The sequence below is a fragment of the Ammospiza caudacuta genome, chromosome 10 (assembly GCF_027887145.1).
Source record: "Ammospiza caudacuta isolate bAmmCau1 chromosome 10, bAmmCau1.pri, whole genome shotgun sequence".
NCBI classification, from domain to species: Eukaryota; Metazoa; Chordata; class Aves; order Passeriformes; family Passerellidae; genus Ammospiza; species Ammospiza caudacuta.
In genome coordinates this window covers 7,627,881-7,697,465 of record NC_080602.1, presented here as the reverse complement: position 1 = coordinate 7,697,465, position 69,585 = coordinate 7,627,881, and the positions used below count along the sequence as shown (strand labels likewise).

General features: G+C 53.2%; 1 protein-coding gene across 1 annotated transcript; it reads left to right on the top strand.

The window, feature by feature from the left end:
• Positions 1 to 32,726: 32,726 nt before the first annotated feature.
• On the top strand, positions 32,727 to 63,342 carry LOC131561700 (hydrocephalus-inducing protein-like). The gene is made up of 16 exons (XM_058811072.1): positions 32,727 to 32,756; positions 34,562 to 34,696; positions 35,936 to 36,135; positions 38,784 to 38,908; positions 40,182 to 40,386; positions 41,568 to 41,757; positions 42,849 to 42,948; positions 45,450 to 45,618; positions 47,509 to 47,576; positions 49,751 to 49,983; positions 51,890 to 51,990; positions 53,237 to 53,349; positions 53,917 to 53,984; positions 56,911 to 57,075; positions 61,311 to 61,592; positions 63,301 to 63,342. Exons 1-16 carry the CDS (start codon positions 32,727 to 32,729, stop codon positions 63,340 to 63,342), a joined length of 2,226 nt encoding a protein of 741 aa, XP_058667055.1.
• Positions 63,343 to 69,585: the final 6,243 nt, after the last annotated feature.

Here is a 69,585-nt window from a genome sequence, read left to right as displayed (position 1 = left end):
GCTGCTGCCCCAGTGAGCACAGCTCCAACAGCACCATCTGCTCATTCACCTTTTCCCAGACCATGAAAACAATACCTTGAGAATGAGGCATCAGCGTCAAAACGTACAGAGAGCACCATCGTTTGTAACAAATCTCAGCGTGTCTTTCCCATCCACAGCCAAGATTTTGAAAGTGTCTGCCATGATGCAGTGCCTCATGAAGTTTTTGCAAGCTTGACTCTACTGGGGGGGAGACAAATAGGTAGAAAAACCCTTTGCTTTATTCCCAGGAACACTTTTCTCTTTCTAGAGCCAGAAATGCACCAAGGTTGAAGTGCTGTGAGGGACTGGTCAGCAAGGGAGAGAACTCCCAAGGATTTCCTGTGATTGCAGCAATAAGCAGAAGACACTTGGCTGGCAGCTGTTGGCAGTGGGCTGAAGCTCAAAGGCAGCCACTTTGGTGCAGCTGCTTCTGCAGAGCCCAGTCCAAAGGTGCCTTGTGTCTGGCACTGCCACAAAAGCCTCTGAACATGCAGCTTTTTGACCCAGGCTTGGTTTCATGTGCCAAGGAGTTGTTTTGCAGGAAGCCTCCCAGCTGATCCCTAAGGAAGGCTGCCCAAAAGCAGGGACTGGGGCTTCAGGAACAACTGACACACCTTTGTGTCCCCCCAGATTTGAGCAGTCCATCAAATATTCCCTGCTCACAGCTGCCCAGGTTGGCAGCAATTCCACAGCTGCACCAGGCTTGCTGCTGCCTCAGGAGCCATCAGGATCCATCCCAAGCCCTGCTGCTCACCTCATAGACATGGGGGGTGTTGACGAAAACGTTCCCAAGGTTCAGAGTAGGAGAGCTGAGTTCAACCAAGGGTCCTTGGCCTTCCCCTCTGAGCTGCAGGGGCAGCCTGCTCTCACAGCCTGGGGAGAGATGTCCATTGCAGTACAATCATTCCCTCTGCTACACTGGATTTTCCAGGCTGCCTCAGTGCTAGTCCCCAACTCTGAGCTGGATGCAACCAGCTCCTGATGCTGCAGGAGAAGATATGGACCCTTCTCTTCCCTCAGGACATATCCCCTGAGGCTGACTTGCAATTTCTAACCCATTCCCTGGGCTGCTTTCCAATTTGAGCCACCAGTTTGCTGAGTTTAAAACATCTCTGGTTCCTGTAGTGACAGGCCATGGAGGTATGGGTAGAAATGGAGAGAAAGGAGATTTAGGTGAGATATTCGGGAAGAAATTTTCCCTGTGAGGGTGGTGAGGCACGGGAGCAGGTTCCCCAGGGATGTTGTGGAGGTTCCAGCCCTGCAAGTGTTCCAAGCCAGGCTGGAAGGGGCTTGGAGCTCCCTGCTCTATGGGGAGGTGTTCCTGCCCATGGTAGGGGCCTTGGGACTAGATGATCTCTAAGGTCCATTCCATCCTTACCATACTGTGATTCTGTGGTTTCCTTCCCCTGCACCTACAGGAGCTTTGAAATCCATTCAGTGCAGGCACAAAGCTCCAACAGGGTTTGGCAATTGCCAAACTCCCTGGCCCAGGAGCACAGGACTTTGTTGCCCAGGTGCTCCCCTTGTGACACTCAGCACTGTGTTCTATTGCCACAGACTGAGAGCTGCAAGGTGACAACTGCCACACAGGGAGAGAAGCAGCTGCTGGCCAAGGCTGCTCCCTCTACCAACAGCCCGGGCTCAGTGGGCTCAGCCCCCTCTGCTCTGCTGCTGTCTGGGCACTGGGAGGTGGTCCAGGCTCAGGGAGCCCGTTTCTAACTCAGCTCCTGCTCCCTGATGATGGATCCATGGCAAATGGAGCCATCCTGGAGGCCAGGGGCCTGCAGGGGCTGAGTGCTTGTTCACTGAAGCTGTTCTGCTCTGGAGCTCTCTGGCCTTTGAGGGAATGCTGGCAAAGCCACGGCATGAAAACCTCTCCCTGCACTGCCTGGGCTGTTCTGGGATCACTCAGGCACACACAGCATTCTGAGCCCTGGCCTGGCACGGGAGACTCCCTGGGAGCTGCAGGGCCAGGGGGGATGTGCCAGCACTGCCCTGCTGACCAGGGACCCTTCCCAGCACTTCCATGGGAGCCCAGTGGGCTCAGGCTGGCACCATGGCTTCACTGAGGGGGAGAGAGGCAGGGCAAAGGAGCTGCACCTGAGATGCTGCAGTAAGCCACACTTCCATACTCCAGTGCTTCCAGGGGTTTGAAGGTCACCTTGATTTCAGCTGAACAATTCGGCCTGATTTCTCCCGCCTACACCAGAAAGGGACAGCAAAAGATTGCTCTGCAAACTTCACATTCTTGTTTTCACCACCCTCCTGTAAGCCTTTGTTTAGAGCATCAGTGATGAGTGAACAACACAAGGAGTCAAGGAAACACTCCAAACCCAGCCCAACACAGCTCTCAATGCTCAGCTGATCAGCTCCCACTCTCCACAATATTCCTGCTGCTCTGACACAAGCTCTTGGGCACATCATGCTGCTGTCAGCTACAGTGGGATGCAACTGCCACTGTGCCCTGCTGGCTCTTGGCCTTAGATGGGCCATAGCTGTAACCAAGAAGAGAACATGATCCCCTTCCTTGGAAATAAAGATATTAGTTTAACCTCTACTGAAAGAAAGCAGAGGTTGGGATTATTCTAGGGTTTACTCCAAGATGAGAAGGGTGTTCCACTGTGCACACACCAGGCATTCATCATCTCTCACAATGCCAGTACTCAGAATCAAGGCTCTGGTTGATGGGAGCATGTGGCAGTTTGCTTGCACCACCAGAAAAGGAAAAGGTTTTCTGTCCCTGTGTGCAGGACAACTCCAAAGGCCCATTTTAACCTTCCACCCTGGTGTCCAGGCTCACAGATGACGCTGGAAGGGACACTCAGAAATAGTGCAAGGCATGGTTACAGGAGGGGATTGGCATTTCTGTCATTAACCTTGGGCTGAATTTGGCCTCCTTTTGCTAGGGAACAATTGCAAGCTTCAGGTCAGTGTGTGAGCTGGCAGTGCTCCAACAGCCTCTGCTGAGCCCCACGTGTCAGGGGAGCCCCTGCCTACAAGAACTGCTCCCTGGGACACTGCAAGGACACGCAGGCAGTGCCCTGAGCTCGAGCCTGGCAGCAGAGCTGGGCTTTGTCAGGCTCCCAGCCCTGCCTGGAGCCTGCAGGGCACAAATGCTTTCAGCAGCGAGCCCTGCAGCCTCACCAGAAACTCCATGTCCTCCCTGCCAGCACATGGAGCCAGCTGAGGATCTGCCCAGTGACCGCAGCCGGGGAAGGGGTGGGTGTAGGGAGGAGGGTGGGTGGGAGGAGGAAGAGAAGGAGGAAGAGAATGTTCTCAGCTACCACTTACCATTGGCTCATTAAAAAAAATGTCATCAGAGAACAGCATGGGGTCTTCTTGCACCTTTGCCATCTTCTCCTGGACCATGCTGCTCAGGAGGGCACTGTGATCTCCACAACAGCCGTTCACCTTTTCCATTTCTTTCTCCTCGGGGAAGTTTTCCTGAGACACCTCTTTGGGCGGCCGCAGCAAGCACTGCCTGCAGCCCCAGGGAGAGACAAGGCCAGCAGATGGTTTCATGAGCCACAGATTTGCAGAGAGAAGTGTGAGCACAGGAGAGCAAAGCACTTGAGGAGCAGCAGCAGCAGCTCCCCAGCAAAGGCTGAGCCCAAGCCACGAGGGTCCCACAGGGATCAGAGGACAACTTGCTGTTCCCTGGCCCAGCAGGGAGTTTCACTCCACCCTTGCAAGCTCAGCAGAGGTTTGCAAAGCCAGCATCCCTCCAGAGAGCCTCCTGCCTCAAAGCCTCTGCCACAGCTGAGGGAGAATCAACCAGCCATTTCAAGTGGCTTTTCCTCCCACTGAGCTGCTCGGGGGGGCACAGAAAGATCACAGAGCACCCACTGCAGCATTTCCCTGGCAAGGGGAGACAAAGCTGGCTTGCAGCTACGTGTTACCAGCATCACTCTTCGTTTCTTCCAGTTTGGACCTGCCCCGTTCCCTACTCTGCCTTTCACAAGAGCATCCCAGAGCACTTCCACAGGAAATTGATGAATTCAGGCACCGAATCCCTTCAGGGACATTCAAGTTTTTATATGCAATATGCATGAAAACAGAGGCTCTGAGAGGGGAAGGAACTTTGTTGTGCAGGAGGGAGACAGCAAACTCCTGGAGAGACCTTTCCATGAGCCAGAGCTTTTTGGATCCCATCCCAGTGCATGGCACTAGAATGTCCTGAGAGGGAAAGGATCCTGCACTATCTTCTCTCACAAAAAATCCTCTCTGCTCTGAGAGCACAAAACCTCTCTGACAGCAGCACAGGGACACACTACCAGCCCGCATGGGCAAGGAGATTTTGAAGGAACTAAAGGGAAAAAAGAGGGTGTATCACCTTTGGAAAGAGGGACTGGCAACTCAGGAAATGCTTAAGGATGTTGCCAGGTCATGTCGAAAGAAGAGAAGAGAGACAAGAGCCCAATTAGAACCTGAGGAAATCCAGTCATCCCAATCAACCTTTCCTTCTACAGCCCCACTGAGGAAACCAAAGTTCCTGGCCTTGGTGCTTTGTTGCTGGTCAATCTGTCACTTCAAATGTGTTCTGGGGACTTTGCTGATGAATGCATCACACACAAAAACAAAGAGAACATCTGTCAAGCTGAACTTTGTTCATGTCAGTAGTAACAGCTGATGAACTTGCTTCAGGTTCTGCTCATTCAGGACCTCTTGCTGTAATTATGGGCTGGCCTGTTCTCATTGCCACTGGTGAGGACATCACTGCTGGCTGATGGAGAAGCCTTGGGCCAGCAATGTTCATGTGCTGGACGTGAGACTTTGGAGGGACGGGAGGAAAGACAAGGCCCCAGCAGCCCCAGAGCCAGATCAGTGCTCATGCTCCTGCATCTGCCCCCTGCTGTCCAGGGAATCTGGGACACAGAAAGCTCCAAGGCCACTGGAAGCAAGAGCAGAATGCCTTCCATCCTGCTCACTTCCAGCCAGGCTGCAGGGCAGCAGATCCGGTGCTTGGTTCCTTCTGTAGCTCTTTCCCAACTCCGCTCTCACCCAAAGGTGTTTGCACAGGGACAGATGAGCTGCCTCACCTCTGCGTGCTCAGCTGGTACCGAGCTGCCCGGGCACCGACATTGCGCACCAGCAGAGTCTGCTGGGTGCTGACCTTGACTGGACACTTGGAGAAGTCCAGCTGGGCAGGGAAGTCCAGCACAGCTCGGGCACCAATGGCCCGAATTGGCACAACAATCCTTTCCCTTGCAGTGAGGCACACCAGCTCGTGGCAATAATCCTGCAGGAAAAGAAACTGGCTCAGCACAGGACATTTAGTGCCATCCCCATGGCAGAAGAAAAACCATTTCCTATACCCCTTCAAGGGCATCCATTTACCTATTGCACCCTCACATGAACACTAAGTTCTACTGCTATGTCACGTTTTAAAGGCACCTGCGCACTTTGCAAAATCCGTCTCAGTGGCATTCAGCTCTTGTGTCACTTGGGTCATACAGTTAACAGCCCTAGGCCACCATCATTTCTACTCTAAACTTTAATGATGTTAAAGAATTCCTAAGCCCCTTCTAAGCAACATGGAGCTGGGGAACACAGGGCATTGCTCTTTAGGCTTCTATATTCCCACTGTCTGAGAATAGGACAAAGTGTTCAACTAACTCTTAGCAGCAAAAGGAAGAGGAGAAAACAGCTGCACCCAAAGACATCCTGCACCTCTGGCCTGGTGCAGAAACATCAGTTGGCTCACAACTCCCCTCTAACTTTGCCTGTCCAACCAAGTCAGGAGAAGAACGGTGCTAAGAGGTAGCAGGATGCTGTTGGAAAGGGCCTCTCTTTGTTTCCCTGCAAGGCTTCCTCCCTTCCATGCCATGCCCTCAACCCTTCTGTATGAACAAGCCTCCAGATCAGAACATGAACCCTCCAGATCCCAGCACTGAGATCAGACTTGCCAGGGCCTCAGCACTGCTGTTCAAAGCTCCCCACAAAAGCACCTTTGGCACAGAATGGGTGCCAGCTGACAGAGCAAGCACAGGGACAGGCATGAAGACAGAGCCCCAGCAGTGTCACTGCCACGGGCTCTGGGCTCACAGCTCTGCCTGCAGCTTGTACCTGCCCTACAGCAGCTCCTTCAGGCAGGTGTCCAAGTGCCCTGCAGCTCAGCAACCTCCTGCTGACCAAGGGCACCCAGGGCCCAGTGTGCCTGTGCCAGGCCGGGCTCACGGGCACAGCACATCCTCTGCCCTGGCCCTGCAGCTGTGCCATGCTCACTTGTGCTCTGGGACAGCACAGCTGACAGGCTGCACAACAGAGGGGGTGAAAAAGCACCGGCTGTGCTCCAGCCCAGGGGCAGGCAGGGAAGCTGTTGGCAGTCCAGGAAGGAGGAAAGCTCTCTGACCTCTTTGTTCCTCTGGTGTTTTCCATCAGAATGAAACCCATTCCACTGGACCTAGAGATGGCCCAACATCTATCAAGAGCCCTCTGTCATTTTCATCCTGTTTCCCGTGCATCTTCCCTTGGCAATGCTCAGCAGTGTGCAGGGAGGGCAAGCAGAGCCTGTCAGGCCTGGCTGCAGTGCCTGCCAGCAGTGCCAAGGTGTGACTGGCTGCAGGCTGCCTGCCCACGCCTGGAGCCCAGCTCACAGCATGCAATGGGCTGGAGCCAGAGTGCAGGGAAAACAATGGCTGTGGAGATCATTGTGTGCTTTGGCTCCTCCAGCCTCACCTTGTTCTTGCTGGGGGTGAAGCGGATGCGCACAGGGGCAGAGGCGCCCGGCGGCACGGCACGGTACGCATCGCTGGAGCTCACCAGCTGGAAGTAAGGTGAGCTCTCCATGGAGACCTTCACCACGTGAAGAAACTGCAGCAAAGACATGAAATTATGATTTTGCCACTTGTGGAAACAGGACGAGAGGAGACCTGTCCATGCCCTGCTAACATCCCTCCCCTGCCCCTTTTCCAAAGCACTTCCAGCTGAGCAGGCACAGGCACATCATTCACAAGGCTGAACTTGAATCCCTTCTCTCTGGCTCCAGCATTTTGGCCAGGGGCAGTAGGGCAGTGCCTGCTGGGAAGGAAGGGCCGAGCAGGTCAGCACCAGCAGGATGGAGACACAGCACCTGAACCAAGTCACCTGCATGTTCAACAAGGCCAAAAAACCTGCTGGCTTCTGCCTGCACACAGCCATGAAGTGGTCATGTTCCAGAGGGGGAATGTGCTACCTAAAAGCAAACCAGCCCATTACTGTGGGGGAAGGAAGAAATTCCCTTCTAGCAGATCAGGTTTGGGTAGGGACCTTCTGGGGATACAGTCAGGCAGGCAGAGCAGCAAGACAGGAGACCAAACACTGTGGTCTTACTGGGAATAAAAGCAAACCTGAAAAGCAAAAGAAGGAATGAACACAGCAAGACAATCCCTAAAACAAGGAGATGGCAAAGAGAATTTAAATGGGCAGTAAAGCAGTAAGGAAGAATCATAAAACCATGAGAGCAACCAGCTTGCCAACAGTGACAGAAACACAGACAGGCGGTGTCTATTGACCGTGGGGCTTCAGAGGCATTTTCTGCCTGGAGAAACAGGACCAGCACTGACTGACAGTGTGGTTCCAGTATGAAAAGCCAATCTTGGCTCTCCAGGGCTTCCTGCTGCCTGTGCAGGCAAGCTGGGCTGCTGGGCATTCCTGCCTGCAGCCAGCAGGCCAGGTTCGGCCCTCTGGGGTACACAGACACAGCACACATGCATTTTCTAGCACACTGATCTCATCAACCCCTGAGCACCAAAATGCTCTCCAAAAATCTAAACCAGGTGATTTGGACTCCCTCCTCTCTCCTCCCGCCAGCCCACTCTTGGCACAAGCCTCACTTGAGAAAATGTTTCCCTGACTGAAATTCAAATGGTCTCAAGTTTTCCTCCTTACAGTGGAACACAATTGACATTTTTAAACTTTTTCCCTCTCAGCTCTCTTGGGAAATTGCAAAACAATCCCAGTTTCTTCAGGTGAAGGTGGAAACCTCCAGGAGCACATGGCTTTGGATGTGCTGTGCTTCTGCAAAGGGAAAGCAGAGCACCGTGTTGCTTTTGGAAAAGCTGAGCAGAGCTGGATGAAGCTGAGCAGGAGCCTCAAGTGGAACCTGAAGGCCTCTCACTGCTTCTGCTCCATCACTCTGATTGCAGGGCTCTTGCAGAACACGGTTCCTGCAGGGCCAATGCCATTAATGAGAAGTGATTCCAGCATAAAGTGCAGAAGGCTCAGCCCCTGAGCTTTGCCTGTGAGCTGCACAAAGGGAGCCAAACTGGCTGAGAGAGGCAGAGATTCCTACCAGGAGCCAAGATTAACCAAGGACACACAGGATGTGCTATAGACCCAAGGCAAAGCATGAGAGCAGGTAAGAACTGTACAGCCCTCAACATTCCTGTCAATCCAGAGCTTTCAAGAGAAGGAAACTCCTTTGGGATAGACACCATCAACGCCTGGCCAAAATCTGGGGACAATTCCCAGCACAGGAAGATTTCCACCATCTTGCAGAAGAAGGTGCTGAGACATTTTCTTCTGCATGTGCTGCAGCAGATAACTTGCTTTGCTGTACACTGAGGGAATGACAGCACTCTCCTCTTCCAGCACAGCGTTAAAGCTCTGCGTGCCAGCACTTACCTTGTCCTTATTCATGAGAGACAGCACCATTTCCGACACCTGCCGAGCGACGAAGTTCTGAAATACCAGCTCTGGTGGGGAAACCCCAAACCAGCTCTGTTTCGGGGCAGCTGACGGCAGCTGGAGAGGAGAGAGAGCAGGGAGAGCTTCAGCTGCTGTGAGGAAGGTTCATGCAGGAGAATCTTCCACTGATCCCCAGTGAAGTACAGACTCTGAGGGAGCACGTCTGCCCAGCCCACACTGGGCAAACAGTGGCTCACCCACCTCTGCTCTGAGCTCATCCACAGCTGCTGGGCCACACAGAGCAGGCTCAAGCCAAGCTGCTCTTTCGGCATGGATTTCTCCAGGTTTCTTTCTCCAGAATGCCAGGCAGCACGTTCCTAAAACACAGCCCTGTGCCCATGCGGTCACAGAGCTCTGGGGCACTGACTGAGCACTCATGGAGTAAGTAAAACCCATGAATTTACAGGAGACTCCATGGGAAAGGATTTGGGATGTCTTTTACTCTGAGACAGGGAAACCGAGGCCCACACAACTGCAAATATCTTTTTTGCTCTAGAACTTAGACTTCAGTAAGAAGAGCACAGGACCAGAGCAGGTGTGAGAGATGAGGTGACATTTGGCTGAAGCCAAAAGGTTATTAAGCAAAAGAATGGAATTTGTTGGCTCTGTGTGTTATTTGTGGTTTGCATTTGTTCAGGTTGATTTGTTGAGTGTCACAAATAGAGGGACAGGGTTGAAGACCTGACCAAAAGGAAGGAGGATGAGAAGGGAGCGGACAGAAAAGTTGGTGCTCAGTAGAGAATGGAAGCTCCTGAGTACCCATCCAATGGCAAAGGGCACAGGGACCGCCCCAGCCGGGTACAAAGGGGATACAAAGATTGCCATTTTCTCAGAGGGTGTGTGTGTGCCCTTGGCTCTCAGGGAGGGAGACATCCCCAGCTCAGCTGAATCCTTACTAAGAAACACTTTTCTTTTGCTTTGATCATTTTGTTCCTTTTCATTGTATTTAAAAGTTAGTGTGTTCCAAAGAGAGGAAAAGGCAAAAATAAAAAGACAAATGAGCTGAAAATAAAAAGACAAGTAAGGTGGATGCTGAATGAGGATAAGTTTCAGTTATTTTCTCAGCAACTTGGGTAAAAGTAGAGTTGGTATCTCCTTTTTCAATGGCCTTTAAATGGGTGCTTTCCTGTCATTACTGCAACCTTATTTCATGCCATTGTAGAGGCACGTCTGGAATGACACAACAACAGCAAATGCTTCTGGAGCAGAGACATTGCTTGGAGAAAACTCTGCCCTGCTTTGTCTGCCTTCTCCAGCCACACTGCTGTCACCGCAGAGACACAAGCAGGTCTCCTCTGTGACTTCACAGCAGACACATTCCGCTCAAGGGAGTGGCTGCAGCACACTGTCCCTTAGCTGTGCCCTTTCCTGAGGTGTTCCCAAGGCCCCTCTCCAGGACAATCCTTAACCTGGATTGTGTTCTGTGTCTCTTGCTGCCAATTTCCTGCTCAACAGCCCACCTCAGTCACCTACCCGTTTGGACTGTGCTTTATACCGAGCTAGTCCTGCCAGAAAAGCAGCTTTAAACACACCTCTGAATAGGCACTGATCCAGACAAAGCACATCCATTCCCCTCTGCCCAGGGCCAGTCCCCTGTACATCTGGCAGCCTGCAAAATCTAACACCCCGTCAGGCTCCAACACATTGTTCCAGCCCAAAGCAGTAATGCAATTTGTTTTGTTCCATCTGAAGTAATTCCTGCAGATCCTTGGCCTTCAAAGGCCAACGCTGCCACTCTGCAGGGAATTCTGTGACCCCGAGCATTTGATGGTGACCACACAAAAGCAAGAGGTGGCTCCTTCAGCAGGAGAATGGCAAAGGGCAATTTTGGGCCTCTGTGTCCCCAGCCTTCCTCCCATTGTTTTAGCAATGGCAGCTGCACTCCAGCACACCCCAGCAGCTTCAGCAGAGGGTATTTGTGTTGGCTTAGTGCAGATCAGGACTCCCAGTCCACCACTCCCAGCACCTTGCAATGACAGCAGGACCTGGACACTGAGGTATTTTGCTGGAGGCAAGCCTGTCACAAGCACACACCCTCTTCAAACTTCATGTGAAACAGAAAGGAAAAGAGCAGGAAAAGGCTACCTTTGCGTGAGTCTCACTCCTGTCTAGAAATGGGCCAATTCTGGGCAGAATACTCCCCCCAGTGCTGGCCTCCTTCTTCCTGCTGAGAAACTTCTCCCTCTGGAACTTAGAGGGAAGCAGCTGAAAGGCAAAAGTAAACCAGCTAGAGCCTCAGAGTTGTGCTTGTTCAGAAAGGCTTTTCTTGAACAAGTGGCACTGGTGAATAACTTGTGATCACAGCCACTAGGACATTCCTGGAAGCCCTGGGAGTTTCCTGCTGAAATACTTAGCATCAGTGAATTAATAATACAGAGTGGAACACACATACTCCAGCCATATGGCTCTGTCCCATTGGCTTCTCCATGACTGGATGGGACATGGTTGGGGATTTCTGCTCTTTGGGCATTTGTTTCCTCTTACGTTTCATTGGATTGAGGCAGTGACCTTTCCAGAGAATGGGGAGGAGCTCTCAGAACTGCCTGAACTCCATCCCTGCACAACACCCAGAACTCACAGCAAGGAGATATCGCTGCTGGATGAGTCCAAGAGATGCAAGAAAGGAACGCTGTACCAAGAGTGAGGTGCACAGCAATGTCTCTAGGTTTTAGTTCTCCCTGTTGATTGTTTTCTCTGCCTGGGCTGACAGAGCCCTCCACAGAAGAAAACAGAGGCATCTCCTTGACAGAGCCTCAGCAGTGGGGCATCTTCAGCCAAGTGAGCTGCAGACAGCAAGGGACCTTTGCGGCCCTGGCGCCAGCACTGCCTGCAGGCCTGCATCTGTGCCCACACAGGAGCTGGGAGAGAACAGCTGCTTTGGAAGCTCTTCCAGCTGGGACCAGCCGTGGCTCTCAGGGCTTTGGGCAGAGTTTGAGCTTCCCCCCCCCAACACGCCCAGGTGCCCAAGGGCAGCATGGTCAGAGCAGCACCGGTGAGTGGTGCCCAGCCTGAGAGAAGGAATTCCTGTGGCACAGGGAAAGGGACAGAACACATGCTCAGGCCTTCAGCTGTACATTGGTTTCACTTGGCTCTGCTGGCACATCCAGGCAAGACACAGCTGAAGCAACCCACAGTGTTCCCTATTGCACCAGGACAGCCCCAGCAACAGCAGCACAGCACAAAGGGCTGGGCAGGGGCTCTGCAGCTTCACAGCACTGCTGGACAACAGGGGCAGGGAGAGCAGGGACACCAGGGCAGTGCCAGCCTTAACACAGCCCCAGGGGGTACTCACAGTATTAGGCTTCAGCCCTTCCCTGGACAAAAGACGAGGGGTCGGTGTCTTCTTTGGCAATCCAGACGCCATTTCCAAGGGACGGTGTCGCAGGTGAGCGACAGTGCCTCAACAAAACTGGAAGGAGCAACAATGGAACTCTGAAAATCCACAACCCAATTCATGGCAGATTCAAGGCATATTCTGGTGCTAAAAATGTTACATTACTTGAAAGTAGCTAAGTGCTTGTTTGGTGTAAGTAGCTAGTATAATTAGGCATCCAGTTGGACTTTATTTGAACTCTATGGCTACCTTGTGCAATTCAAAGTTAGATCATACTGAAACCTGGAGCTAAAAATCTGAACATTAATAGCAGTTCAAACAGACAAAGCTGTAGCTTAAATATTACTCAAAAATAGCTAGAGTGGGCCTCCTCTTCTTTAGGCTAAAGCACCCTTGCTCTCTCAGCTGCTCCTCACAGCTGAGAGACTAATGAGAGACTGGAATGTTATGGCTAATGGCTTAAATATCATTATAAAGGACTTTCTGCCCATTGTGACAAAACTCTATAAAGAAGCTGCGAACACCCAAGCCCACCCCTCCCTGAAAATGCCTCCTGACTGGAACTTGGCACTGTGAGTTAAGCTGCCTAAGGGAACTTGAGACAAGATCAAGGTGACACTATTGTCCCATTAGCTCAGGTCTGGGGACAAGTAAACAAGGCTGAGGAGTAAAACCTATCCACAACAAAGCCAAACCCAGCAGCTGTCCTGAAAATCAGCTCTGTCTGGGTTCAGGCTGGGGAAGTCATAGCCACAGACTCTTCTGCTGAGGCCAGGTTTGCACACAAACCTCCCAGCAAAGACCTCCGCAGTGCCTCCAGACCCATTCCTGAGGCCTCGCACCAGACGACTGCAGGGCATGCAAAGTAACACAGCAAATCTGAAAATCCAGAACCCAACTCATGGCAGACTCAAAGGATATATGGGTGCTAAAGATTTTATATTATTTGAAAGTAGCAAGAGACAGAGTCCAACTTGCCCCACTCCTGGGAGGTACCTGGGCAAGGTATCCCCTTGCCCAAATCTGCATTAATCCATTGGAGTCTTACATTTTGCCAGACCTCACCACAGAGAAGACCAGAAGAGGATTTAATGGTAGGCCAATGGGATCCAGGGAATGGTGATATTTTCTACTAAACCTCTCTCTGTCACTCTCTTTCTCCTCCCCCCTTTCCCAACCTCCATCCGCCTCCCACTTTTTCTTTTCTTTCCCTCTCTTTCTCCCTCACATTTACTGTTCTATAAAATCCAGACCATTGACTTTGGCATATGGTCTCCTTTGCACCTCAATACAGAGGCATCTCCCTAAAAATTTTAAAACCCAGATGATAAAAAACCTACTGAAACTTGAACAGAACTCATTCACCTTTAAGCAGTTTAAGCACTTACCATAGGGAAAAAATGTATAGACTACTACCTTTAGAAAATGTTGCATTTCTTCAGTAAAAAAAAGCACAATCAGTAGTCCATTTATTGTTCATCCTCTCAGGTGTTCATGTCACTGAACTACTGCGCCAGAAGACTGGCATGATCACATCCTCTATTTCCCTTTGGCATTCTCTTTCAGAGCACAGATGAAACAAAACCAAAAAGTTCAACTTTAGTCGGTCTTTACCTTCAAGTGAAATTCAGGACTCCCTAGCAGACACCAGTGTTCTGCATGCTGCTGGGCTTTTCGCAGAGGCCAGTGCTCTGCACCTTTAGCAATTCTCTACGCCGACAATTCACCCGGCAAATGGCCCGGTGCAGCCGCCTGCAGGAGCCCAGGCTGCGCACACCCAGCCAGGGCCGCGCTCTCAGGCAGCTGAGGCCGCGCCGCTGTCACAGGCGCTGAGGGCCCGGGCGCGGTTACCGGGCAACCGCGGCGCCGAGTGCGGGGCCGGGCCGGGCCGCAGGGCTTTGCCAAGGACATTGGCACTGCAGCGACTGACTGCAGTTTGGGGCTTCCCAAGAGTCTTTCTGTAACCAATGAAAGGTTAAAATGTGGTGACAAAGGCACCTATGCCAGGTCTGTACATTGCTCTTTGTAGCACTAGTATCCGACCCTGGCTGGAACAGCAGGAGGCGGTGAGGCAGCAGGGAAGGGGGCTCAGCCTGGAGAAAAGGAGGCTCAGGGGGGACCTTCTGGCTCTGCACAACTCCCTGACAGGAGGGGACAAGAGGCTGCTGCAAGTTCAGGCAGCGCCGGAGCCGCCTGGCTCCCCCTCTCCGCCCCCGCTCCGCCTCTTCCTCCCTCCCTCCTCCTCGTCCTCCTCCGCTCCCGCAGCCCTTGCAGCCCCCGGCAGGGGCGGGGATGGAGCCGGGACAGGTCGGAACGCAGAGAGGCCTGGGGGGATGCCAGGACTGGGAGTGACTGGGCTGTACTGGGATCATCCTGGGAGCAGCTCCTGGGTGACTGAGTTCTACTGGGATCATCCTGGGATCACACTGGCAGTGAGGAGGAGCAGCGCGATGGCTCCAGCGCTGGGGCTGAGGGCGCTCCTGGGGGGCCAGGGGCGAGTGGGACCCCCAGCACCGGGACCCTGAACCGCCACTGCCAGCACCGGGACCCCCCTGCTCTCCTTAGTCTGCACAGGGACCCCCTGAATCCCCCTGTTCTGGACATCAGGTCCCGCTGCTCCCCTTTTCCCGGGCACCCCATGGCTCCCAGCCTCCAGACTTGGCGTAGGCCTGACTCTGGGACAACCTGGAACGCCTTGGTCTCCCATTCCTGCCTTTCCCAGGCACACCTTTCTGCAAAAGCAGAGACAGCCTGAACTGCCCCTTCCCGAACATCCCGGGTGTCCCCACTCTGGTCCCCCCTTTTTGGGAAACCCTGGACTCCCCTTTCCTGGGCTCAAGGAACCCCTGGAACTCCCTTCTACCTCTTCACATCCCTGCCCACCCCCCCCATTCCCATGACCCTGAGACCCCCCTGGCACCCCCATTGCTGAGAACCCAGACCCCCCTGCATCTCTTCATCGAGCACCAACGCAACCTTTTCCCAGCCCCCCGCCTCTCCCAGCCCCCAGCCCCACCCTTTTCTCTGGCCTGGGACCAGAAGTGCAACTGACTGAAAACAAATGTGACAGAAAGAAATAATTTTGCACCTTTTATTTACTATTGAAATACAATTTCCTCCCTTTCTCACAAATCTCCTCCCAGTGTCATTCAGCAGGGCTGTCAGAAAGTCCTTAATTCTGAGTGGGTGTTCCAAGCTGCAGCCACAAGGAAACAGGGAATGGGGATTTTCCTGCTCCTGGGAAGTTTGACATCCTCAGCTGAGGAGAGGAGGAGGCACCAGAAGGAAAGGGCAGCTGGGCTTCATCTTTCCACAGGGAAGAGGGGGGGGAAATCTCTCATCCTGTCTGCAGCTGCTCCCACAGGGATGTGAGGGCTGATCCCAGAGCCCTAAGGGTCACAGTCAGGGCTGCCCTCAGGGAATGCTTGCCTGGTATTGAGGGGCAGCGTGGGAGCACCTGGATCTTGGGGCACCCAGCTGCCCCTCATGTTTGGAGGTGCCTGAGGAGGGCTGGGATGATGCCAGGGACATCCTGCAGTGACATTCCCTCTGTCCCGCTCTGGGTGAGCTCAGTCCCAAACCTGACCTTGATCCTGGTCTCAATCTCACTCCACGTTTAGACACACTCACAGTTCTGTATTTAATCACATTCCAATTCCAAATTTGTCTAGTTTGGAACCCAACCCCAGCCCAAAGCCAATCCATGTCTAGCCTTAACCTCAATCCCAGCTCTAATCCAAATCTCAGCCTCAACTCCAACCCAGCCCCAATTCCAGCCCCTTCCTAAATCCTCAGCCCCAAACCAAATCCCAGGTTCTGCTGTTCTGGGGGTTTGCGGGTGTCTCTGTCCCTCTGACCCCGATGATGTTTGGGTGGGGTCACACCAGGGCTGAGAGGGACAGAGACTGCCCCGACCTCCACAGGTGTGAGAAGGTCGGAGAGCTCCCCCAGCCCCAAGCACCCTCATCCGTGAGCAGCACCCCTGCCGTGTCCTTTCTCCGGTGACAGCACAGACATGGCTTTGTGCCCGGGTCTGTGCCAGCCCCGCACACAGCACTGCTCTGCGGCAACGGGGACACGGGAAACGGTGCCCGTCGTGTGTCCCCTTTGTGTTGCTGTGTGTCCCCCCATGTCCGGCTGTGTTCCCCCGGCCAGGGAGCTGCTCTGGCCCGGGATGGCCGGGCCCAGCCGCTGGGCCTTGCCGGCGGCGGGAAAGAGCCGGCCCGGGCTGCGGGACACGGCGGGGCTGCCCGGCTGGAAAGCAGCTCTGGCTCCCGCCAGGGAGCTGTGGGCCAGGGGCTGCCGGCTGTGCGGGAGGAAAGCTGCTGGGCCGGCCCCTAACGCTGCCCCGCAGAAAGGAAGGGGAGGAGGGAGCTGACAAATGAGCTCGGAATGTGGCAGTGCTGAGATGAAGGACAAGTGCCCTTGGGGCCGCGGGTCGGGGCCAGCCCTCGGGCACGGCTCCGAGCGGCTCCTGAGCCGGCATGAGGGCTGCCTGTAAGGATTGCAGGCGGCAGCCGAGAGCAGCAGCGCCGGCATTGCCAGCCGGGCCCCATGGCCATCTGCCCGTGCCTTCGCAGCCCGTGAGGGCCGCGGGCTCTGCAGCGCGGCTCCGGCTCCCACAGCCGGCCCGGTGCCTCAGGGCTGCCCCGCAGGCGCTGCGGGAGCAGCAGCGGCCTCAGGGCCTGGCCCGGGGCTCGATCTGCTCAGCACGGGGGCAGAGCCACAGCAGGGGGGAAGGAGCTGAAGGAGCACCAGGGAGCCTGGGGAGAGACAGGCTGTGAGACAAGGCTCTGCCCGTAATTTTAACAGTTTTTATTAACCTAATAACTATGTACAACTAACTTAGTTATTATATACAAGTAAAAAGTCAAGTTCCTTATGACAGTTGTCACAGGTGTTTCTCGCTTCGGACAAGATGTCCCAGGCCGAGCATTGGGCGCTGAGTCCTTTCCAGCTGGCCGGGGGCTGTTGATGTCTGGCGGGGCTGGAGAGGCTGCTCGAGCCCTGGGGCCCATGAGACCTGTCAAGGAGCTGTGCCTGGCCGGTGCTGTCCTGAGGCGGCAGGGCCTGGGCGGTGAAGGACAAGGGTGAGCTGCCACAGGTGCTGGCCCCAGCGCACCAGCACTCAAGGTCTTGTCCCACACTGGGCATGGCCATTCTCCCACATAATTGCGGCTCCAAGCTCAGTTGCCCCATGTGCCAGTCCTCCTGCTCCATTCTGCCCCTTCCTTCTTACCCCAGACACAAAATACCCATGCCACATTACCCAGCACACCACTCATCCCCCAGCTAGCACCCTGCAGATAATCAGCCCCCTGTCATCACTGACCCCCTTGCCCCGACAGGGCCATGTCTGACGCATCCTGTGTCCTGATCGCCGTGCAATGCTGGTCATTACGGCCCCTCCAGATGTGTCCATCACCGTGCAGCAGGGTCACACGAGGCTGAGGAGGAGAGGGCAGCTGGCTGCAATGCAGGGCCCAATCCAGCACCCCCCAATAATCCTCCTAACCCAGGTCTCCCTGGGGACTGAAGGCACAGATTCCTCCTGGATAGTCAGCAATGCTTAAAGCCTCAGTCACCATTCTGTGTCTCTACCTTCATCACACCTGCCTTGTTGTGGTGTACCAGGAGACGCTGCAGCTGTGCAGTTGTATGTGGGGAAGCCTTGATGTTCTGCATCGTAAAACTGCTGCTTTGATGGTCCCCAGAGATCTGAGGCATATGGGGGACACTGGCACAGAGCAGCGGCCTCCTGTGGGATGGGACAGAGGAGGCTCAGTGCCCAGCCCTGTGGCATGCAGGGCATCACCCTGCTGTGCCAGGGAGGGCACTAGCAGGGCTGCTTGCAGGGGCATGTCCCTGCCAGCTCCTGTCCATCTGCTGCAGGAGCCCCAAGCCCATCCCACCAGGCTTGATCTGCTGGCTCTGTCCCCACAGCAAGGTGTGCTGGCCATGGCCATGGCAGGTCCCTGTGCACAGGACACCAGCTGGCAGGAGCTGCGCTGTCCCAGCTGCAGGGATTGGTTTTGGGAATCCTTTCACAGGAGGCACACAAGTCCCCACCAAGCCTGAGCTCAGACTGAAAACAGACACAGCTCATCAGATGTGCTTTCAGCAACCTTGGGACAGAGAGGTGGGCCAGACAGGGCAGTGCAAGGCAAGGAATGCAAAAGCCCCCAGCCCTGGGGCAAGCACTGGCCCTCCACAGCTGCCTTCTGCTCCCCTACCCTGCCCCGTCCCCCCAGGCTCCTCTGCCCCAGCCCAGGTGCAGAGCCCTCCTTGCTGTGTCAGGGCTACCCTGCACCCCAGGCGCGGGGAATGTGTCCTCAGAGCCCTTACCTTTGGCTGGGCGGTGGCTCCTTGCTAGGGGGCATCGGCTGCAAATATGGGAGTTTTTCGGGGTACCTGGGGAGGGCAGGAGTCACAGGTGTGTGGCAGGGGACAACGAACCTGTTCCTGTTGGAGGCAGCACTCCCAAAGCCATGGGATTGTAGCCCATGGCATCTCGCTGCCTGTAGCCCTTGGGATGAGCCCCCACAGGCCCTGCTGATGGGCAGGGCTGCAGAGGGGGCTCCCCACATCAGCCCCTCCCAAGTAGACACTGTCACCCCTGTGCCCAGCACAGCGGGTCACCGCTGGCACCCATCTCCCCCCATGCCAGCCCTGCTGCCCCCGATGCACGGGTGCTACTCACTGGCCAGGAACCTGCATGCTGAGCATGCGGTCACAGGACAGGCACGTGAAAGGCACTGGCAGCTGCCTAAGGAGGGTGAGGGAAGAGCGCCAGCTGAGCTCCTGGGCCCACAGCCCTGCAGCACACAGGCAGCAGCTTCCTGCAGCAGCCAGCTGCTGGGCAGGTCACTGCACAGGCTCACGGCCATTGCAGGCTGAACCGTGGGCTGTTGAGCCTGTTTCTCCCCATCCCCAAGGTGCTGCTGATGCCAGGTGAGGGGCACAGGCACCCATGCCACCATCTCAAGCAGCCCCTGCAGCGCTTTCAGCCCCTCTCTGGCACCAAAGTCCCCCCGTGTGCACGGTCAGGAGGGCAGGGCACGGCCCAGCTCAGGGACATAGTGTGTGACAGCCCTGCCTGGAGGAGCAGTTGCCATCTCTGTTCCCAAAGCCATCAGAATCTCCATCGCACTCACTTCTTAATCCCAGCGGCGTTTTCATGCAACAGCCTATCCTCGACTTCCTCCATGTTCCTGTTCCAGGAGTCCTCCAGGTGTTTACGGAAAGTCTTCAGCTCCAGGCGATCCAGCTGTGAACAGGTGCACAGCCTCAGCCAGCTGCTCCAGGATGTGACATGGAGCTCTCCAGGGAACAGCCTGGAGGGGGATCCTCAGAGGGATGCTGCCACAGGCTGTCAAGTCCCAAAGGTGCCAGTTCCTCATGGTGGGGACGAAATACCCCTCACCTTGTCTTCAATTGCATTGCTGAACTGCTGCTGCATATTGTTCCAGTGCTGCTCCTGGCCTGAAATCTGGCTCTGCAACTCCTGCATTCTCTCATCCAGCTCCTTCATGTTCTCTTCAAACTGGCTGCAATTGACTTTGCTGTCCAAGGCAGCTTTGTCCGCCTTCTAGCAGAGGGGAACGGCAGGAGAGCGGCGGGGAAAGGGATGAGGAATGCCAGGCAGGGCCAGCGTGTGAGGGGCAGAGGGAGGAGTGCTTCCTCCAGGCCATCATGCCCCTTTCAGGCTGCTGTGGCCCCATTTGCCCCATCACCCTGGTGAGCTTGGTCCCACCATGTGAAGGGTGAGGGACCCCATGAGCTCAGGAAATTCCCCCTCCCAAGGGGACAATTTCTGCCACCCAGCCCCCAAGGGACAAGGGGCATTTGTCACCCTGCCCAGGAAGCCCTGGGCTGGCACAGAGGCCCCTTAGAATGTACCATGTCCATGGCAGCCATCATGTCCTGCTGATCTGCTTTCTCCTTCTGCAGCTTCTCCAGGAACTGGGTCAGCATCTTTCAGCACAGAAAGGAACCCATGACACCACAGCAAGGTTGGGGCACACCCCAGGATGTAGGAGCACACTCCTCTCCCGCTGTCTGCACACACTCTGTCCCTGATTTGTCACAAGCCTTCTGCCCAGTTGGGTCTGTCAGGGATGAGCAAAATGGACGACAAACAGGGTGAACAAAAGGGTGATAGAAGCAATGAGCAAAGCAATGATAAAAAGGACGAGCAGCCAGCAGGCTCTTTCTCCTTCTACATCCCTTGCAGGACTGAGGCCCTCCTCAACACAACTCCTGTAGCCAGGCAACGCACCCCACTCCACTCCTGGGAGCCAGTGGGGCCCATGAAGTCATAGATTAATGGAGCCTTGGAATGGCATGGGCTGGAAGGGACCTAAAAGATCATCTTGTTTCACCCCCTGTCAGGGACAGGTAAAGGAACATTTTCCACTAGACCTGGTTGCGGCAAGATCCCATCTAAGCTGCTCTTGGACACTTCCAGGAATGGGGCAGGCTCTGTTAAGGCATCACCATGCTCACAGGGAAGAATTTCTTCCCAATATCCCACCTATCTCTCCCCTCTGTCATTGTGACGCCATTTCCATGCCAAGCCCTTGTACAAAGTCCACCTCCAGCCCTTTTATAGTCCTTTTAATTGCCATAAAGTGCTCAAAGTTCTCCCAGGTGAGTACAGCCTCATTGTTTTTCTTTGGATCAGTTTAAGATGTGTGTCACATCTGAGCCAGTTCCCCCACTGCTGCAAACCCACAGCCTGGTTTGGAGCATCCATTGGGATCAGCCTTTGCCAGGGGGGCTGTGCATGAGCCCCTGGCTGAGCTATGGGGTTGTTGGGGCACAGAATCCTTTCTTCTCAGGAGTTCAGGCAAAAAGTCTCTGTGGGTGAAGCCTTTGGACATTTTCCTCCAAGTCAGGTTTTATGTCAGCTTGACAGTCCATAAAGAAGACAATGACATCATTTCTCCTGCCAATGTCCCCAAGACTGTTGGGGAAGACAGATCAAGTTCTTCCCTTCAATACCTGCCATTTACTAAACGTTCTACTTTAGGTGTCCACAGAGCCCCATAATTACCTTGGGCCGCCTTGATTTGTTACTGAGCTCTCAAGGTAGCGCTGACTGTTCCATTAACTGCCACTTTTGCAAACTTTGCTCCACTTTCAGCCAGGTTTTATTGTCCCCTGGGGAATGGCCTGGGGTGACAGGGACAGGGACAACACTCCCAAGCCCCTCCCAAGCATCCCCCAGGGCAAGAGGCACAGAGACCCCTTGAGCATCTCCTGGGCACTGGACAAAATAAACTTGGCAGAAATCAAACTTAACTCTGCATAAATCACTTTGAAGAATATTTGCTCTTCCCACAAGTAACTTGTGATGGAAATGCAAACAAATCCCAAATATGAATAAACTGACAATCCAAGCAGTGATGTGGCAATTCCAAGTTTCATTGGTTCCTGCACAGCTCCAGCTCAGCTGCTGGCAGGTTCTAAAAGAAGAAAAGAGAATATTTGGCCCAATACAGATTATTAAAAGGAAGGGGAAGCTCTGTGTAGCTGTCACAAAGGTGACAGGGATCAAGAGAAAAATGATTCTCACATTTGGCAAAGAACCCAAGCCTGGGAATTCAGGAGATATTCAGGAATTTAGGTACTTGAGCTGGGCTTCTTGTAGGACTTTCAGCAGCCTTATGTTCCTCACCGTGGGGTGAATGAACCTTGTCAGTCTCGCTGGTAACATTTGCTCCCTTTCCTCCAATGATTTTAACACACTTTTCAAGGAAGGACAACAAAATATTTTCTTTTCACTGGCCACCCACAACAGCCATTTTCCTCATCAGTTCTCCCGTAAGTTGCTCAGAGGAAGCTGTGTCCAAGTTTCCAAGAGTTCCTCCAGAGAGAACCACAACCTCCTCAGAGGACGGGAACCATGCTGTTGTCAAAGGCACCTGGGGACAGACAACAGTGCCCTGAACTCACTGTGCCAAAATCATGTGGCAATCTGGTTAAGAAAATTGTTAGAGAGATGCCTCAGCCCCAATTAAGGCGCTAACGAGACCAAATCCAAAGTGGATTTTATTGAACAGTAAATGTGAGGTAGAGAGAGAGATGGAAAGAAAGAGAAAAGGGGGGGAGAGCAAGGGAGTGACAGGGACAGAGACCTCCCCTTGAGCAGGTGTAAGAGTCTGTCCGAATTTTCCCTCATCTGCCTCACGATCGTCATTTGAGGACCACTGAAGAGAAGATCCCCCCCCTCCCCCCGTCTCCTCTGTAGGAGAAAGTCATATGCCACAAGGCCCTGAGACCTGAGAGCATTGCTAAGCTACTGTTTCCACAAGTGTTGTTTGCTGTATGCTACACTGAGCCCAATGAGAAGGGGGCACCGTGCCCTTTTTGCAACAACAGCCTTGGAAGCTGCCCCACCTCTCGGTCTGGCTGGACTTCTCCTGAGTGGTGGAACCCTGCAGAAGACCCCTCTCACTCGTTTGCAACCACCGTGACACACAGACTGAGATGTAAGAAGCCTCTTCATCAAGAGACCCAGACATCAAACCCGCATGTGAGAAGCCCCCCTCTTATACTTTCCAAGGACTGGGACTGAGACCCCCAACCCGAGGGAGGTGTGTGGGGAGAGGCAAGCTGACCAAAGCGAGATGGATGTTGCAGGTGTGAGCATTGGGCCACAAAAACAATGGCTCATGCCCACTGCCGAACATGGACTGTGTGTACCCTTTCGAAACACCATTCTTTCCCCAAAACTACCTTTGATTTGGTTGCAAAATTCATTCCCCCTTCCCCCATTGAAAAAGAGTACAATTGGGGTCCAGATGAACTGCGCCTCTGAGATCTCCCCGACGTAACAGGCGGATCCTCAACTGGACTGGACCAAAGGACTTTACGTTTGGCAGTTATATTCCCCTCTCTCTCTCTCTCTCTCTCTCTTTCTCTGAATTTTTCTCTCCCTTAATCCCTCTATTGCATTTTGCTGTGGTCATTCAATAAAGGTGCGTTTGTTTTGATTATTACTGCAAATCCCCCTGTCCTGTGTCGGTTTTTGCACCCTGAGATCAATCCATGAACGATCACGAAACCCGTTCATAAGGACGGATCGTGACACTGGGGTTACTGGGAGCTACCAGGCCCATGCTGGGAGCTCTCTGTGCACACAGTGGGAAGAACTGGGAGCAACTGGGAATGACAGGATGCATGCTAGTGACAACTGGGATGTCCTGGCAGTGACTGGGATAAAACTGGGGGCAGCTGAACCATGCTGAGGTAACTGGGAGTGCCTGGCAATGACTACGAGAATGTTCAGGGCAGCTGGGATATACTGGGAGTGCCTGAGACCATGCAGGCGATGACTGGGACTGGACTGGGAGCCACTGGGAGCCACTGGGAGCGTGCTACGGGGAACTGGGACCATGCTGGGGGCAACTGGGGGCAAGTGTCAATGACTGTGGCCCTGCTGGGAGAGACTGGCATCATACTGGGAGTTACTTGGGGCTACACTAGGGGCAACTGGGAGAACTGGGAACACACTGGATCAAAGGGGGAGCAACTGAGACCAACTGGAACTGTGCCAGGGGCAAATTGCATCATAATAAAGAATGACTGGGAGCAACTGGGATCATACTAGGAGCAGCTCCTGGGTGACTGAGTTCTACTGGGATCATCCTGGGATCACACTGGCAGTGAGGAGGAGCAGCGCGATGGCTCCAGCGCTGGGGCTGGGGGCGCTCCTGGGGGGCCAGGGGGGAGTGGGACCCCCAGCACCGGAACCCCCCTGCTCCTCTTAGCCTGCACAGGGAATTCCCCCTGAATCCCCCATTCTGGACATCAGGACCCCCTGCTCCCCTTTTCCCGGCCATCCCATGGCTCCCAGCCTCCAGACTTGCCATGGGCGTCACCCTAGGATGCCCTGGAGCACCTTGGATCCCCATTCCTGCCTTTCCCAGCCCCCAGCCCCACCTTTCTGCAAAACCAGAGACCCCCTGAACTCCCCCTTCCCGAACATCCCGAGTGTTCCCACCCTGGTCCCCTCTTTTTGGGAAACCCTGAACTCCCATTTCCTGGGCTCAAGGACCCCCTGGAACTCCCTTCTACCTCTCCACGTCCCTACCCCTGTCTCCTGTCCCTCAGTTGTCCCCTGTCCCTCGGCTCTGTGGGGCCAGGGACAGCAGCAGGACCCAGGGCAGCCCTGGGGGAGAACAACCCTGAGCCCCAGCTGGGCCAGTTCCCCCCAGGTCACTCCCAGCATGGGCCCTGTGGCTCCCAGTCACCCCCAGGATGGTTCCAGTCACTTCCAGTTACACTCAGTGTGATCCCAGTATCATCCCAGTCACTCCCAGTATGATCCCAGCATGGTCCCAGCACAGTCCCAGCTGTTCCCATTCACCCCTACCATAGTTCCAGGCACTCCCAGTATGGTTCCAGTCCTTCCCAGTATGATTCCAATATGAACCCAGTCACTCTCAGTACAGTGCCATTTGCCCCCAGTATGATTCCAGTCACTCCCAGATACTCCCAGTATTATTCCAGTAACTTTAAGCTTCCTCTGTGATCCCAGTCACTCCTGGTCTCCCCCAGTATATCCCAATTGTCCTTAATGTGTTTCCACTCACTCCCAGTTGCTCCCAGTAGTTTCTAGCATTATTCCAGTTCTCATAACCACTCCCAGTCACCTCCAACATGATTCCTGTCACTTCCTGTATATCCCAGTTGCCCCATCATGGTCCCAGTTGCTCTCAGCCTGCTCCCAATCACTTCCAGTATGATTCCAGAAGGATCCCAGTCACCCTCAGTGTGGTGCCAGTTGCTCCCAGTATGATCCCATTGTTCCCCAGCATGTCCCCATTTCCTCCCAGTGTGATCCCAGTTGCCTCTAGCACAGACCCAGTCCCTCTCAGTATGATCCTTCTCTGATGCCATGATGATCCCAGTTGCTCCTAGTATGGTCCTGGTTGCTCCCAGTTGCTCCCAGTCTGATCCCAGTTGCTCCCAGCGGCCCTGTGTTATGCTTTGGAGTGAGAGGAAATTCAGGGAAGTGATGCAAAGTTTTTTGTGTATCTGACAGTCTGTTGAGCTACTGAAAGCTAGACACGCTTTTGTGAAACACACATGGTAAAGATGAAAAAATTCAGAAACCTTTTTTCTTTGTTGGTCGGCAGGGAGCTGCTGGGTTTTGGCTTCTGCTCTGTGTCTGGGCTGTGCTGGGCTGGGCTGGCAGTCTTGCTGCAGGCGGGGCTTCTTTTCTATTTTCTGGGCTGCTTGCTGGCTTCTCTCTCCATGGGCTCTGGTTTGGCCGGGCTGGGTTTCAGCAGCTGCCGGGCAAGGAGACAGGGGAGGCTGCGGAGCTTTAGCCAGAGCAGGGCTGGCTGTGGCTGCGAAGATCTCGCTGTCAGGCTGCTGCTTCTTCTTAGCGTGGCTGAGACCAGAGACTTCTGTGGCTGGTGTAGAAAACGAAACTCCAACTATAAAGCTGATCTGAACACAACTGAGCCACAGCTTTCTGTTACAAGTTATTGGTGGGTTAGGTAGGCCTCATGCGTGATGTTAAGTTTTTCAGTACTTCAGTCTTCTTCTGAGTGAGAGAAAAGAACAAAATGCAAGTATATAAAAAACAACATGAAGACACTCAAGTCAATAAAGAAGAAGTTAAGTCTTAGATGAGAGGGCTGAGAAGATGCTTTGTTTTTAGAGCTGAAATTTTCTTGTAAGCTGTAAAGGAGAGGAATAGTGAATTTGTTTTTACTAACAATCTGTGGGTCTGCTCGTAGATAAAACTAGCTCTGGAAGATAAAAGAAACAATGGGAAGGATTCCACTGATCGATAATTGGAAAAAGATATTTGCTTTTACAAATACACTTTAGGTTTGCAGATAAACGAAATAAGCCATTGAGAAATGAAAGAAACAATGGGGAAGAAAAACCCCTAAACTCCGTAAGAATTAAAAACTAAAAGGGAGGGTTATACATTAGAGGGAAATCTTTGGGAAATCTTCGGTGTCAGGCGTATCAGGGCATCTGTACCTCTCAAGCACCTCAGCCAAGGGCAAAGAGAGAAGGGAAATGTGGCCAGGAAATGAGGATAAAAAGAAGGCTGCATCCTCCAAAAATTCAAGAGATCCCAGGGGAATGCCCCATGGCCTCTCCCTTTATTGGAATAAAACCAGAAAGGATTCCTCTGTCTCCTTTGTGAACATAAACCTCTGGTGTTTCTAACAACAAGAAAATACTCTTTTTCTTCATAACGCATTAAACTATAAAGAGATTAAAGTGTTCAAATTGATATCAAATAAAGGCTTCTATGTTAAAGTAAGCAGATGTTAAAATAGTTGTAATCCCATGAGGAGTTCGAACAGACAAAGAGTGGTCTTGTGCTTCTAAAAAACGAAGAAGGGGCTGGGAAAAGGTTGAGTTGGTGCCGGATAAAGGGTGTAGGGGGGTCTCAGTACTGAGCAAAGGGGTAAAAGGGCATCTGGGTTCTCAGGAATTGGGGTGCCAGGGGGGTCTCAGGGTCATGAAAATGGGGGGGTGGGCAGGGACGTGGAGAGGTAGAAGGGAGTTCCAGGGGGTCCTTGAGCCCAGGAAAGGGGAGTCCAGGGTTTCCCAAAAAGTGGGGACCAGAGTGGGGACACCCGGGATGTTCAGAAATGGGGACTTCAGGGGATCTCTGGTTTTGCAGAAAGGTGTGCCTGGGAAAGGCAGGAATGGGAGACCAAGGCGTTCCAGGTTGTCCTGGAGGCTGGGAGCCATGGGGTGCCCGGGAAAAGGGGAGCAGCGGGACCTGATGTCCAGAACAGGGGGATTCAGGGGGTCCCTGTGCAGGCTAAGGGGAGCAGGGGGGTCCCGGTGCTGGCAGTGGCGGTTCAGGGTCCCCGTGCCGGGGGTCCCACTCGCCCCTGGCCCCCCAGGAGCGCCCTCAGCCCCAGCGCTGGAGCCATCGCGCTGCTCCTCCTCACTGCCAGTGTGATCCCAGGATGATCCCAGTAGAACTCAGTCACCCAGGAGCTGCTCCCAGGATGATCCCAGTACAGCCCAGTCACTCCCAGTCCTGGCATCCCCCCAGGCCTCTCTGCGTTCCGACCTGTCCTGGCTCCATCCCCGCTCCTGCCGGGGGCTTCGATGGCTGCGGGAGCGGAGGAGGACGAGGAGGAGGGAAGGGAGGAAGAGGCGGAGCGGGGGCGGAGAGGGGGAGCCAGGCGGCTCCGGCGCTGCCTGAACTTGCAGCAGCCGCTTGTCCCCTCCTGTCAGGGAGTTGTGCAGAGCCAGAAGGTCCCCCCTGAGCCTCCTTTTCTCCAGGCTGAGCCCCCTTCCCTGCTGCCTCAGCCCCTCCTGCTGTTCCAGCCAGGGTCGGATACTAGTGCTGCAAAGAGCAATGTACAGACCTGGCATAGGTGCCTTTGTCACCACATTTTAACCTTTCATTGGTTACAGAAAGACTCTTGGGAAGCCCCAAACTGCAGTCAGTCGCTGCAGTGCCAATGTCCTTGGCAAAGCCCTGCGGCCCGGCCCGGCCCCGCACTCGGCGCCGCGGTTGCCCGGTAACCGCGCCCGGGCCCTCAGCGCCTGTGACAGCGGCGCGGCCTCAGCTGCCTGAGAGCGCGGCCCTGGCTGGGTGTGCGCAGCCTGGGCTCCTGCAGGCGGCTGCACCGGGCCATTCGCCGGGTGAATTGTCGGCGTAGAGAATTGCTAAAGGTGCAGAGCATTGGCCTCTGCGAAAAGCTCCGCAGCGTGCAGAACACTGGTGTCTGCTAGGGAGTCCTGAATTTCACTTGAAGGTAAAGACCGACTAAAGTTGAACTTTTTGGTTTTGTTTCATCTGTGCTCTGAAAGAGAATGCCAAAGGGAAATAGAGGATGTGATCATGCCAGTCTTCTGGCGCAGCAGTTCAGTGACATGTTGTGGTGGTTTGACCAGGAAGAAGTGGGAACATTTTCTAAAGGTAGTAGTATATACATTTTTTTCCTATAGTAACTGCTTAAACTGCTTAAAGGTGAATGAGTTCTGTTCAAGTTTCAGTAGGTTTTTATCATCTGGGTTTTAAAATTTTTAGGGAGTTGCCTCTGTATTGAGGTGCAAAGGAGACCATATGCCAAAGTCAATGGTCTGGATTTTATGGAACAGTAAATGTGAGGGAGAAAGAGAGAGAAAGAAAAGAAAAAGTGGGAGGGGGCTGGAGGTTGGGAAGGGGGGGAGGAGAAAGAGAGTGACAGAGAGAGGTTTAGTAGAAAATATCACCATTCCATGGCTCCCATTGGCCTACCATTAAATCCTCTTCTGGTCTTCTCTGTGGTGAGGTCTGGCAAAATGTAAGACTCAAATGGATTAATGCAGATTTGGGCAAGGGGATACCTTGCCCAGGTACCTCCCAGGAGTGGGGCAAGTTGGACTCTGTCTCTTGCTACTTTCAAATAATATAAAATCTTTAGCACCCATATATCCTTTGAGTCTGCCATGAGTTGGGTTCTGGATTTTCAGATTTGCTGTGTTACTTTGCATGCCCTGCAGTCGTCTGGTGCGAGGCCTCAGGAATGGGTCTGGAGGCACTGTGGAGGTCTTTGCTGGGAGGTTTGTGTGCAAACCTGGCCTCAGCAGAAGAGTCTGTGGCTATGACTTCCCCAGCCTGAACCCAGACAGAGCTGATTTTCAGGACAGCTGCTGGGTTTGGCTTTGTTGTGGATAGGTTTTACTCCTCAGCCTTGTTTACTTGTCCCCAGACCTGAGCTAATGGGACAATAGTGTCACCTTGATCTTGTCTCAAGTTCCCTTAGGCAGCTTAACTCACAGTGCCAAGTTCCAGTCAGGAGGCATTTTCAGGGAGGGGTGGGCTTGGGTGTTCGCAGCTTCTTTATAGAGTTTTGTCACAATGGGCAGAAAGTCCTTTATAATGATATTTAAGCCATTAGCCATAACATTCCAGTCTCTCATTAGTCTCTCAGCTGTGAGGAGCAGCTGAGAGAGCAAGGGTGCTTTAGCCTAAAGAAGAGGAGGCCCACTCTAGCTATTTTTGAGTAATATTTAAGCTACAGCTTTGTCTGTTTGAACTGCTATTAATGTTCAGATTTTTAGCTCCAGGTTTCAGTATGATCTAACTTTGAATTGCACAAGGTAGCCATAGAGTTCAAATAAAGTCCAACTGGATGCCTAATTATACTAGCTACTTACACCAAACAAGCACTTAGCTACTTTCAAGTAATGTAACATTTTTAGCACCAGAATATGCCTTGAATCTGCCATGAATTGGGTTGTGGATTTTCAGAGTTCCATTGTTGCTCCTTCCAGTTTTGTTGAGGCACTGTCGCTCACCTGCGACACCGTCCCTTGGAAATGGCGTCTGGATTGCCAAAGAAGACACCGACCCCTCGTCTTTTGTCCAGGGAAGGGCTGAAGCCTAATACTGTGAGTACCCCCTGGGGCTGTGTTAAGGCTGGCACTGCCCTGGTGTCCCTGCTCTCCCTGCCCCTGTTGTCCAGCAGTGCTGTGAAGCTGCAGAGCCCCTGCCCAGCCCTTTGTGCTGTGCTGCTGTTGCTGGGGCTGTCCTGGTGCAATAGGGAACACTGTGGGATGCTTCAGCTGTGTCTTGCCTGGCTGTGCCAGCAGAGCCAAGTGAAACCAATGTACAGCTGAAGGCCTGAGCATGTGTTCTGTCCCTTTCCCTGTGCCACAGGAATTCCTTCTGTCAGGCTGGGCACCACTCACCGGTGCTGCTCTGACCATGCTGCCCTTGGGCACCTGGGCGTGTTGGTGGGGGGAAGCTCAAACTCTGCCCAAAGCCCTGAGAGCCACGGCTGGTCCCAGCTGGAAGAGCTTCCAAAGCAGCTGCTGTCTCCCAGCTCCTGTGTGGGCACAGATGCAGGCCTGCAGGCAGCGCTGGAGCCAGGGCTGCAAAGGTCCCTTGCTGTCTGCAGCTCACTTGGCTGAAGATGCCCCACTGCTGAGGCTCTGTCAAGGAGATGCCTCTGTTTTCTTCTGTGGCGGGCTCTGTCAGCCCAGGCAGAGAAAACAATCAACAGGGAGAACTAAAACCTAGAGACATTGCTGTGCACCTCACTCTTGGTACAGCGTTCCTTTCTTGCATCTCTTGGACTCATCCAGCAGCGATATCTCCTTGCTGTGAGTTCTGAGCGTTGTGCAGGGATGGAGTTCAGGCAGTTCTGAGAGCTCCTCCCCATTCTCTGGAAAGGTCACTGCCTCAATCCAATGAAACGTAAGAGGAAACAAATGCCCAAAGAGCAGAAATCCCCAACCATGTCCCATCCAGTCATGGAGAAGCCAATGGGACAGAGCCATATGGCTGGAGTATGTGTGTTCCACTCTGTATTATTAATTCACTGATGCTAAGTATTTCAGCTGGAAACTCCCAGGGCTTCCAGGAATGTCCTAGTGGCTGTGATCACAAGTTATTCACCAGTGCCACTTGTTCGAGAAAAGCCTTTCTGAACAGGCACAACTCTGAGGCTCTAGCTGGTTTACTTTTGCCTTTCAGCTGCTTCCCTCTAAGTTCCAGAGGGAGAAGTTTCTCAGCAGGAAGAAGGAGGCCAGCACTGGGGGGAGTATTCTGCCCAGAATTGGCCCATTTCTAGACAGGAGTGAGACTCGCCCAAAGGTAGCCTTTTCCTGCTCTTTTCCTTTCTGTTTCACATGAAGTTTGAAGAGGGTGTGTGCTTGTGACAGGCTTGCCTCCAGCAAAATACCTCAGTGTCCAGGTCCTGCTGTCATTGCAAGGTGCTGGGAGTGGTGGACTGGGAGTCCTGATCTGCACTAAGCCAACACAAATACCCTCTGCTGAAGCTGCTGGGGTGTGCTGGAGTGCAGCTGCCATTGCTAAAACAATGGGAGGAAGGCTGGGGACACAGAGGCCCAAAATTGCCCTTTGCCATTCTCCTGCTGAAGGAGCCACCTCTTGCTTTGGTGTGGTCACCATCAAATGCTCGGGGTCACAGGATTCCCTGCAGAGTGGCAGCGTTGGCCTTTGAAGGCCAAGGATCTGCAGGAATTACTTCAGATGGAACAAAACAAATTGCATTACTGCTTTGGGCTGGAACAATGTGTTGGAGCCTGACGGGGTGTTAGATTTTGCAGGCTGCCAGATGTACAGGGGACTGGCCCTAGGCAGAGGGGAATGGATGTGCTTTGTCTGGATCAGTGCCTACTCAGAGGTGTGTTTAAAGCTGCTTTTCTGGCAGGACTAGCTCGGTATAAAGCACAGTCCAAACGGGTAGGTGACTGAGGTGGGCTGTTGAGCAGGAAATTGGCAGCAAGAGACACGGAACACAATCCAGGTTAAGGATTGTCCTGGAGAGGGGCCTTGGGAACACCTCAGGAAAGGGCACAGCTAAGGGACAGTGTGCTGCAGCCACTCCCTTGAGCGGAATGTGTCTGCTGTGAAGTCACAGAGGAGACCTGCTTGTGTCTCTTCGGTGACAGCAGTGTGGCTGGAGAAGGCAGACAAAGCAGGGCAGAGTTTTCTCCAAGCAATGTCTCTGCTCCAGAAGCATTTGCTGTTGTTGTGTCATTCCAGACGTGCCTCTACAATGGCATGAAATAAGGTTGCAGTAATGACAGGAAAGCACCCATTTAAAGGCCATTGAAAAAGGAGATAACAACTCTACTTTTACCCAAGTTGCTGAGAAAATAACTGAAACTTATCCTCATTCAGCATCCACCTTACTTGTCTTTTTATTTTCAGCTCATTTGTCTTTTTATTTTTGCCTTTTCCTCTCTTTGGAACACACTAACTTTTAAATACAATGAAAAGGAACAAAATGATCAAAGCAAAAGAAAAGTGTTTCTTAGTAAGGATTCAGCTGAGCTGGGGATGTCTCCCTCCCTGAGAGCCAAGGGCACACACACACCCTCTGAGAAAATGGCAATCTTTGTATCCCCTTTGTACCCGGCTGGGGCGGTCCCTGTGCCCTTTGCCATTGGATGGGTACTCAGGAGCTTCCATTCTCTACTGAGCACCAACTTTTCTGTCCGCTCCCTGCTCGTCCTCCTTCCTTTTGGTCAGGTCTTCAACCCTGTCCCTCTATTTGTGACACTCAACAAACCAACCTGAACAAATGCAAACCACAAATAACACACAGAGCCAACAAATTCCATTCTTTTGCTTAATAACCTTTTGGCTTCAGCCAAATGTCACCTCATCTCTCACACCTGCTCTGGTCCTGTGCTCTTCTTACTGAAGTCTAAGTTCTAGAGCAAAAAAGATATTTGCAGTTGTGTGGGCCTCGGTTTCCCTGTCTCAGAGTAAAAGACATCCCAAATCCTTTCCCATGGAGTCTCCTGTAAATTCATGGGTTTTACTTACTCCATGAGTGCTCAGTCAGTGCCCCAGAGCTCTGTGACCGCATGGGCACAGGGCTGTGTTTTAGGAACGTGCTGCCTGGCATTCTGGAGAAAGAAACCTGGAGGAATCCATGCCGAAAGAGCAGCTTGGCTTGAGCCTGCTCTGTGTGGCCCAGCAGCTGTGGATGAGCTCAGAGCAGAGGTGGGTGAGCCACTGTTTGCCCAGTGTGGGCTGGGCAGACGTGCTCCCTCAGAGTCTGTACTTCACTGGGGATCAGTGGAAGATTCTCCTGCATGAACCTTCCTCACAGCAGCTGAAGCTCTCCCTGCTCTCTCTCCCCTCCAGCTGCCGTCAGCTGCCCCGAAACAGAGCTGGTTTGGGGTTTCCCCACCAGAGCTGGTATTTCAGAACTTCGTCGCTCGGCAGGTGTCGGAAATGGTGCTGTCTCTCATGAATAAGGACAAGGTAAGTGCTGGCACGCAGAGCTTTAACGCTGTGCTGGAAGAGGAGAGTGCTCTCATTCCCTCAGTGTACAGCAAAGCAAGTTATCTGCTGCAGCACATGCAGAAGAAAATGTCTCAGCACCTTCTTCTGCAAGATGGTGGAAATCTTCCTGTGCTGGGAATAGTCCCCAGATTTTGGCCAGGCGTTGATGGTGTCTATCCCAAAGGAGTTTCCTTCTCTTGAAAGCTCTGGATTGACAGGAATGTTGAGGGCTGTACAGTTCTTACCTGCTCTCATGCTTTGCCTTGGGTCTATAGCACACCCTGTGTGTCCTTGGTTAATCTTGGCTCCTGGTAGGAATCTCTGCCTCTCTCAGCCAGTTTGGCTCCCTTTGTGCAGCTCACAGGCAAAGCTCAGGGGCTGAGCCTTCTGCACTTTATGCTGGAATCACTTCTCATTAATGGCATTGGCCCTGCAGGAACCGTGTTCTGCAAGAGCCCTGCAATCAGAGTGATGGAGCAGAAGCAGTGAGAGGCCTTCAGGTTCCACTTGAGGCTCCTGCTCAGCTTCATCCAGCTCTGCTCAACTTTTCCAGAAGCAACACGGTGCTCTGCTTTCCCTTTGCAGAAGCACAGCACATCCAAAGCCATGTGCTCCTGGAGGTTTCCACCTTCACCTGAAGAAATTGGCATTGTTTTGCAGTTTCCCAAGAGAGCTGAGAGGGAAAAAGTTGAAAAATGTCAATTGTGTTCCACTGTATTGAGGAAAACTTGAGACCATTTGAATTTCAGTCAGGGAAACATTTTCTCAAGTGAGGCTTGTGCCAAGAGTGGGCTGGTGGGAGGAGACAGGAGGGAGTCCAAATCATCTGGTTTAGACTTTTGGAGAGCATTTTGGTGCTCAGGGGTTGATGAGATCAGTGTGCTAGAAAATGCATGTGTGCTGTGTCTGTGTACCCCAGAGGGCCGAACCTGGCCTGCTGGCTGCAGGCAGGAATGCCCAGCAGCCCAGCTTGCCTGCACAGGCAGCAGGAAGCCCTGGAGAGCCAAGATTGGCTTTTCATACTGGAACCACACTGTCAGTCAGTGCTGGCCCTGTTTCTCCAGGCAGAAAATGCCTCTGAAGCCCCATGGTCAATAGACACCGCCTGTCTGTGTTTCTGTCACTTTTGGCAAGCTGGTTGCTCTCATGGTTTTATGATTCTTGCTTGCTGCTTTGCTGCCCATTTAAATTCTCTTTGCCATCTCCTTGTTTTAGGGATTGTCTTGCTGTGTTCATTCCTTCTTTTGCTTTTCAGGTTTGCTTTTATTCCCAGTAAGACCACAGTGTTTGGTCTCCTGTCTTGCTGCTCTGCCTGCCTGACTGTATCCCCAGAAGTTCCCTACCCAAACCTGATCTGCTGGAAGGGAATTTCTTCCTTCCCCCACAGAAATGGGCTGGTTTGCTTTTAGGTAGCACATTCCCCCTCTGGAACATGACCACTTCATGGCTGTGTGCAGGCAGAAGCCAGCAGGTTTTTTGGCCTTGTTGAACATGCAGGTGACTTGGTTCAGGTGCTGTGTCTCCATCCTGCTGGTGCTGACCTGCTCGGCCCTTCCTTCCCAGCAGGCGCTGCCCTACTGCCCCTGGCCAAAATGCTGGAGCCAGAGAGAAGGGATTCAAGTTCAGCCTTGTGAATGATGTGCCTGTGCCTGCTCAGCTGGAAGTGCTTTGGAAAAGGGGCAGGGGAGGGATGTTAGCAGGGCATGGACAGGTCTCCTCTCGTCCACAAGTTTCCACTATGTTTCCACAAGTGGCAAAATCATAATTTCATGTCTTTGCTTCAGTTTCTTCACGTGGTGAAGGTCTCCATGGAGAGCTCACCTTACTTCCAGCTGGTGAGCTCCAGCGATGCGTACCGTGCCGTGCCGCCGGGCGCCTCTGCCCCTGTGCGCATCCGCTTCACCCCCAGCAAGAACAAGGTGAGGCTGGAGGAGCCAAAGCACACAATGATCTCCACAGCCATTGTTTTCCCTGCACTCTGGCTCCAGCCCATTGCATGCTGTGAGCTGGGCTCCAGGCGTGGGCAGGCAGCCTGCAGCCAGTCACACCTTGGCACTGCTGGCAGGCACTGCAGCCAGGCCTGACAGGCTCTGCTTGCCCTCCCTGCACACTGCTGAGCATTGCCAAGGGAAGATGCACGGGAAACAGGATGAAAATGACAGAGGGCTGTTGATAGATGTTGGGCCATCTCTAGGTCCAGTGGAAGGGGTTTCATTCTGATGGAAAACACCAGAGGAACAAAGAGGTCAGAGAGCTTTCCTCCTTCCTGGACTGCCAACAGCTTCCCTGCCTGCCCCTGGGCTGGAGCACAGCCGGTGCTTTTTCACCCCCTCTGTTGTGCAGCCTGTCAGCTGTGCTGTCCCAGAGCACAAGTGAGCATGGCACAGCTGCAGGGCCAGGGCAGAGGATGTGCTGTGCCCGTGAGCCCGGCCTGGCACAGGCACACTGGGCCCTGGGTGCCCTTGGTCAGCAGGAGGTTGCTGAGCTGCAGGGCACTTGGACACCTGCCTGAAGGAGCTGCTGTAGGGCAGGTACAAGCTGCAGGCAGAGCTGTGAGCCCAGCGCCCGTGGCAGTGACACTGCTGGGGCTCTGTCTTCATGCCTGTCCCTGTGCTTGCTCTGTCAGCTGGCACCCATTCCGTGCCAAAGGTGCTTTTGCGGGGAGCTTTGAACAGCAGTGCTGAGGCCCTGGCAAGTCTGATCTCAGTGCTGGGTGCAGGCCAGAGGTGCAGGATGTCTTTGGGTGCAGCTGTTTTCTCCTCTTCCTTTTGCTGCTCAGAGTCAGTTGAACACTTTGTCCTACTCTCAGACAGTGGGAATATAGAACTGTAAAGAGCAATGTCCTGTGTTCCCCAGCTCCATGTTGCTTAGAAAGGGGCTTAGGAATTCTTTAACATCATTAAAGTTTAGAGTAAAAATGATGGTGGCCTAGGGCTGTTATCTGTATGACCCAAGTGACACAAGAGCTGAATGCCACTGAGACGGATTTTGCAAAGTGCGCAGGTGCCTTTAAAATGTGATATAGTAGTAGAACTTAGTGTTGATTTGAGGGTGCAATAGGTAAATGGATGCCCTTGAAGGGGTATAGGAAATGGTTTTTCTTCTGCCATGGGGATGGCACTAAATGTCCTGTGCTGAGCCAGTTTCTTTTCCTGCAGGATTATTGCCACGAGCTGGTGTGCCTCACTGCAAGGGAAAGGATCGTTGTGCCAATTCGGGCCATTGGTGCCCGAGCTGTGCTGGACTTCCCTGCCCAGCTGGACTTCTCCAAGTGTCCAGTCAAGGTCAGCACCCAGCAGACTCTGCTGGTGCGCAATGTCGGTGCCCGGGCAGCTCGGTACCAGCTGAGCACGCAGAGGTGAGGCAGCTCATCTGTCCCTGTGCAAACACCTTTGGGTGAGAGCGGAGTTGGGAAAGAGCTACAGAAGGAACCAAGCATCGGATCTGCTGCCCTGCAGCCTGGCTGGAAGTGAGCAGGATGGAAGGCATCTGCTCTTGCTTCCAGTGGCCTTGGAGCTTTCTGTGTCCCAGATTTCCTGGAGGCTGCTGGAACATGTTGGGAGCTGGCTTGCACCCTGCTGAGCACAAGCAGCTTCTGAAATGCTTCCTCAGCACTGTCAGCCAAAGAGAGCCATTCTCAGGGAGGCCACAGGCACGTGGCTTTGCAGTGGTCCTGGAGGGGACCTCTGGAAATCATCTGAGCAAAGACACTGCTCAAAGCAAGAGCAGTGTCTGGGGGTTGCAAGGTGCCATTGGGAGACATGGACCTGTAAGGCATCTTGTAAGATGCCTTACAAGAAAACAAACATGTCAATGGACCTAGTATAAAAGCAGAAGAAAACAACCTTTTAAAACCCCCTCCATACCTTATCTTTTCTGCCTGTCAGGTGCAGTAGTGATTCATTGAGAGGATGGATCTAACAGGATGAGAAGTGTCTTAAGGAGCAGCTGACAATTAACAGAGAAAAGCCCAAAATTTAGCTTTCCAGGCCCATCTCTTGACAGCGATTTTAATTTGGTTCTTACAGTGTCAGGGATGTCTCCTTCACAGCTCTTCTAGCTGTGGGCTCAGGGAACAGTTTAGTGGTGTTGGCCAAAATTCAGAGGAGTTAAGTTTAGCTGTGGAGCTTGTGTCTTTGGGTCTTGGGGAGCCAGGTGTGTGTGAGAGATGACTGCTAGAGCAGGGACAGAGGAGTCTGGTGGGTAGAGCCCAGGGATGGAGGCGATGCGGGGGCTGATTTGCACTCAGTTTTTCAGTCCTGACAGCTGAGTCCTGAACTTGGCTGGATCCTCTTCTCCTGATAATTTGAAAAGAAGAAGACACCTTCTTTCTCAGGCAAGCCCTGAAGTCATCCCTGAAATGTTATTCCCATCCTGCCACCTGAAGGCAGGAGCATGTAAGATGGGGCAGGAGTGGGAAGGGAATGGAATGGAAGGCAGTGCTGAAGCCTGGCCAGGGATTCCCCTAACTGGCAGCTTCTCTATTGCGGTGAAATTTCTGGCCAAAGACTAAGAACAGAATGCTGTGCCTTGCCCCCAGCAGGCCCTGATCCCCCCAGCCCCAGCAGAGCTGCAGCAGTGCTGGCATCAGCCCCGGGGCAGATGCAGGAGCACGAGCACTGATCTGGCTCTGGGGCTGCTGGGGCCTTGTCTTTCCTCCCCTCCCTCCAAAGTCTCACGTCCAGCACATGAACATTGCTGGCCCAAGGCTTCTCCATCAGCCAGCAGTGATGTTCTCACCAGTGGCAATGGGAACAGGTCAGCCCATAACTACAGCAAGAGGTCCTGAATGAGCAGAACCTGAAGCGAGTTCTTCAGCTGTTACTACTGACATGAACAAAGTTCAGCTTGACAGATGTTCTCTTTGTTTTTGTGTGTGATGCATTCATCAGCAAAGTCCCCAGAACACATTTGAAGTGACAGATTGACCAGCAACAAAGCACCAAGGCCAGGAACTTCGGTTTCCTCAGTGGGGCTGTAGAAGGGCACAAAGCCCAGCAGCTGCTGGGCAGAAGCACATTTCCCCTGAGCTGTCCCTGAGCATCAAAGCACAGAGTCTTGTGTTTGTCAGGCAAGAGCTGTTTACCTGGTGACTAAATCCTGATTGCTCCTGTTAAATCCAAAGTGCACCAACGCATCTGCATCATTATTTCCAACACATTGCACAGAGTTTCTCTGCTGGGCCAAGCAAACAGTTACCAGCCTGCATGACAGCCCAGAGTCCCAGACTGCATTGCTGGCAAACACACAGAAACCTCCGGTTCTGCTTCCTTGATGTGCTCCTGCTCATGGCGCTTCATTTAGCTGGGATTGGACCCTTCAGACTGTAAATGGCATCGTCCTTTTGGGTTTCCATGTCACTGTATTGCTCTAGTCTGCATTTGCACTCTTTCAGAGTTTTGATTACTCCTCTTCTTAGAGCAGCTTTCATTGAAATGCCTTGAAAAGTTGCCCTTTTTAAGCTAAATCACGATGATTTCAAGGTAAAATAAACCAAAGAAGCACACTGCAAATTCAACAGCAACTATTCCTTGGTCTTCAGGGAAAAGTTCCTTCTCCCTGTCTGATTCCTAGGCTGTAATCTCCCAGGACAGGGAGTGCCCTACCATTTGCATCTCTTGAGATGGGATTTGTAGGCAGCAGGAAAAGAGAAATTCCTGAGGCAGTCAGTGTCAAGTTGTGCATGCAAATAGCTCTGAACCCTCTCTGTGCTTTTCACAAACCATTCTCTGATGGGATTGCTGGCAGTGGGAGCCTTGAGGCTCATTGCAGAGAGCTGGATGCAGAGTATGGGGAGCTGAGGCCCTTTTACCCCCAGGGTCTTGTGAGGGCTGGATCTTGTCAGCAGTGGCTCAGTGGCTGTTTGTGATCCTGTCTGTTCTGTCTCTTGTGCTGCCTGTGCTTGGTTTGCTCCCTGCTTGGCCAAGGGAGCTGCAGGGAGCTGCAGTGCAGCAGGAATCTCATGGCCAGGCGTCCCCAGGCCTGACCCCTCTCTCTGTGTTGCAGTCCTTTCTCCGTGGTGCCGGCCACAGGAGCTCTGGGCGCTGGTGACACCGTGCAGGTGACAGTGGCATTTCACCCGCTGGCCAGCGGTGCCCATTGCGGCTCCCTGGCCGTGTGCTGCAGCTCAGGTGAGTGCTGGGCCCTGCAGGGCACAGGACAGTTCTGCACATGGCTCCCTGCTGTCCCATCCCCTGCATTGCCTCCAGAGGTGCCTCCCCTGTTCAGCCTTACCCCAAAGCAAACTGAGAACTCCTTGGTGTTTAGGGGCTTGAGAAAGGCAAAGATTTTTGACTGCTGTTTTGCTGGGACTTGCTGAGTGGAGGAAGGAGGAACTCTGATTCTCCACTACCATGTGGCTATGCCTGGGTGAAGTTTTATTTGATTCCTGGGCAGTGCTGTAGGTGAGGTCTCCATCAGACTCTCTCCAATGCAATGGAATTCTTGCACACCTCTGTCCCATATGCTGCTTCTCCACTGGCTTGTCACAGGCCCTTTTTCTGTGTGGCCCTTACACATAGATGTAGTTTCTGTCTAACAACATTTTCAGGCCTTTAAGTTCCTTTTTTGTGACAAATCAAAACAATTTTTTCCCTGTCCCCATTTCCCAGGCTGTTGAAGCTGTTGCAAACCTCTCACATCTATCTCCCATTTGATTTCTAGACTGAGGGATCCCATTCAGTCTTAATGTAGAAACTGCTCTGTACTCACTGATCTTTCCTTTGTCCCTTTCTTCTTTGATTTGCAATGCTCCAGCTTGGTTTTTCAGATCAGAACAGTATAAAATATTTAAAGACTGATGTGGCTGTGGGTTTGGACAGGGAGATGATTTTCACGGTGCTCATTCTGTAGTGGTTTGTCACATTGCAGAGCCAGGCTGGTTGTGTTTCCTCACCTGTGTCCCCTCCTGCTGTGGGCTGTCACTTCACTTGTTCCTCTGGGCCTCCTTTTGCTGCCCACCTGCCCCCAGGCATATTTGCTGGTCAGCAAGAAGGGATCCAAGGGATCAGGAGAGACAGGAGTCTCCTGGGATGCCCGGGGAGAGCCTGGGCAAGGCAGGACTGAGCAGGGCTCCTCAGCCCTGTCACCTGAAGGACTTGGATGCAGAAATCCTGGTGATCTGAGTGGGTCACCGGAGCACATGGACCAATCTCCCTGTCCATCCTGTCCCCTTGGGGCCAAATCTCTACAAACACCCTCAGAAATAAGGTGTTTTAGGAGGTGCCCAGGACATCCTCACGCTGTACACACAGAGCTGAAGGATGTGATCAATGGGGTGGTCCACAGAAGTGCTCCTTCAGCGCAAAACTGGGACACTTTCTTCTGTGCCCTGTGCTTTGCTCTGTCCCTTGTGCTTCCATCAGCCAGTGAGCTGAGCAAAGACTCCCCTTTGCTTTGTTCCAGGTGAAGAAAGAATCCACACAAAGCTCCAGGGAGAAGCTGTAGATGTCAACGTTGGGCTGAGCACAAATTCCGTGGAGCTTGACAAGACTTTCACCAGCATGTCAAGCCACAGAACCCTGTTCATTGAAAACAGGAGTAACATCACAGCCCACTTCCAGTGGAAGGCTTTTGCTACTGAGGAAGAAGAGAATGAAGCGAAGAGGAGGTTGGTTTGAAAGATGCATTTCAGTGAGATACAGGCCCAAGACTGAAACTAACGTGTGGCCTCAGGGGATGTTGGTGCTTTTGAATGGTTTAGGCCAAGTGAACCATGCCCGGCACTGGGGTGTGTGTCCCTGGGCTTCAGGAGCTCAGCACTCAGCATTCCAGGTCATTTATACTCCAACCAGGGATGGCATTTTGGGAAGGAAAGGTTGATTGGGATGACTGGATTTCCTCAGGTTCTAATTGGGCTCTTGTCTCTCTTCTCTTCTTTCGACATGACCTGGCAACATCCTTAAGCATTTCCTGAGTTGCCAGTCCCTCTTTCCAAAGGTGATACACCCTCTTTTTTCCCTTTAGTTCCTTCAAAATCTCCTTGCCCATGCGGGCTGGTAGTGTGTCCCTGTGCTGCTGTCAGAGAGGTTTTGTGCTCTCAGAGCAGAGAGGATTTTTTGTGAGAGAAGATAGTGCAGGATCCTTTCCCTCTCAGGACATTCTAGTGCCATGCACTGGGATGGGATCCAAAAAGCTCTGGCTCATGGAAAGGTCTCTCCAGGAGTTTGCTGTCTCCCTCCTGCACAACAAAGTTCCTTCCCCTCTCAGAGCCTCTGTTTTCATGCATATTGCATATAAAAACTTGAATGTCCCTGAAGGGATTCAGTGCCTGAATTCATCAATTTCCTGTGGAAGTGCTCTGGGATGCTCTTGTGAAAGGCAGAGTAGGGAACGGGGCAGGTCCAAACTGGAAGAAACAAAGAGTGATGCTGGTAACACGTAGCTGCAAGCCAGCTTTGTCTCCCCTTGCCAGGGAAATGCTGCAGTGGGTGCTCTGTGATCTTTCTGTGCCCCCCCGAGCAGCTCAGTGGGAAGAAAAGCCACTTGAAATGGCTGGTTGATTCTCCCTCAGCTGTGGCAGAGGCTTTGAGGCAGGAGGCTCTCTGGAGGGATGCTGGCTTTGCAAACCTCTGCTGAGCTTGCAAGGGTGGAGTGAAACTCCCTGCTGGGCCAGGGAACAGCAAGTTGTCCTCTGATCCCTGTGGGACCCTCGTGGCTTGGGCTCAGCCTTTGCTGGGGAGCTGCTGCTGCTGCTCCTCAAGTGCTTTGCTCTCTGGCGCTCACACTTCTCTCTGCAAATCTGTGGCTCATGAAACCATCTGCTGGCCTTGTCTCTCCCTGGGGCTGCAGGCAGTGCTTGCTGCGGCCGCCCAAAGAGGTGTCTCAGGAAAACTTCCCCGAGGAGAAAGAAATGGAAAAGGTGAACGGCTGTTGTGGAGATCACAGTGCCCTCCTGAGCAGCATGGTCCAGGAGAAGATGGCAAAGGTGCAAGAAGACCCCATGCTGTTCTCTGATGACATTTTTTTTAATGAGCCAATGGTAAGTGGTAGCTGAGAACATTCTCTTCCTCCTTCTCTTCCTCCTCCCACCCACCCTCCTCCCTACACCCACCCCTTCCCCGGCTGCGGTCACTGGGCAGATCCTCAGCTGGCTCCATGTGCTGGCAGGGAGGACATGGAGTTTCTGGTGAGGCTGCAGGGCTCGCTGCTGAAAGCATTTGTGCCCTGCAGGCTCCAGGCAGGGCTGGGAGCCTGACAAAGCCCAGCTCTGCTGCCAGGCTCGAGCTCAGGGCACTGCCTGCGTGTCCTTGCAGTGTCCCAGGGAGCAGTTCTTGTAGGCAGGGGCTCCCCTGACACGTGGGGCTCAGCAGAGGCTGTTGGAGCACTGCCAGCTCACACACTGACCTGAAGCTTGCAATTGTTCCCTAGCAAAAGGAGGCCAAATTCAGCCCAAGGTTAATGACAGAAATGCCAATCCCCTCCTGTAACCATGCCTTGCACTATTTCTGAGTGTCCCTTCCAGCGTCATCTGTGAGCCTGGACACCAGGGTGGAAGGTTAAAATGGGCCTTTGGAGTTGTCCTGCACACAGGGACAGAAAACCTTTTCCTTTTCTGGTGGTGCAAGCAAACTGCCACATGCTCCCATCAACCAGAGCCTTGATTCTGAGTACTGGCATTGTGAGAGATGATGAATGCCTGGTGTGTGCACAGTGGAACACCCTTCTCATCTTGGAGTAAACCCTAGAATAATCCCAACCTCTGCTTTCTTTCAGTAGAGGTTAAACTAATATCTTTATTTCCAAGGAAGGGGATCATGTTCTCTTCTTGGTTACAGCTATGGCCCATCTAAGGCCAAGAGCCAGCAGGGCACAGTGGCAGTTGCATCCCACTGTAGCTGACAGCAGCATGATGTGCCCAAGAGCTTGTGTCAGAGCAGCAGGAATATTGTGGAGAGTGGGAGCTGATCAGCTGAGCATTGAGAGCTGTGTTGGGCTGGGTTTGGAGTGTTTCCTTGGCTCCTTGTGTTGTTCACTCATCACTGATGCTCTAAACAAAGGCTTACAGGAGGGTGGTGAAAACAAGAATGTGAAGTTTGCAGACCAATCTTTTGCTGTCTCTTTCTGGTGTAGGAGGGAGAAATCAGGCCGAATTGTTCAGCTGAAATCAAGGTGACCTTCAAACCCCTGGAAGCGCTGGAGTATGGAAGTGTGGCTTACTGCAGCATCTCAGGTGCAGCTCCTTTGCCCTGCCTCTCTCCCCCTCAGTGAAGCCCTGGTGCCAGCCTGAGCCCACTGGGCTCCCATGGAAGTGCTGGGAAGGGTCCCTGGTCAGCAGGGCAGTGCTGGCACATCCCCCCTGGCCCTGCAGCTCCCAGGGAGTCTCCCGTGCCAGGCCAGGGCTCAGAATGCTGTGTGTGCCTGAGTGATCCCAGAACAGCCCAGGCAGTGCAGGGAGAGGTTTTCATGCCGTGGCTTTGCCAGCATTCCCTCAAAGGCCAGAGAGCTCCAGAGCAGAACAGCTTCAGTGAACAAGCACTCAGCCCCTGCAGGCCCCTGGCCTCCAGGATGGCTCCATTTGCCATGGATCCATCATCAGGGAGCAGGAGCTGAGTTAGAAACGGGCTCCCTGAGCCTGGACCACCTCCCAGTGCCCAGACAGCAGCAGAGCAGAGGGGGCTGAGCCCCACTGAGCCCGGGCTGTTGGTAGAGGGAGCAGCCTTGGCCAGCAGCTGCTTCTCTCCCTGTGTGGCAGTTGTCACCTTGCAGCTCTCAGTCTGTGGCAATAGAACACAGTGCTGAGTGTCACAAGGGGAGCACCTGGGCAACAAAGTCCTGTGCTCCTGGGCCAGGGAGTTTGGCAATTGCCAAACCCTGTTGGAGCTTTGTGCCTGCACTGAATGGATTTCAAAGCTCCTATAGGTGCAGGGGAAGGAAACCACAGAATCACAGTATGGTAAGGATGGAATGGACCTTAGAGATCATCTAGTCCCAAGGCCCCTACCATGGGCAGGAACACCTCCCCATAGAGCAGGGAGCTCCAAGCCCCATCCAGCCTGGGTTGGAACACTTGCAGGGCTGGAACCTCCACAACATCCCTGGGGAACCTGCTCCCGTGCCTCACCACCCTCACAGGGAAAATTTCTTCCCGAATATCTCACCTAAATCTCCTTTCTCTCCATTTCTACCCATACCTCCATGGCCTGTCACTACAGGAACCAGAGATGTTTTAAACTCAGCAAACTGGTGGCTCAAATTGGAAAGCAGCCCAGGGAATGGGTTAGAAATTGCAAGTCAGCCTCAGGGGATATGTCCTGAGGGAAGAGAAGGGTCCATATCTTCTCCTGCAGCATCAGGAGCTGGTTGCATCCAGCTCAGAGTTGGGGACTAGCACTGAGGCAGCCTGGAAAATCCAGTGTAGCAGAGGGAATGATTGTACTGCAATGGACATCTCTCCCCAGGCTGTGAGAGCAGGCTGCCCCTGCAGCTCAGAGGGGAAGGCCAAGGACCCTTGGTTGAACTCAGCTCTCCTACTCTGAACCTTGGGAACGTTTTCGTCAACACCCCCCATGTCTATGAGGTGAGCAGCAGGGCTTGGGATGGATCCTGATGGCTTCTGAGGCAGCAGCAAGCCTGGTGCAGCTGTGGAATTGCTGCCAACCTGGGCAGCTGTGAGCAGGGAATATTTGATGGACTGCTCAAATCTGGGGGGACACAAAGGTGTGTCAGTTGTTCCTGAAGCCCCAGTCCCTGCTTTTGGGCAGCCTTCCTTAGGGATCAGCTGGGAGGCTTCCTGCAAAACAACTCCTTGGCACATGAAACCAAGCCTGGGTCAAAAAGCTGCATGTTCAGAGGCTTTTGTGGCAGTGCCAGACACAAGGCACCTTTGGACTGGGCTCTGCAGAAGCAGCTGCACCAAAGTGGCTGCCTTTGAGCTTCAGCCCACTGCCAACAGCTGCCAGCCAAGTGTCTTCTGCTTATTGCTGCAATCACAGGAAATCCTTGGGAGTTCTCTCCCTTGCTGACCAGTCCCTCACAGCACTTCAACCTCGGTGCATCTCTGGCTCTAGAAAGAGAAAAGTGATCCTGGGAATAAAGCAAAGGGTTTTTCTACCTATTTGTCTCCCCCCCAGTAGAGTCAAGCTTGCAAAAACTTCATGAGGCACTGCATCATGGCAGACACTTTCAAAATCTTGGCTGTGGATGGGAAAGACACGCTGAGATTTGTTACAAACGATGGTGCTCTCTGTACATTTTGACGCTGATGCCTCATTCTCAATGTATTGTTTTCATGGTCTGGGAAAAGGTGAATGAGCAGATGGTGCTGTTGGAGCTGTGCTCACTGGGGCAGCAGCAGCTCTGGGGTGATTCCCTAGGCAGCTGCAATCAGCCCACGTTGCTCTCAGCGCCAGCTCTCAATGCGCTTGGTGCTGCTGAGCAGAGGGGCACTGCTCTGTGCCCATGGGATAAGCCCAGGGTGACTGCAGTTCTGTGGAGTTGCCACTGCTCTGCATGAAAACCCAAAGGCAGAAGTTGTCCTGTTGAATCTTTGGACTTCTGCCATTCAGCAGCACAAAGCATCTTCTGCCTTTTCTGGGTGTTCATTGCATCATTAGACAATAACACACAAGAAGGGGAGATTCCACACGTATTTCCATTTTGCTCTCTTGCTGCTGCAGGTGAAACTGATGAACCCAGGAGCTATTGATGCTCCCTTCACCTGTCTCCCTTCAGCCACCAACCTGGGCTTGTGTTTCAAGTTTGCCCCCGAGGAGGGCATCATTGCAGCAGGTGGGAGCCAGGCTGTGCAGATCTCCTTCAGTGCCACCGTGCTGGGGAGCTTTGAGGAGGAGTTCCAGTTCAGTGTGGCTGGATCTCCTACGCCTGCCATCCTGACCATCAAGTAAGGACCCTGGGAGCTGGGTGGGCACATCTGTAGCTGTCTCTGGGACATCCCCCACCTGCCTCCTTTTGGGGTGGAGCAGAGGAGAAAGGTGTTTCCTGAGGTCTGAATCTCTGCTCTGCCGCTGGCATTGCTTTGGTGTCAGGCTGCCTCCTGCCCTGTGTGGTGGCTGGGAGCTGGAATGACTCGTCCCTGCAGGGATCTCCCTGTGCCTTGGGCCATGGCAGGCAGTGGGATGGATCAGCTTTGGGCAGCAGCTGCTCTGGGATGTCCCACCTGAACACCCAGCAAGGCCCCCAGGGCTTTGCAGATAGGCCAGCCTGGCTGATTCTGCAGCAGCAGCAGCAGTGTTTGTAAAACCTTGTGTGAATAATCCATGCCAGATGGGCAGCAGCAGCCTCAGCTCACCTCTCATGGCCATGCTGTGGGGCACAAGCTGTGCCCCCAGCTCCTGTGCCCAGAGGGCTCTGGTGCCTCCTTTGCACAGCCAGCAAAGCGCTGATGTGGGAGTCAGGAACTGTGGGCTGGTGCCATGGCAAGAGACAATCCTGGCCCAGCCACAGGGAGAAGGGCGGATCATAGGGGAGGCAGAGCTCAGTGCTCAGCACCACAGCAGCGTGAGGCCTTGTCCCTGCCAGCCTGAGCCATGTGCTGCAGGATAATGGAGTGGAAGCAGGAGAGCTGATGCTGGCTGCTCTGCAGCTTTGGAGCTGGGCTGCTGCTCTTGGGCAGCACTGGCTCAAGGCAGTGAAGAAATGAAAGCAATCTGCACCTGATGATACCAATGAGATAAGGGAGATGGGTAAAGAAGAACAAGGAAGTTATTCCTTAGCAAGAGAAAAGTGGTGAGCAGGTCTGCCCATAGTGCAGAAACAAATCTGCTGGCTTTGTTTTTGGAGGAAAAGTGCTGCTTTTTTCATTTGGAAATCAAGAGGGAACCTTTCACCATCAAATAATTGATTCTCCTCTGTCCCTCCCCCAAAATGGCCATGGGGTGTTTGTGCATAAGCAGCTTTCTCCTTGAGCAGGGGCAGGTGTCTCTTGTTGAGATGTGCAGAGCAGAGCCAGGGGCAGTCCTGTGAGTACAATAGAGGACACAGCTGACTGGTTCTTGATTTTGAACCAAAAGGCAGAGTGGGCACTGATTGGCATCAACCATGAAATCAACTGGTGAATGTTGTGCAGCTTCAAGTGCTGATTTCAGTGGATGTTGGTGGCTTTTGGAGTGTGTCTGCTGAGTTCAAGGGAAGGTGAGGTGCTGTGCTAGATTCAGGACAGCCAAGTTTGGTTGTTGAAGCTCTTGCTCTTGGCTGTGCCAGCTGGTGCACTGCTGACAAGCTGGTCCTTTCCTCTAGGATTCATCTGTGCCCTGGGTAGAACTGTTGCTGCTCTTTTCAGAGGATGTTTGGGAATGCCCTGGATTCATATCTCAGAAAGTGTCTGTAATGATTGTGTGGGTCAAACTCTCTTGAGAAAGCTCCTCCATGGGAACAGCAGTTGCAGCTCAGAAGGAGCAAAGCAGGGAAGCTGTGGTTGGAAGGGCTGCTTACAGAAGTTAGTGGGGACACCTTGATGTCCATGCCATTGCAGATGGGGAAACTGAGGCACGGAGCCATGTCTGGGTGTGTGTTCAGGGTCCTTCATGGGACCCCCAGCAACCCGGGGGCTTCTCCTGCCTGCCCTGTGCCCAGAGCCCATCAGGGGCTGTTGGCTGCTGCCCCTTGGCTGGAGCTGCCTCCTGTGCCCAGGGCCCTGTGCTGAGCACACGGGGCTGTGTTGGTTGGAAACCCCGGGTGCCCTGAGCCCGGGTTTTGTGCCCCCGAGCCACGACAGCCGGAGCTTTGCAATGCCTTTAACCGAGCCATTGCCTGCTCTGTCCTCGGCCTGCAGGGGCAGCGTCACTGCACCGAGTTTACACTTCGACCTCGCTGAGCTCGACTTCGGGGACATCTCCTTTGGTGAGTGTTCCCTGGGCTGGGACACAGCCTCAGGGATGTGTGCCTTCCAACAGAAAAGCATCCCTCACTCCTGCTCTGCCCCAGCAGCCTCTTCAGGCTGTGAACTGCAGGGCTGCTGCTGCTGCTGCTGCTGCCTCAGGGGGCATTTTGCCATTGTGAGATCCAGTGGAAGCAAGGAATAGAAAGGCAGAATTTTCTGGTGTCTCTGTGCTGCTTTAAAAGACAGATGTCTGCCAAGGAAGGTGGGAATCTTGCTGCAATGGAAAGATGAGCCCCTCCCTCCAAATGATTATCCCTTCGAAATGACAGGGCTCCCAGGCAAAAGTGTGGGAAAAGGAATAACAGTTCTTTGCTAGACTGTCTCAGGAGAGCACAGACAAGAAGGCAAGGACAGACATTTCCCAGATGCCAAGTCCTGTTTTTCCCCTTTGGTGGAGTTCTGGTGACAGCAGGAGGAGCTGTGGGCTCTGGCAGGCCAGGGATCCCCCCCAGCCGGTGCGGGAAGGGAAGGGAAGGAGGAAATGCTCCTTTTGCAAAGCCCCAGAGGGCAGGGGGATGCGGGCAGTGCCCAGCAGCAGCAGCAGCAGCAGCAGCGGGGCAGGCAGGCAGGGTCGGTGCCAGCGCTGAGCTGCAGCCAGGGCAGCCCCGGGCCAAGCACAAACCTCCCGCAGCAGCAGCGGCCGAGCTGCGACCCCCGAGCGGGAGGAAGGGAAGCTCCGCTCCCTGCCCAGCCTCAGCTCCCACTGCACAGCCGCCCACGGCATCACGCCACAACTCCCAAGAACCCCCAAGGGAAAAGCCCAGCCCCAGGGCCAAAACCGCCCCAAACCCCCCAGAACCCCTGTCCCCCTTCCCAGACCCAGGGCAACGTTCACTGCCAAGCCTAAAGCCAGAACAATGAAGTTCATGAACTTCTGAAGGAAACTCATTGCCTTTCTTGAGCTGCTTCTTCCCCAGCCTGCATCACCACGGAGGCACGTGTCAAGTTGACTTTGGAAGGAATGAAAGAAGAAAGGCAACAGATGGAAATATGGTTCTGAAGCAGGAGATTGATCCTGCTGAATCCATTTTCATTCCTAAGGGCTCTTCGGCTGAAGGCAGCTGTTGTATTTTTGCTTCTTTGTAACTCTTGACTGTTGTCTGCATGTGCTGGCCTCAGTCTCCTTGGAGGTTTTGACATCTGGGTTTGTCCTTTTTGTGCCTCTCTTGCCTCCCTGCTGGAGTCCCTGCTGGAGCTGGCAGTGGTCACTTGGATGGGCACAGAGAAGCTCTGGGCTGCAGCTGCAGTTGTTTTTCCTCCCCATCTGTGTCCCATTGACTCTTGGTGAGCAGGCCTGGGGAGAAGTCTCCTGCCCACAGAGCTGGCCAGCCCAGCCAGATGTGCAGTGCAGAGCAGGCTGTGGCTGCTCTGCGCGCTCTGCAGGACATCCCCACCATGAGTGGCTGTATCTCTGGCTTTGCAGGATGGAAAGCAAATCTCAGAGCCAAAGTGGGGTAAACCCTTGCAGGCAGCACTCTCAGTGAGCAGCACGGCTGTGATGTCCCTGTTTGTGGGCTGAGGTGGGACCTGGTTCCTGATTGCTAATCTCAACGCAAGGCTCGGCTGTGCCCCCAGCTGAGCGGGCTCTGAGCTGTCACGTGCTCAGTCTGTTTGGCCCAAAGCAAGAGATGCCTTAAGGATCCTGCAGAGAGAAGCTGCATTAGGGTTCTTTGCCTCACGTTCTAGTTGCGGATTCCATCCTCACTTTCTTTTGCTGTAGCTTCTTCTTACTGACAACTCACTCTTTATATGTCTTGAAAAAGGTGGGAGTGTTGGCAGGCTGAGCAGGGAATTGGACAGCTTGAATTCTCAGAGTAAATGCTGGGTCTGGGTGCACACTCATCACTGAGAGAGAACTGGTGCTGGTTTGGGGCAGGTGAGGGAGCTTGGCCCCATCACAAAGAGAGAAGCTTGCAGTGTTCAGCAGGGCTAGGAGTGGACATTTTCAAGGCTGCAGTCTGGAATCTGTGTCAAAGGGAGCTAAGTGACGATTAATTCCTCACGCAGCTTCTGGGTGAGCTGTAGTTCAGATCATAGAGAGCTCCACTCCAATGCCACTTTGATCCTGCCAGGATCTTGCCCCCAGGATCATGGCCTGCTGGGTGCCTGAATGGATATTTGTGTCCTTGCCCAGGCTTTCCCTACACGCAGCGCTGCCGCCTCACCAACAGCTCCACGGTGCCCCTGACGTTCCAGCTCCGCATGTCGGACGATGGCACGCAGCCGGCTGTGGACAGCGTGGATCAGATCCGCAGGGACACCGACCCGGCCTGGAGCAAGGGAATCCATTTCCATGTGGAGCCCAGGGAGTTCACCATCAATCCCAGCGGAGGCACCATCCTCCCCCAGGGACACCGGGACATCGAGGTACGGCAAGAGCCCAGCCACAGCCGCTGCAGCACCAGGGCTGGAGCTGCACTGCAGGGTGGGAGGGCTTTAGCTCTGGTGCCAGCTTGGAGCATGCTGGCACTGAGAGATATGCACTGCTGGGATGCCTCTGCTGGCTGGCTTACTCGGGATGTTCCTCAAAGAGCACTGTTTGCTTTCCAAAATCATATGCCTGAGTTCACAGACCTTATGGTCAAGGCCTGAAGCCATTCTTGTGTTTTTGAGAGCGATTGATTTGATTGCAATGGGGCAGAGCAAGGATGAGGGCAGAAGGTGGCTGTTAGAGAGATGTCATTGTATCAAGCAGTGAGCTTTTCTTTGTGGTGTCATTTCCCCCCTCCTGGGCAGCAGAATGATTTGTGTTCACTGCAGGAAGCTCCAGTGGAGACAAAAAAATCTGCAGCCATGTGTAGCGGTTCAAATTTATTGTATTGATTCCTTGTTAAGTGGTTTGTTCTGTGGTACCCCGTGTTCTCCCTGAGTTGGTTTACCCCTGGGTTTTAGCCTCCCTCAAAGCTGTCCCTCATGCCATTCCCTGCCCCTTGTTCCAGCTCTTTCCCTGCCTGTCAAACCCAGCCCCTTTTGTTCCCCAACCTTCTTTGCCAATTTAACCTGGAGCCAATCCCTGTCTGCAATGCCCCTTTGGAATTCCCCTATTCCTGGAGGCCCCATTGGCCCATGTGAGCCATCCTCCCCACCCTCCTACCCAAAGTGGCCCCAGACACTTGATGTAATCCCCTCAGTGCTCCCCTGAGGATTCCCTTTTGGCTTGCTGTTTGTATTCACCCTCTGATTTGTATCTGTACAAAAGCCCTTGCACGGGAGTGTCCAGGGCTCTTTTGGCTTTGACCCTTTTGCTTGGAATAAACCCTTCCTTGTGGAACTTCAAGACAGAGATCCTCCTCCTTTCTCCTCTGCCTGGTCCCGTTGGTGGCTTGTCTCTTGCGGCGTAGAGCAAGAGGCTCTGAGGGTTCTGCCTGTGGTCAATGCCCAGCCTGGGGCAGTTCTGAGGGTTCTGCCTGTGGTCAATGCCCTCCCTGGGGCAGTTCTGAGGGTTCTGCCTCTGGTCAGTGCTCACCCTGGGGCAGTTCTGAGGGTTCTGCCTCTGGTCATTGCCCAGCCCGGGGCAGTTCCCCACTCCTGGCGTGGGGCCGGAGTTCTCAGAGCCAGCCTGGGGTCAGGGTCCAAGGGCAGCCATGAACTGCCCAGCACCTGCTGGGCCACACTTTGCCCTCAGCCTCCTGCTGTAAAGCTGAACTCGTTGTGGTCGAGTCAGATTTCCTCGGCATGGATGTCTTTGTAGTCAGATGAGAAATTGGCCCCTTAATTTGAATGCAGTGTTGCATGGAGCTGTAGTCTAATGTTTTAACGTAGCTGACCTGACATAGGAAGGGGACCAGGACACCAGGTGGTTCATCACAGGTCCAGTTTATTGAAGAAAGCTTCAAACACTTATACAGCAAATAATAAGCTTATGAATATTCTGTAAGCCAAGCAATCTATTGGTTAAACTATACCATTAACTCTTCCTCATTCCTTAGGGGTTACATCTCTCTTTTCTCATGTCTCTCTCACTATTTGTTATCCTACTACAGCTAGGCCCAAGGACACGCTATCTCACAGGTGCAGGACTTGGAATTAGCCACAGTCTTGTACTTTTCCATTCTCTAGTCTCCTAAATTTCCCAACACTGACCTGTGCCCTTATAGCAAGGTGTGTTTAACAAATGTGGTATTGCCAGAAGGCTTTTGTTACTCTGAGACTGTGCTCTACACATGGAGCAGCAGAAGAATGAAGGGCAAATCCTCCCTCAGGAACTGGAGGTTATCACCCGTGGGTAATGAGCTTTTGTAAGGAAGCATTAACTGTTCTTCTCTTCCACCAGGTGACCCTGTGCTCCAACACGGTGATGGAGTTCTACCGGAGATTGCTGGTGGACCTGGAGGGTATTGGCAAGGGAGTGGCATCCCTGATCATCACAGCCAGGTACCAGCCCTTGCCTGGCCTCCCCCAGGCACTGCCTTGCCCAGGCTGTGCTGGCTGCAGCTGCCAAGGAGAAGTGCTGCTGAATGCCCTCATGTTGTGCCAGCTGGACACGAGAACAGCAGTGCTTGGGCAGCAGCCCGTGGTGAAAAGCACGTTTGCTCACAGCCCAGCACGGTCCTGGGCCCTCTTCTAAAGGCACCAGGAATTATATCATTGATTGGCCTTGTTTTTGGTGCTTGAGGTGGAACAAATTTCCTGAGGGCCTCCTCTCCTTCAGGCTGCAAGAGGTGGAGTTGTGCTGGCTGTGAGCATGGTGCACTGGTTTGGGCCACACCAAGCAGCTGCTGAGAGTCAGGCTCTGCCTCTGTCCATGAGGGCACATGGCAGGGGAGAAGTGGCTCCCAGCAAGAGTGGGGAGGGCAAGGTGTGACAAGGGGAAAGCAGCCCTTGATGTGGCAGGTCAGCTCCAGTTTTTGTCCTTCCCTCTGCTTCCCGTTTTGAGCTTTAATGTTGTCAGAGTTGAGAGCAAAAGTCGTTGTTGCTGCAGCAGAATTCCATGCTGCTGTGCTGCTGTGGGTGTCAGTGTGATGCCCAGAGGGATGCAGCTCCCTGGTGCTGTTCCCTGTGCCAGGCAGAGCCATCCAGGCAGTGCCTGGGCTGCCACTGTGTACAGCAGGTGGAGCTGGGGCCAGGCAGTGCCTGGAGCTGTGCAGTGAAGGAGCCAGGGAGCTGCAGGGCCTGGCAGGGGCTGATCAGCCCCTCTGTGGGGCAGCTGCTGTCTCGTGCCCTCCAGGGCTGGGGCAAAGAGCTGAGTTCTCAGGCAGGGCAACAGCACAATGGCAGAGAAGGGAGTCAGTTTTACTGAGACCCTGGAGCTGTGTGTTCCTTGAGCCTTAGGGAGCACTGATCCTTGTTGGGAAGGCTTCCCCAGAGCTCGTGGGTCACTGGCACTGTTGCAGGAGTCCTTGCAAGCCTTCTTGGGTAAAGGAGGGGCTGAGGCAGCTGTGGGGCAAAGTGCTCTGCCTGGGGCGCTTGGCAGCCTCTGGGTGCTGCCTCTCAGGGTTTGCCCCTCCTTGACAAGACATGTGGGAGTGGGAAGAGGTAGAAGGCAATTTATCCCTGTAGGGCTCTTCAATATGCATTTGACAGTGACCAATGGGTTCTGCTCCATTTCACAGTCTTTGGGGGTAGGCATTCTCCATTCTCTCAGTATCTCTGATTGTCCTGGGGTCATCTCTTTGCCCAGATGTCTCGTTCCTGAGCTCCAAGTGTCCTCCCCAGTGCTGCTGTGTGATGAGTGCCACCTGAAGGTGCCCTACGAGAGAAAGATCCTCATTAGGAATCCCAGCCACCTTCCTGGCTGCTACGGGCTTATTCCCCAGGTTTGGCATCACATCCACCTCCTCCTGTCAAATATTCCTGAGGAGATTATTAGGGGAACCAAGGGTTTGGATAAGACCTTGCTGCTTTCTATTCAGTCTTAAAGATCTGCTGAGAGCAGGATCCTACCAAACTGTAAACTTTAGGAGGCAGTTTAAGCTCCTGAAAAAACAGTTGATGCTCTAGTCCTCAGGGTGTTTTCCTGTGGGAGATCTTAGAGGGTTGTGAAAAGCTGCTGCACCCACAGACACCAGTGCCTTTGCTGGCAGCCTCCTTGCAGGATCCCCTGGGAGTGCTAACCCTACAATTCTTGCATCTTGTTTGTGCCTTTGACCTTTGTCCTGGGGAGCTTTAAAGGTGTGTGTAAGTTTCTGTTGTGGTGGATGTTAAGGAGCCTACAGTTTCTTGAGAGGTCCCTCTGAATCTGCGTTTCATTGTGTCCCTTCCAGAAGCGCAAGGAGGACTCTGCTGTGCTCTACTCCAGCCCCAAGCCCTGTGGGATTGTGCAGCCCCAGAGCACAGCAGAGATCCCAGTTGTGGTGGCAGTGCAGGCCCTGGGCACTCATCGCACCAACGTTCTCATCGGCGTGTTCGGGGATGAGAGAAACCCCCTGGTGAGGGCAAGGGGAGATGTGAGCCTGTGTGCAGCTGCTCCTGGCAGGGTGCACAGGGACAGGGATTCTGCCGGGGAAAACAGGCACAGGCTGCTGGGGAGAAGGACAGGAGGGACGGGGGCACAAACAGCTCCTGCCTTAGAGGTGGGAATCTCAGTGTCTGACACAGAATGGAGTTGGGCTCAGCTGGAATCCAGGGGGCATTTGAGGTCATTATTCTTTCAAATGCTGGTAACTTTGGAAACATCTGTTTGAAAATGTCATCTCTCTGAGCGCAAGAGAGGATGTCAGAAGTCTTCTGGGAACCTTGAGCTTTCTGTAAAAGAAAGGAAAGCTGGCATTTGAAGAGTGGTTGCAAGGACTGAAACTTCGATTAAAACATATGGAAATGGCAATGCCAAATTCCCCGGATGGCACCAAACATCTGAACCCGGGCCGTCGTGGCACTGCCTGTAAATCAGTGAACAGGAAGGAAAGGCAATGCAGGCTGTGCCAGGGAGCCTGAAGTTTGAGCAAACAGTTGCTTTTAACTATCAGGCTGCTTCCCTTAAAGAGGAGGGTTTCTCCCCACCAGAAGAACCAGTTGTTTAACCGTCAGGCTGGTCTTACCTAGAGATTTCTTGCAAAGATAAAACCTTTCGGACAGTAACTTTTAGTTTGAAAGGTTCTCTTAGCTTAATCCTTTTCAATTTGGAGGTGAACATGTAATTTTCTTTTTCCCCAAAAGCCCAGCATTTCAGCTGGAGAGTGGTAGCTGTCCCTAAAGAAATAACTTGAGCAGGGTTGAGCTGTTGAAGGTTTTTTAGGTTTCTCTGTTGTGCTTTGTTTTGGGTTTTTTAAAATCTTTCTTGCTTGCTTCCTGGAACAGAGAGCACAATTACGGAGCTCAGGACGGCTGGCAGAAATCTCCCCAAGCCCAAGGCTGGCAGAGCTTGGCAGGATCCCAGCACCACAGCCTGTGTATGTATGGATGGAAGGAAGGATGGATGGGGAATGCGACCTGAGTCACCTGGGAGTGTTGTAAAATGTCAACCAACCCCCCAGCGGTGTCAGGGGAACATTCCTGATAAATCCCTGGTGGAGCTGCAGAGTTTCTGGCCTTGGGCACTGGGTGGGCTGTGCTGGCTGGGCACTGGCTGGGTCTGCCCCTCGGTGTCTCAAATCTCACCTTTTTGCTGCCTTCTCTGTCTTTTCCTCTCCCACTGTGCTTTTTGCATCCCCACCAGGTGTAAATGCCTGTCCTCTGTAATTGCTCAATGCGAGCAGTTGCAGCTGCTGCAGCACCTCAGTGCCATCCCTGGGCTGCCTTTAGAACAGACCTGCCCCAGCCTGGATTGGGAAGGGCTGGATCAAACCATTTCTCAGTCCAACGAGCCAGCACCCAGCCAGGGGCTGCATCCTGGCCAGGAGCTGCTCGTGCAGGTGTCCCTCCCTCCCTCTCTCCCACTGCAGGTCCCTGTTCATAGTTATTTATTTTCCAGAGATGAGCTCCACCCACCTAAATTCAAACCCCAGCCACCGAAGGAGAGGAGAACCAGTCTGGATTGTGCGGCAACTCGATGGAGGCACTTCAGGACTGGGCAGGAGGAGGCAGCCAGAGCCCTGAAAGAAGTGCAGGATTTTACCCACTCTTCAGGAGCAGAGGTAGATTTTCTTGTACACCGACTGCTTGCTTTGCCTCCCCAGCCTGCCAGCACCAAGTCCTGCTCATGCTGAGCTCCCTTTTTGCTGCCCTGCTGTGCTGTGCCCTGACAGTGGGCTGGGCAGCAGGGCCAGTGGCTGGACATGGGCTGAGGGGGAGGGAGAAATAGGAGAGTTTTCCTTGGAGAAGCTGGCTCAGATCCTACAGGCCTGTGCTGAGTGTGGGATTTTTTTGCCTTGTTTCCTTCCCAGTGTAAGATGAGGCTTTTCTCTGCATCATCATGGTAACACCTCCAGCTTCCCTCACAGAGCAAGCTGGGATTATGCTGATCTCCATGGACCCTCTTCCCAAGGCAGCCAGACTCCCTGTTTGCAGGGCTCTGCTTTCACCCAGAGCTGCTATTGCACTGCTGGCCCTGGAGCTGTCTGACAAAGGCAGACTTTGCAGAGGGGCTGTCTCTTCCTCCCAGCACAGAAAATGGCTTGTTTTTTGGGTGCCAGCACCAAATCCTGAGCACCCTCACCTGCCTCGAGGCTTGGAGGGATTCAGGTGCTCCCTGGACGTGGCGCACACTGCCCTGGGAGCAGAGAAGGCAAGAGGGAATCTGACTCCCTTGCCCATTGTCAGTGTGGCAAGCAGGGCTGGAGCTGCCAGTGCCACTGGGGGCCCTCAGCATTGGCCACAGAGGGGCCTCCCATCCCTGCAGGCCATCGCAAAGTGCTGCTGGAGCAGCTGCTTGTTGGAGAGGCCGTGCAGGACACGTTGCAGGGCTGCCCAAGGATGCTGTGCAGCACCTGTGGAGGGCACTGCTCCCCCTGGAACTCCTCAAGTGCTCCACAGGAAATTGTTGCAGGAGATTTTGCTGTAGCACCTTGAGAAAGAAGCATTTAAATCAGAGAGAGAGGGGAAGAGCCTCAGGAGTCAGATGAGCTGGGCTGGACTCCTTCCCTCAGCTCCAAGAGCTCTCACTCTGAGTCTCCTCCTTTTCTAAAAGCAGGAAGTTTTGAAACTTTGTAATGGCAAATTGTGCATCAGAGAGAATTTCTACTGCCAGGAGACATCCTAGTTCACTTTCATGTAATGTACTAATTAATGCATTGTGCTGTGAGTATGGGAGAAGATTTTCCCCATGGTCCCTGCACTGGTCAATGGCATGGATGCAGGATGAGGTGAGGGTGATTCTGGCAGTGTTTGGGGAATAGGCCCCTCTGGCTACAGCTCCAAGATGCTCTTCTGCATCCATTTCCATGCTCAACACCTCAATCTCTCTTGTCTTCCATCCAGGCTTTCAATATCCTGCCACTGCCAGGTGTGCTGCAGCCAGGAGAGAGCCAGCAGGTCACCTCCACCTTCTCTGGCCACCTCAACACCACCTGCAATGTCCCGGAGCTGTGCCACATGGAGGGAGGCTCCACCTCTGAGGTGCTGGTGCCCAGGGCGGCCTCACGTGTCAGCTCCTCCCTGAGCCCCCAGGAGATCAACTGTGGCTCTCAGGCCTCTCTCAGGGACAGGTGAGTCAGCCTTCCGTGGGTTCCTGCTCTGCCACGGGTTATTGTCCCTGCAGGGCTTCCCTGCTCCAAGGCCTCTGAGCTCAGAGGAGCTGCAGAGCAAAGGCCAGCAGCAACATAGGGATGGCCACTCTGAGCTCCCTGGCTGCCAAGAGAGGAAGGACCTTCTTCTGTTGAGACAGAACATCATCTTCTCTATTTGAGTGCTGAGCCCTCCTGGCTTAGCTGCTGCCTGCGGGGAGCTGGGCTCTGGGCCTGCCTTGGCACCGCATTTAGAGGTGTCTTGAAGTCCATGGTGTTGAGTGGCATCTTCTTCATCATCTGCCTTCTTCACCAGAACAGTGGGATTGTGGTATGGGCAGGCGTGGGGCACAGAGCAAACCTTGCTTTGGGTCCTGCTCCTGCCACAGATGAAGTCCTTGCACTGCTGATCTGCCAGGGTTCTCCTTATGGTGGCATAGCAGCCAGAAAAACTCCTGTGCTTTAGGCTCCCCTGCAGCTGCAGCCGTAGGCAAGCACAGGAGAAGCTCAGCTCCAGCAAGGCAGCCCAGCTCAGGACACACAGGCCAAGTGTGGAGCTGGGAGTGGAGGTGCTTAAAGCAAGCCTGTGCATCAGGACTTCTTCAGGCCAGGCTGAAGTTGGTTTCATGGGGAGGAGACGGACGAGGCTGCTTCCAGTGGTTTCCATGGCAGCCAGCACTGGTTTGCTTGGTCCCAGCTGGGTTCCAGCAGGAAATCTGCCCGACAAGAGCCTGTCTTGCAGGAGAGGAGTTCCTGCAGCCTTTGCTTTCTGACTGATAGGATTGTTCTCATGAAGGAGCAGGCTAGGAGTCGTTAAAACCGAAGATCACGGGCAGAGACTCTCTAACTAATTAAAGTTAGACAGTGGGATGTTTATTAACACCGGCGGGTGGCACCAGAGCCGTCCCTAAAAGGCGTGACCGCGCTGTCCAAGGTTCTTTGCCCTCTCTTTATTTCCCAAGATCTTACACACAATACATCTGCACAACCCCAGCACCTCCCATCCCTGCTCTGTATTCAAATGAGGTCATTGGTCCTTCACTCCTGTGCAATTCTTCCCTTGAATTGGGTTGGTGTCTCGAATTGGGTCAGTGGTCTTAGGGGATGAAGTCAGGAATGTCTTCATCAGGTCTCTGTGACCCTCTGGCACCATCCAAGGTCCCCTGCTTAGTGATTGATTGACATCAAGCCCAGGTGCTAACCATTGTTCTACTGGTTTCAAGATGTTCTTATAACAGTTCACTTCCTCCACTTCCCTCTCCTAATGGTAAACAATAGAACAATCTGCTCCAGCTTAAGCATCTCATAATCATTAACCTATGGTCTGCCTATCTAACCTACATCCTGATCAATGGGAATTGCTTCTAACCCTCAGCTGAAATCTGAACTCTTTAAAATCATGCTTCAGCTATGCCCAGGGAGAAGGGGGCTGAATGAGCTGAGTAAGAACTGTAGGAGAGCTAAGCAGATGTCAGCAATCTGTGCTCTGCTTTAAACTGGGAAGCCAAGAGACAAAGGGCGTTTCCAGGCACCAGTGCAGAGAGCTGCTGGATCAGCCTTTGGCAGGGGCTGGAGGGGTCTGGCTGTGCCTTCAGAGGGAGCTTGCACAGTCAAGACCTTATGATGGCAAAGCTCAGGTTTGGCCGGTCCTGGAGGTCCCCTTCCACCCATGCCCTCACTTGGGATGTTCCCAACCTCTGTGGGTTGAGGAGAATTCACGGAAATGGCCTCAGGGTCAAGGAATGAAGTGCAGGGCCAGCCAGGACGAGGGAGCCCAAGGTTCTGGTGGGACTCTCAGCCATATTTTCTGTTTTGTCTGCAGAAGGGAGCTGAAGGAGCCAGCTCAAAAGGTCGAGGAGGAGGCAAAAGCCTTAGAGGAGGAAGAGAGGAGGAAGGAGGAAGAGAGGCAGAAGAAGGGAAAGAAGAGTGTCTCTGTTGGCAAGCAACCTCCAATACCAGCAAAGGGGAAAACCAAGACCCGAGAGAATAAGGAAACCAAAATTCCAAAAAAAGAAACCAAAATCCCAGAGAGGAAGGAAAGCAAAGCATCAGAAGGGAAGAAAATCAAAGCATCAGAGAAGAAGGACACCAAAGCATCAGAGAGGAAGGAAACCAAGATCCCAGAGAAGAAGGAAGACAAAGACCCAAAGAAGGCGGAACCCAAAGCTCCAAAGAAGGGAGAACCCAAAGCCGTCAAGAAGGGGGGAACTGAAATCCCATAGGACTAAGCTAAGATGGAGAAGAACTCTTTATTCTTTATTCATACAACTCATTTTACACAGTTTAACAGACCTTGTGTGCACCTTTAGTTCATTCAAAGGTTTCTTATCAGTTAGTCGATTATTGGTTAATAAAATAGATTTTACTTGTGCATCAAATCTCTCTATTGTATTGTTTACCTCTTCACTGATTCTCACGGGACAAATTACTTGTTATTGCAGGTGCATTTGTTTTTCACCCTCAGAATAGAATGGTCACAAAGTCTCATTCTCAAAATAGCTTCACATGGGAACTTGTAACTGCTTAGTTGCACACAGAAGAGATGATAGGCCAGCTATTGATGTGGCTGAACAAGGCTTCATTTCAAAAGGCTTTTCTGTCGCAGACATTTTTTCACAGAAATCCTTTCTTTCAGTTTTCTGTGTCTTCTGGAAGGCTGAGGCCTCAGAGGAGAACATAAACAATTATTATCAGCTTCTGGGGAATGCAACAGGGGCACCTATTTTGATTGGTGATTGGTTCATGTTCCCATGTTTATAATTAAGGGCCAATCACAAAGTGTAAGCCAGGGGACTGAGTCCTTGGCCACAGCTTTGTTGGGATTCTTTTCTATCTCTTCCTAGCTAGCCTAGCTGCTCTGCAAACCTCTCTCCTTATTCTTTCTAGTATAACTATAATGTATTATATCTTATATTAATAAATTCAGCTTTCTGATTCAAGAAACAAGATTCACCGTCTCTTTATCACCAGCAGCGCCCACTCAGGCGCGGTAATATCTGGTGACCCGACGTGTCAGAGCAAAAATTAATTTAATAAGACCAGAGGAGCAAAATTGCTGCACTGGGTAAAATCCTGTATGTGTGGCATTTGATGGTTGCTTTGAAGTGACCAAAGAAAGTGGATTCAAGCCAGGAGCTGAAGAACTGAAGATCCTGATTTGGACAGAGTTCACAGCCAAGGCTGACCACAACAGAACCTTCTTCTGGAAAACCATCAGGAAAGATGATGGAAAAGGGCAGCAGACCTGTGGAGCTGGCCAGAGCAAGCTGGACTCTTTTAGAAGGTACTGTGGGCTTTTCTATCCCTGATGAACCAGCCCTTCATAGCTTGTGGCTGTTCGTTTGGCAGACACATGCCTTGCCAGAAGAGATTCAGTTCTCCGCTTCAGAGGAAAAGCTTATTGCCCTCTGGAAATATTGGTGCAGAGAAGATGGTTGCTTTTTGTCAGAAACAGATATCTATGGGTTCTTTCGATGGGCAAAGCTTTTTGGGTTTTTTACTGATGTCCTGTACGCTTTAGATGTTTTCGTCTGGGAGTGCATGGACTCAATTATCCAGTGCGTCTACAGTCAGGGACGCGTGTTGCCTTCTATCTACCCAGCATTTATAAAGCTTTTCCCAGTCCTGAAGCGCAGAGCAGCTTGTTTTCAATGGATCTCTAACTGTTATGGACAAGCTCCGTTTCCACCGCCCTTGGCAGAAGACCCCATGGGTGATGACTTTGGGCTTTTCGCCCCCCCCGCTTCGCGGCGCGGGGGGCTGAAACTTCGCGGCGCGAAGAAGTTTTTTTTACTCTTGCTCTGGAGCATGCTCAGATGGAGTGTTGTCCTCCCCCCCCTTCTCTCTTTCCGGGGGGATGGGAGTGGCCGCTCAAGCCAGCGCCGGCCTCTCAGACTCCGCCTCCTTCACACATTGGAGCGGCACCGGTCTCCGAGGCTTCCTCCACGCCCCTGCTAGAGCCGTCACTCCAGGAGGTCCCGCCCGCGGTTTCACCGGCCTCCCCGCCCCCGCCAGAGCCTGTGTCGGAGAAGGCAGAAGAGAACAGCACTTTCGGCGATTGACCTGTTGCTAAGCAACAGCGATGCCCCGCCGCTTCTCCCGGCTCCGCTGCTGCCTGTTTGCGCTCCGAAGGAGACTGCGACTGCGCCTCTGCAGCAGACCCCGGAGTCAGCGGCGGGGCACGGCGCCGGCCCCGTGTCGTGCCTGCCGCTGCTTTCAGGGCTGGGGGACGCGGCGGAGGTGGGTTCTCGCGCATCCCCGCCGCTTCAAGCCGAGACAGTCCCAGAGTCAGCGGCAGAAAACGGCGCTGAACCTGCGGGACTCTCGGAGCAGCCCGCGGCTGATCCCACGATCAGCGTGATTCCCTCCTCGGCCGGCTCCTCCGTGGCCAGAGTCACTGCCGCGTTCCAGGCCAGCCCCAGTGTCATCCACAGCCCCGTGGGCCCCCACCCTGGCCCAGCGCCCCCCATGGCCGGCCCGCCAGCCCCGGGCCCGCTCCAGGAAGCGGCCCCAGAGTCTGGTCTCTCCTTCAGTGGAGCGGGGGCTGCCCGCCAGCTGACTCTTGCGGCAGTCCAGCTGCCGGCTTTCAAGCTCGGCGGTTTGGGGGGTGGTGTTTCGGTTGCTGTCCCATAGAGGCTGCCATCTCTGCCGCCCATCTTGTGCCCTAGCGGCGGGGGGGAGGGGGCTCCCGAAAGTTCTGCCTCTGGTCCCCAGCCCGGTGGGGGTGGTGACATGTTGCTGTGGGAAACAAACATTCCCAGACCCGAGATGAAGATTCTCGGGGCAGCTTCTATTTCCCTGCTGCTGGCATGCCTCAGTGGTTTAGGGGAAAGGAAGCGTCTCACTTCCCGTGCTGCCATTGTACTGGCAGCAGGGTTCAGGCCTGTGGATATGCAGAGCCTTCCTCATGGGTTTGGCCTGGGCCGTTGGGCTCAAAAAATTCCTGGGCTGGTCCCACTGCGTGGCCTCCTTATGTTTTTGGGGACTCTGGTTTCTCCTACCGGTCCTGGTCCCCCTTTGTGAGCCAGTTTTGGGGTTCCTGGTCCAGTATGGGCCAGGGCCCCCAGGGCCTTTCCTTGTCTGGCACTGCTCTGCTCTGCTGCTGCTCTTTTGTTTTTCAATTTAAAAAAAAATAAAAATTAAAATTAAATAAAAAAGATTGAAAACAGCGGGCAGCAGCTCTGAAGCATTGAAGGGCCAGAAAGGACATTCCACAAACTGTTTAAAAATTGTGTTATGAGTGTCAATGGTTTTTTGATAACTATTGATGGGATTCCTTTTGCAGCAAGTTGTTTTCAGGACCAAAAAGGACTCTCAGATATTCCAAGGGAAACAACTTTGGCTCTTGGACTGTTCCTGCAACTCAGCTGCATGGACTCAAATTCTCTTTGCATTGTATTTTGCATTTTTCTTATATTGTAGCATTGTTCTAGTGATTTGTTAGTTATTGTATATTCTACAGGTAAAGAAATTTCCTGTTCATTCCACATCAGCATTTTTTTTATTTTATACAATTTAGAAAGGTGAGATGTCGCAGACATTTTTTCACAGAAATCCTTTATTTCAGATTTCTGTGTCTTCTTGAAGGCTGAAGCCTCAGAGGAGAACATAAACAATTATTATCAGCTGCTGGTGAATGCAACAGGGGCACCTATTTTGATTGGTGATTGGTTCATGTTCCCATGTTTATAATTAAGGGCCAATCACAAAGTGTAAGCCAGAGGACTGAGTCCTTGGCCACAGCTTTGTTGGGATTCTTTTCTATCTCTTCCTATCTAGCCTAGCTGCTCTGCAAACCTCTCTCTATATTCTTATTAGTATAGTCATAATGTATTATATATAATATCTTAATAAATCAAGCCTTCTGATTCAAGAAACAAGATTCACCGTCTCTCTATCACCAGCAGCGCCCACTCAGGCGCGGTAATACTTTTCTTCTATCATTATTCTACCTATGACATCCCCCGGTGTGTCCTTGGACCCACATTGTCACAACTGACCCACGGTTCCATGAGGTTCCCCTGTGTCACCATGGTCACTGTCAGAGGCTGGATGAGATCAATGTCCTGAGACACTGTGGGATGAGCTGTCAATCAGTCACACAGTGGGTACAGTGCTAACCCAACCTGATTGCCTGTGTGATCAGAAATCCCACCTGGGGGAGGCTCACAAGGGCCTGGGGGCTTAAAATATAGAGCACAAGGTGAGCCCCTGGTATGGACTCTGCCCTCTCCTGGGGTTTGTGTCTCACCCACACTGGAACCCTAGGAGCTGTTAGTCATATATGTGTCTTTCTATAGAGCTTCTGTCTTTCTGTCTCTCTCTCTTTCTTCTTGTTCTAATGCTCTTTATATGGAACATTTTTGGACACCCTAACAGCTTACGTGTTTTAATGTTTCCAGGATAAATGGGCTAAGTTAATGAAGTTACTGCTATGATTAGTGTTTTATGTGTAATTTGATGTTGCGTTAAATCCTATTCCAAAGTTCTTGATTTTTTGCACTTTGCCAGTAGAATTTTGTGTCATTTTGACCTCTTACAAATATCTGGCTGGTGTTTTTCCTGTGCACCAAATTTGAGTAAAGGTGGCAGATGAATTGGTGAGTTGGCACGCAAGCCCTGAATGGAGCTCCGGGTGCGTGGAGGATCGGGGCAGTGTGAGTCGCGCACAATCCCTGCAGTGGGGGGACACGGGTCCCTAGCGGGGTTTAGGGTGCCCCGAGTACAGCGGCAGCACTGAGTAGAGCCAAGAGGGCCCCAGTGCCCAGGGTGGAATGGCGGTGCTGGGGGTTCAGGGTGCCGCCCTTCAGATAGAAACCGTAAACCCACTGAAGGCCCCTGAGGGGATTGGGGTCACAGGGCAGGGCAGGGCTGGGCTTACAGGGCAGGGCAAGGCTGGACCTGCCCCTTCCTCCCCCACACACAAAATGTTTAGAGCCAGCAATCTCCTCCAGTCTGTCAAAACAGGCAGCGTTGGAGGTGAAATCCCAATTGTGGCCATGGGCACCTGGCTGAGAAGGACAGTTCTTTTCCATGGGAAGGAAAGCACAGAGCCTCAAGGTTTGGAAGGCAAGTGAGAGCCTCAGCAGGCCACGGCCAGCTAGATTGTCAGTAATTGCAGAGTTTGGATTTAGGGAATTTTGGAGGTGGAAACCCAATCTCAGCCATGGGCACCTGGAGAAGCAGACAGTTCTTTCCTTAGGAAGGAGAGCATGGAGCCTTTCCCAATGTTTTGGGGACGGATGAGAGGTGACCCTTGTGAAACCACTGCCAGACAGACTTGTCCTGGCAATATTCCTATTGGAAGAATCCCTGGATATAAGGACCTCTGGAGGTGAAATCCCAATTCTGGCCATGGGTGCCTAGAGCAGGAGGACAGTTCTTTTCCATTGGGAAGGAAAGCACAGAGCCTCAGTGCTTCAGCAGCAGATGAGAAGTGACACTCAACATGCAAAGGTCAGTTGGACCAGTCAGGCAGTCTATGGGAGGCCAAAGCAGCCAGACTTGTTTTGTGTTCCCTTGGTTTTGTGGGGCTCCATATTGTCACAATGGTTCCTTGGATCCATGGGGCCCCGCAGTGTCATAATGGTGACTTGATTCCATGGGTTCCAGCAGTGTCACAATGGCCCCTTGATTACAAGAAGACCTGCAGTGTCACAAAGGCCTCTTGGTTTCACGAGGCCCCACAATATCACAATGGTCCTCCCAGGATCACAATGGTCTCACTGATTCCATGAGGCCTCACAGCGTCACAATGGTCTCTGCGTTTCCATGAGTCCCCTGAGTGTCACAATGGTCTCTGTGTTTCCATGGTGCCCCTCAGTGTCACCATGGCCCCTTGGTTCCATAACACCCCAAAGTGTCCGAATGGTCTCCATGGTTCCATGCAGACCCACGCTGTCACAATGGCCCCTTGTTTTGATGAGGCCTCTCAGTGTCACAATGATCCCTACATTCCATGGAGCCACACAGCGTCAGTACAGTCCCCATGGATCCATGAGGCCCAGCAACGTCACAGTGCTCTCCATGATTCCATGAGGCCCCACAGTGTCACAATGGTCCCTTGTTGTCACAGGGTCCCACAGTGTCACAATGGTCTCTTGGTCTCACAGGGCCCCACAGGGTCACAATGGTCCCTTGGTTCCATGCCCGGTGCTGCTGCATTCCCCCCTCCCCTTCTCAGGCCGCCCTGCCAGCTGAGAAATGCTCCCTGGGCAACAAATGCTCGCCTTGGCCAACAGCCCCTGGGCTCAGCTCCTCTGCAGCTCATCACAAACACTGTCTGCTCCAGGCACTGCTGCTGCCCAACCAGCTCCTGGTTCCTATAGGAGCAGTCCTGGGACCTGTTTGTGTTCCCTGAGCGGCACAACATCCCTGTTCTCACCCTGCCAAAGAAAGCTGCTGATGCCAAGTGCGGCCAGGATGAACCATTGCTGGGACTGAAGCCCCTCTCTTGGGGCCCTGCAAACAGCGCTCCAAAAGGAGCCCTTGGAGCTCTCCTGGGCCAGCCACTCCCTCTGAGTGGGGCCTCTCCCAGCCGGGAACTCTCCCGTTTGCTGCACTCGGGGATCCTGAACAACAACAGAGCCTGGGCCGATCCCCCCACTCCTCCAGGCTCAACCCTTCACCCGCTGGGGAGATGCCAAAGGACCCACAGTGAGCATTTCCTGCCCTCAGGGGAATTGCTCACAGGTGCCTTGCACTGACTCTTTGTGTCTGTGTGCACACAGGAGTGCCTGTGCTGGGGAAATGTGGCAGAAATGCTGCACTCTGAGGGGCTTGAGTGCCTTGGATAGCTGAGTCAGTCAGGCCTGTAGGGAAGGTTAAATCACAAGGCCTAAGTGAAGTTAAATGCTGCTGAGAGGTTTTCTTTTGCTAAGCAGTTACCTTTAGTATAAGTTTTATGTTAAGTTCAATATTGTTAAGTGTTATTCCTCTGTTAAATTGTGAAGTCATAGGTTTAAGTTAGGTTACATGCTGTCATACTCTGCTCTTTTGCTAAACTGTGAGGTTGAAAGTATCAGTTAAGGTTAATGTATAAGTAAAGTCCTGTTAAGTTTGAGCTCTGTTAAGCTTTCAGGCCATGTTCCTTTTATCCTTGCCCTTGCTGTCCTTGTGTCACTCACACATGCACACACAGGGACAGTTCCAGGTTAATTTCTGGTTTTATTGCCTGGATTCTGTTTGGTTTTGTAGTTGCTTTGTTTCCTTGGTGTGCCTGAAGTGTCCAGTCAGGAGCAGAGTGACTCTTGCCAAGGAACTTTGTGCTGCTGTCCCTTAATATTAAATCTGGTTTTGGCTGATCCCTTGCCGGGGGTTTTTCAGCGCTCTCAAGGCCTCGTTTGTAACAGGGTGAAGGAGCCCTGGCCCAGGCTCTGGCCCTGGGGGACACGGGGACGCTGCCGGGGGGTCCCTGTCCCCCTGTGCCACCCCCAGGGCCCCGTCCCCGTGTCAGGCTCTGGGGTCGATCCCGTGGAACATCCTCTGGGGGAGGCTGCGGGGCCGGGGGACCCGGGGGGACAGGGGACCCCGCTGTGCACGAGCAGGGTTGGACTGCTCTGGGGGGAACTGTGAGGGGGGCCGGGGCAGAGTGACCTCACACTGCACCTGTGATGTCACATTGCCCCTGTGATGTCACACAGCTCCTGAGATGTCACACAGCCCCTGTGATGTCATGCTGCCCCCATGATGTCACACAGCCCCTGTGATGTCACACTGACCCTGTGATATCACACTGACCCTGTGATATCACAGAGCCAACTCTATGTCACCCTGTGATTTCATACAGCAGTGCTGTGACATCGCAGAAGACTGATGTCACAAAGTCACCCTGTGATGTCACAATCTGGTCTGTGATGTCACAGCCTCCTCTATGATGTTACACAGCCACCAGGTGAGGTCACAACCTACTCTCTGATGCCTCAGAGCCACCCTCTATGAGAGCAGACACTGCTCTATAGCCTCACACCCTGCTCTGTGATGTCACAGCAAGCTCTGTGATGTCAAAGCCAGCTTTGTGATGTCACACAACCCTCAAGAACCCTTAAGAACTCAGTTCTATTGAAACACTGAAGTTTCTTGTACTTTGAAGAGATCCCTGTCAGGGACACCACAGGGAAAGTGTCCCCAGGCCCCAGGCAGAGCAGAGAACTGGAGGCAGTGATGACAGGTGGGGACAAAGAGAAGCCAAGTCTTGGTGCCCTGGGGCACAGCAGGGTCTGTGCCACCAAGGGCTGTGAGGAGACACCTTGTCCTGAGGCACGGGGGCCTCCTGGCACAGCCCCAGCCAGGCTGGGCACTGTCAGCCCCTTGTCCTGCCCTCAGCATCCTCCCCTAGCCCACATCCCATGGCCTCAAGGATCTGCTGGAAGGAGTCCCTGGGGAGCCTTGCTCAGGAATGGTCCTGGGGGCTCCTGAATGCTTCCAGGGACTGCAGGTTTTTCAAAGGACTTTGGGTTTTGCTTTTGCCTTGGAGTCTCTGAGAGCTTTGTGCAATCATGGCCTCTAATTATGTGTTGCAATTAGTCCTTAGAGAGGCTTTGTCAGTAACACCACTCAGTGGGGCTCATAAATGCTTCAAGGTACTTCAGTTCTTTTAAGGTATTTGGTGTTTCCCTTGGGATAGACTCTGGGAGATATTTGTCCAATCATGGCCCCAATTATCTGCGTTAATTAGTCCCTGGAGAGCTTTGTACTGACACGAAATGGGGCTCATTAATGCTTTGAGACACTCAAGGTGTTGAAGGTACTTTAGATTTTCTTTTCCACACTGTCTGAGAGGTTTTTGTGCCATCCTGGCCACAAATTCTCTCCTCCAAGGAGTCCATGAGGAGCCTGTGTTGGAGAGGGACCTCAGAGGGAGCCATGAATGCCTGGAGACACTTGGGGTGTTTCCTCTGCCTTTGACTCCTGGCAAGGTTTGTGCAATCTCCTCCCAGGCCCTGAGGTTCAAGGGCTCACTCCAAATGCACAGTGAGGCTCATGAGGATCAAGCAAGTCCTGACAAACCCTGGCTCTGCCTTGATTTCCCTCTGCTCCAGTGTAGTTCATTAGGAGGTTTTCCTTTGACAGTTATGGAGAAATAGTTCAAAGAGCTTCCAGGAAATATGTAGTCCTATTTTAAAGGGTGTCTTTTTATTGCTGTTCTTATTACACAAGAGGTGATTGCAGCATTCAGTGACTGATATTGATCCAGGGACTCTCCTAAGGAGCCCTGGCCTGCTCAGAGAAGTGGTGCCTTGAGCTCTGAGCCAGTGTGGACAACCTTGCTTCATATTTCCCAAGCCCATGGTCTCTCTCCTCACTCACCTGGAACCTGCTTTGCTTGGAGAAGTGGCTGCACACAGCCAAAGAGGGATTTTCCTTCATTTGTTTTTGAAGCAATCTAAAACTCCTGAGTTTCCCCACTGAAAACAGACATCCTCCTCAACTGTGTGCCAAGCCCAAGCTGCCACCAGAAGCACTCCAGACCTGCCCTGGGCCAGCTGTGAGGGTGCATCATCATCCCAACATGCAGTGGTGCCATTGCAAGGGACTGTTGCCATGGACACTGCAAGGACCCCACTGCTGGGTTTGGGTGCCATGGCAACCCCCATCAGTTCAGGTTTCCTTGGAAACCAGCCCAAGGAGCCATTTCTGCAGCCAGGTTCCATGGCCACTTGCCTGCAGAGCTGTTGCTGCCCTTGGCTGCCATGGCAACCCTGGGACAAAGCGGTGCCAGGGCTGTTCCAGGTACAATTGCAGTGACACTCGTTGGTGCCACCAGGTGCCATGGCAACGGCCACAGGGACCCGTTCCTTGGTTTGGTGCCATGGCAACCAATGCCCGGACCCGTTGTGATGGTTGGTGGCCATGGAAAGCTGCCCTGGGCCCTTGCTCAGGGCTGGTGTCAGTGCCCAGAGCCAGAGGGGATCCCTTGCTGGGGGCTGTGCCATGGCCACCTGCCCTGTGCCGCGCTGGCCGCTCTGGCACCAGGAACCAGCAGCCACCGGCACTGCCAGGGCCAAAGGCCAGGTCAGCCAGACAGAAAGGGGCAGGGCTGGGCACTGTTTCCATGGCAACTGGCACTGGGGGGACACCTGGGTCACCTGGCCTGGCAGTTGCCATGGAAATCCCCGGCAGGGACTGAGGGCACAGCCCCTGGCACTGAGACACTGCTGGGCCGGGTGCTGAGCACAGCGCTGAGCACGCAGAGATGGTTTTGTTCTTGCTGAGCTGCAGCACAGCCAAGGCCTGTCCTGCCCCTCGTCCAGCCACGCTGGGGAGGGGCTGGGGCTGCAGGGGAGCTGGGCAGGGGACACAGCCAGGACAGGGGACCCCAACTGACCCCCGGCATAGCCCAGAGCAGAGCACATCATGCTCAGGGTATGAAGGGGGGAACAGGGAGGAAGGGGGGAATTTTGGAGGGAGGGCTTTTGCCTTCCCAGGTAAC

What these genes read in the sequence shown, in the direction of transcription:
- LOC131561700 (XM_058811072.1), top strand. Translation starts at nt 32,727, where the DNA reads ATGGTGCTGTCTCTCATGAATAAGGACAAG. An exon ending in TACCAGCTGAGCACGCAGAG is followed by an intron (nt 36,136 to 38,783) that starts GTGAGGCAGCTC and finishes TCTGTGTTGCAG; the next exon opens with TCCTTTCTCCGTGGTGCCGG. An exon ending in TCCCTGATCATCACAGCCAG is followed by an intron (nt 51,991 to 53,236) that starts GTACCAGCCCTT and finishes CTCTTTGCCCAG; the next exon opens with ATGTCTCGTTCCTGAGCTCC.